Here is a 60,948-nt window from a genome sequence, read left to right on the forward strand (position 1 = left end):
CTAGTGAAACTAACATTACCTTTAAACATGTAATGAGATGGAATGTGCCCACTACTTATTAAGACGCGTATGGTAGGCATGTATCATTTATCAACAAGTGTATAACATGGGATGCATGCACTGTCCATTGATATGGATGGGATGGAAAGCTCTCATTATCTTATTATGATGTGCATGGGATGGGATACATTAAAAATCAAATGAAAATGCAAAAATGAAACATCATTAAAAAGAAAATGAAAGAAAAAAAATCTTTTTTTTCTAAAAAGGAAAAACATTTTTTCACATGGAATAACTTGGACTAAAAAAATAATTTTTATTTAGCCAATAAATAAAGAATTTAAGAAAGACCTTTAAAAAACAATTCACTTTTTGCTTGTTAGATAATGTTAAAAATAAAAAATATTTATGGAAATGCAAATTTTGGATAACTACTAAATGAATGAAATACACGTTAAAAGAAAATAAAATCTTTAAGAAAGTGCTTTTCTCTTATTTCTACAAAAGGGTAATACTTTATCGAAGGCTGATCCCCTAAAGTTCACCATATGTTGAGTGAGGATTTGTTCATTTAAAGGTTCTCAGACTATTCCTCACATCATTGTCCATTATAGACTAGTAAGGCTCCCTGATCCTTACCCATTACAGACTACTAACGGAATGGGTTCAATCTGAGTGAAAGTGTTTCGCTAGCAAATACGGAGGTTATTACTTCACGAGAGCGTAGCTACTTCACTTCCTCCTAAAAGGAATAGAGCCCGGGTCTAGAGCTCATGCATGTGAATGAATAGGTAAAATGTATGCAAAGTAATGTATTAATCAAAATAACATAAATAAATCATAAACATAGAATCAAAATAAAGTAATAACCATTATGCAATTTATTTTATTTATATATTTTTTTATAAAAAATTAAAATAAAAGAAATTAAATTAAATATCAAATAAAACCAATTAAATCCAACCATTGTCAATAGCTCATAATTAAAATTTGGCCTGGCTCTCAAGTATCCCCAGTGGAGTCATCAAGCTGTTGTAACAATTTTGGGACCATCAAACGTAAAAGAGTTTTAAAATTGAGAGAAATAAAAGGGGGAGTCGCCGCCAATCTTTGTTAGGGTGTGATTGGCCACCCAAAAGTTTATCTTTTTAATAAAACTATAAAAGCGAGTTTAAAGTTTATCAAAAACACATATTTTGATCTACAAAAAATCAGGTTGCGTCCGAGAGTCGGTTATGTGTGAGAAAGAATTAGCACCCCCACAAAGCCCATAAATTGGTACCATTTAATTACACGCTATTTTCAGTGTTAGATAAAAATGGTTTCAATTTGAAATTTAACACTAATTTTCTTCATTTGAAAAAATAAAATTTTGCTAAAACTCTTTATTTAGGAATATTGAGAAAATCTCAAAGTTAAAGAATTATTTTAAAATTCTTCAACATCTACTCAGAATTTAAAATAACTTTTTTTGCTCAAGATTTAACACAATAATCCTTAAAATGAAATAACAATCTTTATAGAAGATAATTGTTAGTGACTCTCCAACATCTAAGCAGAGTACCAGGAATCATTTTCTTTGAAATGCTATTTTTTTATTTTATTTTACAGTAAAAAAATGTATTATTCCCTTTTATTATAAAATATTTTATCACCAAGTGGTAAATGAAAATTAAAGACAGAATAATGCACATAATTACCAATGACAACACGTTAACGGATGTATGCCAATGAATGTTATGTGGAATGAGATGCAATTTTAAAGTTGGGTTCTTAAGTATAATGAGACCACCCTGACTCTCCAACATCTAAGCAGAGCTTAGGTGCAACTGTTTATATTTAAGATCCCAATTTACTATTATAGTTTTTATTTATTAAAGTTATTATTAATGCAAATTAAGAACTTGTATGAAAAATTTAATGAAATAAAGTTTCCTAAATACCCCATCATCTAGGCAACATTCGGGAACAAATCATTTCAAATGAGATTCTCACACGTGTCCTTAAGATTTTCAAAATATTTTGAGTAAGGGCTTGCGTAGAGGTTTTAAAGGTTAGGGTTTCAAGATTTTGAAGATTCAAATTTTAGGGTTTTAGTTTGAGGGATTTTGGATTTTAGGGGTTCAAAATTTTTGGATTTCAATTTTATGGTTCAGAGGGTTTAGGATTTAATTTTAAAGTTTGGAAGTTTAGGATTTCGATTTTAGGTTTTGGAGGGTTTAAGAATTAGTCTTAGGGTTTTTAAAGGGTTGGAGTTTTGATTTTAAGGTTTGAAGGGTTTTAATTTTAGGGATTTGATTTTAGGGTCTTGAGGTTTAGGGTTTGGATTTTAGGGTTTAAAGAAAATGCAAACATCTCTAAAAATACCCAACATCTAGGCAAACTTTCAGAACAAGTTCGATTTTTATAATTTTTTAAAATTAATTAAAAAATTCTCATATATTTTTTTTTTATGAAAATTTATTAATAATAATTCTCCAACATCTAAGCGAAATTATTTTTAGAAATATGTTTTTATTCTCTCCAACATCTAGGCAAAGAAAATAAAAAATTATTCTACTATTATTATTATTTAAGCATTTTTAATATTTGTTTAGTTATTATCTTATTTTATTTTCATTTTTATTATTATTAAAAATAATCAAATATGAAATTTATCATGCATGAATAAAAAAATACTTAAAATAACAAAAATAATAATATATAAAAAAAATTTAAAAATTTTAAAAAAATTTTTTTACCTGAACCGAACCGGTCAATGGTTCGGTCAGCGCTGGTTTGGACCAGTTTGACCGGTTCGACTGTTTAATCAGCGGTTCGGGTAATCCAACGATTCAGACCTATTTAATCAGTTCACAGGCGGTTTATATGGACCGGTTCAAGGTTGGCTAAAAGCGAGTCGTGGGTCAAGTTGCTCGGATCCCAAGTCGGATCCAGGTTGACGCGCGGATCTTCCCTACCCAAAATGGCGTCGTTTTGAGCTTTCTTAACCTTATATAAAACCCAATTTTTTTTTTTTACTTCACTCTTTCCCTGTTTTAGAGAGCTCTGGGGAGAGCTCCAAAGCTCTCTCGCCGTCTGGTCGTCGGACCCTCAGGCAGGCCACCTCCTGGATCACCGTCGACGGTCATCGTCGGTGGTTAAAAGCACCAAAAAAACTTTCAGAAGCTCATTTCAACGAGATCTTTCCAAATCCGGACTCCTTTTCACTCAAAACAGCCCCGATCGATGTAGATCGGGGCTCAAAGTTTTTATTTTTTTTTTTGTAAAACCAAAACTGATGTTATTTTTTTGTTGTAGGTACCTTCTTTGGCGTTGGGTTCCTCCCTACAGGGAGGACTGTTTGTCTTTGTTTTTTTTTTTTTTGTTTGGGTATTTGGGTATGGGTTTGAGGCTCGGATTGGGGTACGGAGACCAAGGGTTTTTTTTTTATGTTTGGATATAGGCAGAAGCTATGGGGTTTGGGCGACTGATGCTTGGGGTTCTTCTGAGTGTAGGGATTCTGGTAGTGGCCAAATGGGTGCTCGGTCCGAGAGCTTCCAGAGAGACTAAAAAGAAAGAGATCTGGTGCTTTATAAGGCTGGGATGGTGGTAGCAGGTTCAGCATGTGTCACGGACCTAAGGAGGAGTCTTAAATCTCACATCGAACATAATAGGAGGGTCACTAGGGTATAAAAGGGTTCACACCACTTCTTTTTTATGAGGCACCTTTTGTAGGACAAAACCATGAAGCCAAGGGGCCAGAGCGGACAATACCTCACAAGGATGTGAACTGTGGCGGTCAGGCTGATCTAGGATGTCGGAAGGGTGAATACCCAGGTCCCGGAGTCGCGCGGGTTCGGAGCTTAAGTCTCGATCCGTGACAAGTGGTATCAGAGCCAGCCCTAAACCGTTCGATCCACACCAAGTGCTTCGAGGGAGGTAGACAGGGTGGCCAGCCTCAGTGACGAGGGCATCACGAGGTTGGGTGCGGGAGAATGTCACAGACCTAAGGAGGAGTCCTAAATCCCACATCGAACATAATAGGAGGGTCACTGTGGTATAAAAGGGTTCACACCACTTCTCTCTTGTGAGGCGCCTTTTGTAGGACAAAATCTTGAAGCCAGGGGGCCAAAGCGGACAATACCTCATAAAGGTGTGAACCGTGGCAGGAAGGCTAATCTGAGACGTCGGATGAGTGCATACCCGGGTCCCGAAGTCGCGCAGATTTGGAGCTTAAGTCTCGACCCGTGACACATGCGCCTGGCAAGGTATGGGTGGTGGTTCTGGGCAGTCAGAGCCGGTGAGGTGTAGGGTATGGTGAGGGGACAGACCAGGGGTGGGTGGCCAGTGGTGCCTCGCAAGACACCACTGCCATCCCAATTTTTTTTTTTTTTTTGGTTCTGTTTCTATTTTTTTTGTTGTTTTTTTTAATTAATTATTATTTTTATAATAGTATCAAAAATATTAGTAAATAAAAATTAATCTAGTAGACTCAAACAAAATTCGGTGTCTACATCATCAAAGCGATTCTTCAAGCCATCCCTGTTTACACCATGAGTTGTTTCTTTTTGCCAAGTTCTTTATGTGATAAGTTGAGCAGTTTGATTAGTCATTATCGGTGGAGGCATGAAAAGGAGAAAAAAAGGCATACATTGGATTAAGTGGACGAAACTATGTTTGCCGAAAGGTGAAAGTGGGATGGGGCCTAGAGATAAGGGCATTTCAATAAAGCATTGTTGGTGAAGCAAGGCTCGAGACTAATGTGCAACACTGGCACACTACTGCATAGAGTCTTAAAAGCTAAACATTTCCTTGAAGAAACATTTATGGAGTCTACTTTAGGCAACTTCCCTTCTTTAACATGGAGAAGTATATGGTCAACTAAAGAAGTCATTCAAAAGGGAGCGAGATGGAGAATAGGGGATAGAAAGACAGTCCACATATAGAGGGATAAGTGGGTGCTACTCATGGTGTCTTTCAAGCCATTTTCACAAAAGAGATGTTGGGATGAGAACAAGACAGTGGCAGTTCTAGTTGATGAGCAGACAAAACGGTGGAATTGGTGATAGCACTCAAAGATAGAATCTCACAAGAAGAAGTAGAGGCGATATGTGCAATACCATTAAGCAGAATCGGGCTACCTAGTAAAGTGGTCTGGCATTTTGATTATTCAGGAGAATACAAGGTTAGGAGTGCCTATCAATGCATGGGAATGTGACAGATGAATCAGGAAACCAATAGGGAAAGAGTTTTCAAGTAGTATGGAATCGTATATGGACAATCTAAGTGCCACCAAGGATAAAAATCTTCATGTGGCGAGTGGGACATGAAATTCTTTCGTTCACGCACAACCTGTTTCGAATGAAGATATTAGGAAGCCCAGAATGCCATAGGTCTGGAAATGCTAATGAGATAATTTTTCGTGCTATTAAGGACTATCCTTGGGCAAAGGAGGTATGGAGATCATTAGGTTTTTCCTGAGTGAGAAGGATGATGAACGTATGGACATGAGAGTTTGGCTGGAAAAGAAATTGGAGAAACTGACCAAAGATCAAGCACAATTAATGACGATTACAGCGTGGATAATCTGGAATGACAGAAACAATGAACTGCATGGTGAGCCAAGAAGAAACCCAACTGTTTCTGCTTTGATGGCAAAAACCTACCAACAAGAGGTCATCATCGCACAACAGCAAGCATTAAGAGTGCAAGAGCCAAATCAACAGAGCTGGAAACCCCCATCCAATGGAAAGTATAAAATTAATTTTGATGGAACTGTGAATATGGAAAGGGAAACGGGTGGCATAGGAGTGATAATCATAAATTCAGATGGGATTGTAATGGGAGCGCATATATTTAACTGGCCATGGATAATAGATCCCCTAACTACAAAGACTCCAGCTGCTTTACGTGCAACATAGGTGACTAAAGAAATGTGCTTTGATGATGTGATATTGGAAAAAGACAACACTAAAATGCTGAACAAACTCAATACCACGGATCAGGATCACTCTCCAACAAGTATACTCATCGAAGAAGCTCGAATATTACAGTGCAGTATACACAAAAAGAAAAGGCAATGATTCAGCACATAATCTAGCAAAATTCGAGTTACAGGTTCATGAGGGAATATATTGGGTAGAGGATTATCCTGAATTTATCCATATATTGTAACTGAAGAGGTAATTTCGGATAGTGAATGAAGTTTCATCTTTCTAAAAAAAAGAACATGCAAATTCAAATATGTTCTAAAGACACCCAACACATGTGTGGGTTTAATTCCTTTTTGTAATGGCATGGAAAAGACTGGCACAATTTTCCAAATATTAAGAAAATGAAATGAATAATCATTTGAATGTAGGCCTAGATTACCATATTGTTAGCATACATGGCATCTATTTGCATAACATTGGAAAGGAAAATGCACAAGCCTCCATGGTCATGGGTTTCTGTAATTTCATGACAAAGTTACGGATGTATACTGATATATGCACCATTAATCTATGGGCTTGATAATGATATTGGCTTTCAAAAGCCTTAAGCTTTATAATTGACCACTAAATGAGTTATCCATGGAGGAGGTGCTATGACTTTTAAATGAATAGTATTTTCGATAAGTTTGAAAATTCTTTGCTATTGTATAACACAAATAGTTTTTCTAGGCAATTTTTGCATAAATTTGATATTTGTGCAATTTTACTTGATAGTAATCATTGCTTGTATAAGTGATTTATCATCTTATAGTTCTACTCAAAGTTTTGAAATATAGTGAAAGTTTAAAATTATATTTATTTCAAAAACCATGATTCAAAGATTTTATAAATATGAAAAATTTTAAAATAGCAAGATAAATGTTAATTGATCCATTTGGGTGAAAGATATGGTTTTTTATCATCACCATAAAACTGGCTAATAATGTTCATGATAAAAGGGTATATATATGGATGATAGTCACTTGATAGGTCCATTGATGGTCGTATAATATGACTATATTCTAAAAGGATATATGAAATATCCTTGTGTATAGATGTAATTTTTTGACAAAAAGTCATGTTATTTGAGTATATATATAAAATAAGTTTTGAGTCTTGAATTGACTATGATAAAAAGTTATGAAAAATAATAAAAAGATTGTCTTGCTCAACCGAGGTAATTAAGGCCTCTTTATAATAATTTACTTGGTAAAAAAGGTTGTACTATGTATAGTTCACATATTTGGTGGCAATGATATAAATTTTTTGGGATATCAAGAAATATATAAATGAACAAACATGAAACCATTATGACAAGAATAAAGATAAAGTGATCACTATTAACTAAAATAATTTATGACAATTGTACAATAAATATCCTTAATAGTTGAATTACTATGGAAGGCATTCTTTAAAGAATGAATATACATACATGGTGGGAGGTTGGTCTTATGAGCATACAAGATATAAAATATGAATAAGTTAAAATTTCACCACATGCTATAAAAAATTAATATAACTATGTTGGAAATTTAGGAATCAGGTTCAAACCTATAATATATATGAAGTCACTCATGATGAAAACTTGACTCAACATTTGGTACAACGTCAAGTCTTAAGTTCAATGAACAAAAGTACATGATTTGTATATGATTGCAAGTACAATAATCTTATATTTTCATCCTAAATGCTTGGTAACCATAATGATAAAGAAATGATGAGATTATACTTTTAATAGACCTATAACATAAACATGCTAGAGTGTTATAGTTACAGAAACACTCTTGATGAGAGCTATCTTGTGAAGTGTGGCCACTTCTAAAAGTTCAAGGGCTTGACTTTAACAGCACTTATGAAAAAATGATGCAGACACATGGGCAAAATAATGTCCCATGAGCATTCATTTTGTGTTGAAATCATAGTATGAGATAAGTTCGATTAATCAAATGAAATAGTTGATTCAAAGCATAGTCTACCATGCAATTTCAGTTAACTTTGACTTGTTTTCACCAAAATAAAGGTTTAAATCATAAGATATCTTCATTTATGCAATTGATTGCGAAGATTATCGTAAATCTAGATTATTTTGAAAATGGTGGGAGATTGTTGGAACATTTTCAATAATAATATATCACATGTAATGATAAAAAGTTATTTTTTTTTTACAAACCATGATTATTTGTTTAGAGTTGTGTTTGAAATTTCGTATATGTCTAAATAGATACATATTTGAACTATTATGTCTATACAAATAGACATATATTTAAATGGTTATGTTTGTACAAAGAGATGTTTATTTTATTATAAATAGATCTCTGATTTTAGAAAGTAGAATAATTTTTAAAATATAGCAATTTTATGTTAAATTCTCTTTCCATTGTTTAAATAAATTTTAGATTACTTATATAAAGTTTTACTGTAGAAATTCTTTATAGATAATGTTCCATTTAACCCTTAAACTATTGTAGTTGTTGGCTTTGGTACCTAAACAAAAAAATTTTCTAATCAAGTACCTAAACTACATTTTCGTATGTTAATTTGCCCCAATCATTAATATTGTTAACCCTAAACGTTAACATGACATGAACATTTAATAAAATATTGACACATGTAAAAAAAATCCAGTCAATGCTACATCATCAATATCATGTCAGTAGTAAAAGAAATTTTTCAAAAAAATCTAAAAATTCTTTAAAATTCCTAATAAAAACGAGCTAAGGAAATATTTTTCATTGAATACCTACTAGAGAAATTCATACTGACAAAGCTCAGATGAAGACAAAACTTGAAGTGCTAAACTACCTTTAAGTGCAATATTAACATCTTTAATAGAACATAACACAAGTGTTCCAACAGTTGCATCAACAGAAGCATCATTTAATGGAACAACCTCTGCAACCTGGATAAATGCAATATTTCTCAATTTAAAAAAAAGAACAAAATATTTTTTTCTAAAACAAAAAAGGCATAATAATTGGGAAAAAAGTAAAAACAAACTTGGAATTCTTTTTCAATAGAATAATGATCCAAATCAGGTATTATAAAAAAGGTGGTGGAGAAAGGGTTTTCATTTTCCTAAACAATAGATATAGCAATCATTATAAAATAAATTTCAAGAAAGAACAATACATACAACTTTCTATTAATTGAAAATTCTTCAATGGTAAATCAAATACTGTTGTTGCTTGAACATACTTCTCCATCTTCTTGTTATGATCCACACTAAAAACTTTGACCTCACTATTTTCAACATATAGTGTTCAAGATTAAAGTATGCGCCAATGCCAATCTCTAGTACCTTTTTAGCCTTTCCCTTTAGTATCCGAAAAATCTGTTACTTGTAACCCACAATCTTAAGTTCTTGACATATAATAAAAGGACTCATAACTCATAACACATTTCATACAAAAAAAAAAAAAACCACATCCTAAAAAAAGGAACCATAAAATAGTAGTTGACAAAAAAAAAAATTAACATTAAAATTGAGATTTAGGTTTGGGTGTTTGGGATAGTTTTTAGGCTAAATCTTTGATGAGTAGAAGGGCTTTAAGGAGAGAAACAACATAGTAAAATATAGGACCCATCAAAGAAGTAAAAATCGACGAAAAAAATTTTAGCTAAATCTTTGAAGTCAAATCTAGGCTTCTAGGGGTTGCTTTTGAAAACACTAAGGTCGAAATGTGAAAGGAGAGGTTGAAAGGAATCAACAGGTGAAATTTGGGCTTAAATTAGTACTAGCAATCAGCAATAGACGATGGTGGATGATAGCTGATGTGGTGGCGAGCCACCAATTTTTGGGTTTGGGAATGACTAATGTTCTTAAGGGTTGTGAGTATTTGAAGTTTTTTTAGATAAAATGTTTTAAATAAATTGAAAAAAAAATTGAATTTTTTAGATTTTTTTGAAAGATTTCTTTTAATGTTGACATGACATTGATGATATGGTGCTAATTGAATTTTTTGATACATGTCAACATTTTATTGAATATTCATGTCATGTCAACGTTTAAGGTTAAATGTATTAATGGTTGAAATAAATTAACACATAAAAATATAATTTAAGTATCTGATTAAATATTTTTTTGTTTAGGTACTAAATCTAACAAATTACAATAGTTCAAGAGTCAAATGGGATATTATCAAGAAAAGTAATAATCTTGTTTTATATGATGGATACTCCGCAATTTGATTTTATCAATGCAAAATACAATCATTTATTGAGCTTTATTATATTTTTTAAGTTTCATGTCAGTGGCTCTTGTATGCTAAATAATCAAGTGGCAAGGAACGAATAAAATTTTAAGAAGTGACATTGTTACATGTTTTAAAATCTTTTCTCAATTATTCATATTTTTGAAATACAAGTTCTACAGAATTCATTGCTTATTTTGATTTAAAAATTTTAACTATGATATAATATTCAACATAAAAAAATAAAAAAAAATGTAATTTATAATTTTAATAAAATTATGTATGAATATAAAAAATTAAAAATATATATTTCTTATTTGGAACTTGAATATAAACACATAATTTTTTTATAAAATAATATAAATTGTAAATGTTTTCGGCGAATTATCAATGTTTTAAACGCCAAGAATGACCTAAGCCCCCAACTGCCAATCTAAACAGAAGAAAATTTGAACGCGACGAGGGCGAGAGAGAGCGAGAACCAGTCTTCAGTGGACTCATTAGTCAGCCGTGGTGGCATGCACAAGCTGACAATGGCAATTCAACGCGCAAATCAAGGTCAAATCCGTCATTATATGAGAAGAAAAACCCTAAACCTAAATCAAGGTGTGTCCGGACATATAAATTGGCTCGTCTCTATCGTTTTTGCTCGCAGCAAGGAAGTAGTAGTAGTACTACTACTAGAGCTACCTCGGCGACCTCTCAGGTTACTTTTCTCATCTCTCCATTCCTCAATTTATCGTTCTACCTTCCACGCAATTTCTCGCACGATCTCTGTTTTCCTTTTTCCCTCTTCCTTTGCCTTTTGATTTTATCCAATGCTGTTTGGTTGCTTAGAAGTTGAGTGAAAATATCTCTCGAAATGAACTCTTGAACTTGTTTTAGCTTCTGCTTTGTTGTTTTGATTCATTTGGTTTAGGATCGAGGTTTAAATTAAGTTTTGAATTAAGTTTTCTTGTTTTAATTTTTATCATTTCATCCGTAGCCACCAAAAACTGTGTTTCTATGAATCGAGAATTAGATATGCTGTGGTCTAGTTTAAGTAAGATGATTAGATTGTTATTTTAGTTGTTGCTGTAACATGCTGATCTATTTGTTTAGACTTGCTTTATCAATTTGGCCAAGTGCATTTCACTCTCTGAAAATACGTGGGATAATTTTGAATTATATGGATTTTTTAAAATAATGTTAAAATTTTGTTTTATCAAATTGTTTGTCTGGCTTCTCGGTAGGATGATCCATTATTGAAATCACTGACATTTTGTCAAAAGAGAATAAATTATATATAAAATCATTTCATCATTTCAAATTTTCAGCCCTTAAGTTTCAAAAGTTTGCTTGCTAAACTTTCCTTTTAAGGTTTATGAGTGTATCCCATATTTAGAAATTAGAATTAGAGCCCATTCTGGCCTCCTTTTTAATTCTTGTCAATTTTTTGTCCTAAGTTGTTTCTGTTAATTTACAGGATACTGTTTTGAGTTGTAAACATGGCAGAGGGATCACGGTGTCCTTCAGTTTTTCAGAAAATACATGGGCGGTCCTATTTCATTTCCAGGCTTTCTCCTAACTTGCATGCCCGGAATTATAATGTGACTGGTGCATATAACAATGGAGGAATTCTTGTTGCTTTACAGCCATCCCATCTAGCCACTGGATTGGCACAAGTGTCCCCTGTTTCTCCTGTATTTGTACAAGCTCCAACAGAGAAAGGTTTTTCTTCTTTTATGGTGGATTTCCTCATGGGAGGAGTTTCTGCAGCTGTTTCCAAAACAGCAGCAGCTCCAATTGAGCGGGTTAAACTTCTAATTCAAAATCAGGATGAAATGATAAAAGCTGGGCGGTTGTCTGAACCATACAAAGGAATTACTGACTGCTTTGCCAGGACTATTAAGGATGAAGGTGTCCTTTCTCTTTGGAGAGGCAACACTGCTAATGTTCTCAGATACTTCCCCACGCAGGTTTATTTTCTTTACTCAGTTTTTAACTGCTTTCTCTTTCTTTTTTCCTTCCCTTTTAAGGTGCTTTTGTTTACTAACTGAGTTTTTCTGTTATATCCCTGGGGCCTCTGCTGTCTCTGTGTACCTCTTCTTGGGCAAGAAGCAGAAAAAAACCCAAAAAATGAGGCTTTTGATGCACATTTAACATGTGTGATCTAGTCTTGACTATGTCAGTTTGGTCAAAATATCTTATCTTTCTTTTTGTTCTTCTTCCCCCTTATTCTATTTTTTCTGCTTAAAGCTTAACGCTTGTATATGTGCCAGGCTCTGAACTTTGCCTTCAAGGATTACTTCAAGAGGATGTTCAACTTCAAGAAGGACAGAGATGGCTACTGGAAATGGTTTGCAGGGAACTTGGCATCTGGTGGTGCTGCTGGTGCTTCATCTCTTCTTTTTGTTTATTCCCTGGATTATGCTCGTACACGATTGGCTAATGATAATAAAGCTGCCAAAAAGGGTGGGCAGAGGCAGTTTAATGGTTTAATTGATGTCTACAAGAAGACCATCCAATCTGATGGCCTTGCTGGTCTTTATCGTGGATTCAATATCTCCTGTGTTGGAATTATTGTTTACCGTGGACTATACTTTGGAATGTATGATTCTCTGAAACCTGTTGTTTTGGTTGGTGGATTGCAGGTAAATGAGCTATTATGGATCTGGTATTTGCTCCTTAAAACTATGTCTAATCAGTAACATCACCCTTGAGTTATGATGTTGACTTGAATATATAGAGCCTGATTCTGTCTATTGTATGTTTTGTAATCACAGGATAGTTTCTTGGCAAGTTTCTTACTAGGTTGGGGCATCACAATAGGTGCTGGACTGGCATCTTATCCAATTGATACAGTGCGTAGACGAATGATGATGACCTCTGGAGAAGCAGTCAAATACAAGAGCTCACTGGATGCATTTTCTCAGATCATTAAGAATGAAGGTACTAAATCACTGTTCAAGGGTGCTGGTGCAAACATTCTACGCGCTGTTGCAGGTGCTGGTGTGCTTGCTGGCTATGACAAGTTGCAAGTCATATTCCTTGGCAAGAAATATGGATCTGGTGGTGGTGGCTAATGTCATCACATCACAGTGGAAGGTGATACTGGTATCTTCAAAAATGATTTAGGATCCCATGTTCAAATAAATTTGGGATGGATATAGTGCTTTTGATAGTTCCCAGTATTTAGGGATTTTAATATGAAAAGTTGTTAATGACGAAAAAGCTACTTGAATTTTGAGTGTTACATCTGTTTAGTTGCAAGACCTTGTAGTTTTTGGTTGTTCTTTTCGGTGAGAATAATTAACGATGCTCTGCTTTCAAATGCGTGCTTGATCTGTAGTATATTAAATTATTAATCGATTTCCATGTATTTTGTCCCAAAAGGTGTTACGGTGTCTGTGTTTGCTTTCTCCTGTTCTGTATGTAAGGATATTTACTGCATTAGGAACAGCTCCCATGTTTTCATGGTGGTACCTGTTGCAGCTACAAGTTGTGAACTTATAAAAATTCTCCTTGATGTTTAACAGTAAGATAATTGAAGGGAATGGAGCTTTTGATTCTTGATCAAAATAGGGCTCATCTAATGTTTACTCCAGATTTTAGAGGCATAAATCTATTACATGTTTCTATTTCTTTGTTTATAAATAAGACTACTAGTTTATTTTTCTATTTCTTTGTTTATAAATAAGACTTACTAGTTTATTTAAATATATATATATATAAACAAATAAATGATAAGACTGGAATTAGAGGATCGTGCAAAGAAAAACAGAATACGTTTTCATTTTTCTTTTGATTTCGTAATATTTGATATAATTTTGAATTTTATAATTTTTTATATAATTCGGTAAATTCGTATATAATTTTTATAATTTTGTATATAATTTTAACTTTGATAACTTTTAATATAATTTGATAACTTTTATTGAACACTTAATAACGTTTGATAAAAGTTTGACAACTTTTATTAAACTTTCTTTTTTTAGATAAAAGTTTGGTAATCTATGATATGATTTTGTAAACTTTGGGATGATTTTGATAATTTATGATATAATTTTAATAATTATTTATACAATTTTAATAATGGTTAACAAAATTTTAATAATCTTATATAATTTTGGTAACCTTTAAAATAACTATAATTATTTTATAATTTATTAATTTTGATAATTATTGAAACAAATTTGGTAATCTTGATACAATTTTGGTAAGTTTTAATATAATTTTAATTTTAATAATCTTTAATATAATTGGGTAACTTTAAATAAATTTTTTATTTCCTTAGATAAAATTTTGATTGCCTCTTATATAATTTTAGTAATCTTTAATATAATTTTGATTTTAAATATCATTGATATAATTATATCTTTGATATAATTTAGTAATCATTGTTAGAAGGTTGATAAAATTTATGTAATTTTTATACAAATGTGGTAACCTTGGATATTATTTTGATAATTTATTATATAATTTTGAAACCGTTAATTGATATAATTTTGATAAAATTTTGGTAATATGTTGATATAATTTTGACAACTTTTAATATCATTTTGATAACTTATAATTTGGATAATCATTGATTTAATTTTGGTAACCTTTGATATAATTTTGATAACTTTGGATAAATTTTTATAACCTTTGACACAATTTTAGTAATTTTTCATATAATTTTGATTTTAATAACTTTTGATATGGTATGGTAATTTTTATTAGAAATTTGATAACCTTTGATAAAAGTTTGGTAACTTTTAATACAATTTTGATAGCATTTGATATTATTTTAGTAATTTATGATATAATTTTAGTAACATTTGATAAATTTTTAGTAAATTTGATATAATTTAGGTAATCTTTAATACAATTATGATCACTTATGATATGAGTTTAATAATTATTAGTACAATTTTGGTGAACATAGATATAGTTTTGGTAATTTTTTTTATAATTTTAATTTAATAATCTTTAATATAATTTGGTAACCTTAAACAAAATTTTGATAACCTTTAGTATAATTTTGGTAATTTATAAAATATATTTTTATAACTTTTGATATAATTTTGATTTTGAATGTCTTTAAGAAAATCTGATAATTTTTTATAAAATTTTAGTAATCTTTGATACAATTTTGATGACTTTTGATATTATTTTGGTAATTTATGATATAATTTTGGTAAGCACTTATACAATTTTGATAATTTATCTATATAATTTTGGTAAGTTATAATATATTTTGATAATCATTGATACAATTTTAATAACCTTTGATTTAATTTTTATAAGCTTTAATATAATTTTGATGTTGATAACTTTTGATTTAGTTTTGTAACTTTTGTTAGAAGTTTGATAACCTTTGGTACAAGTATGGTAAATTTTGATACAATTTTGGTAACATTTGATATTATTTTGATAGCTTATAATAAAATTTTGGTAACTATTAATACAATTTTGATAACCTTTAACAATATTTTAATAACCTTGATATAATTTTGTTAACATTTAATATAATTGTGATAACTTATGATATGTGTTTCATAACTATTGATATAATTTTGGCAACCTTGAATATAATTTTTGTAAGTTTTGATATAGTTTTGTTAACATTTGGTATAATTTTAATTGGTAAATTATATATAAATGCCATGTGGTTAAGACCAAAATAAATTTACCTTCTGATATTTAAAAAGTGACACTTAACTCTCTTGTGTTTTATTTCGTTAGCATTATCCTTAATGCCGTTAGACTTTTTTTTTTCCTTTTTTTCCTAAATTTACCCATCAAGCCACCAACCCAACATTCATCACCATCTTCAAGCTTTGTCTCCTCCATTTTCAAATTTTACCTATAAGCCACCACTCATTTACATCTTCTCCATACTCATGAAACTTTTTTACAAATATAAAGGAAAAAATGCCATCATGTTAAGCAAATTGAATAAAATCTTTTTTTTTTTCCTTTTTTTCACTTCCCTTCTTTTTTATTTTGCAAATTTGATAATGGCCAACAACTAAAAATCATCCTTTGAATCTCATTTTTCATAATTTATTCTTCTAATTATCTTACCTAGCTTTCTCTTTCTTCTAACTTAAAAACTCAAAATTCTTTTTTTAATCGAAGCCAATGTATTGATAAATTTCCAATTAAAAAACAAAGCTAAATTAAGAGAGATGGGTTGATTCTATTATTATCTCCATTGAAATAAAAAAGCAATAATCGATTGCTTAATTGTGCTGCTATCTCTACTTTTACCAAACTCAATTCCTTTGGTTTTCAATAGATCATTGAATTGGGTCTTGAAATTTCAAATATATGAGTTTTGATTTTTTTTTTTTAATTTTTTGATAAGCAACGTTTTGAAATTTGTAAAATGTGAGTTTTTTATTTTGAAACAATAAGACATCATTAATATGCATTTTGTTGTTGTGAAAAAATGAAAAAAAAAAGTCAAAAATAGAGAAACAAATTAGAATTTAGAATTTCGTGACAAATCCATATGGCATGATTTGGGATTCACCAAAATTTAAAAGAAAAGTAAGTTGCAAATGTATAAAGGAAAAAAAGGAGTAAGAAACATTTATGAAAGTTCAAAACAATGAAAGAGAAGATGAAAAAATTGATGGAGAACTTCATTTATTTGGTTTTAGAGAGAGAATGAATTGATAATGAAAAAGGGAAAAAAAAAAGAAACAAAAAAAATGATGCTTTTTTTATAAAAATAATAATGAAACAAATTATAGAATAGTTAAATATTACTTTTTAAACTTTAAGAATCATTTCCTATCGGCCTTAGATCACAAGATACTTATATGTAATTTACCCGGTTTTAATTTTGATAACCTTTAATACAATTTGATAATCTTAAATTTTTTACAATCTTTAATACAAATTTATTAGTCTATATAATTTTGATAACATGATATAATTTTGGTAATCATTCATCTATTTTGGTAATATTTGATAAAATTTTAGTAATTTTGGATAATTTTTTATAACTTGTTATACTTTTTTTGTAACTTTTGATATAATTTTGCTATATGAACAATTAAAGTTGCAATAATTAGTAAAGTAAATAAGGAGTATAATAATGCATAAAGATATGGAAAACTTCTAAATTTGATCTTCATTGATAAAGAGGTAAAAATCTTTAACCTTTTTCTTTATGTAATTTTTGATATAATATTTGAATATTTTAATACAAATTATGAACTCAATCTTATTTACAAATTAAAAGGAGCAAAAATTTTAGCTTTAACATTTAACTAGAATTAGACCCATGCTTTGCTACAAGATAATTTTTTTAATTATATTTTAAATATGAGAGAAATAAAATTTTTATATTAAGTTTTAATGGATGACAACATATAAATAAATATAAGTGTATTTATTTTTTAATTTAAATTATAACTTAATTATATATAAATATAGTTTTTTTATTAAATTAAGGTATTAAGTAATATCTTTATAATATAATACATATATAAATTAAATAAATAATAAAATTTATTCTTTTATATACATCACGAGGAGGGTCGAGGTAGAGCATTCCAAACCCAATTTCGATTTGACCTAAATTATTTAAAGAAGTAAAACTTAGCTTAAACCTTATTTAAAAACAAAATGGTGTGCATCAATTGGATCATATCGAATTAGAACCCATTGGATGTAGTTTGTTTTGTCATTTCTGCATCCATTAACTTTTTTTTTTACAAATTTATCTAATAAGTAAAATTTTAAAAAACAAAGAAAATGATAAAAACGCTAAATGAGATGGTACATAAATTTATTAAATTAAGATATTAAATAATATTTTTAATAAAATATATAAATATAGAATTAGATAAATAATCAAATTATATATATATATATACTAAGGTCGATGCGTAATACCTAAAATTTTCCTCTAACCCGAACTTGATTTAAAAAAAAAAAAAACTCAATCAAATTATCCCAAATTAAAATAAAGAGTAATAATTGGATTGGAACGGATTGAAATGCATCAGATATGAATTATTTTGTAATATATATCTCAATTGACTTTTTTTTATTATAAAATTTATCTAATAAAAAGAAAAGATAAAAAAAGGAAACTAAAGAAAAGCAAAAACTTAAAAAAAAAAAAAGAAAATAGAAAAAGAAGAGAAATGCCATGTGGACACTTGAGATAGGGTGAAACACTTTAAATCCATTTCTAACCCAACCTCATTAAAAAAAAAAAAAAAAACTCTTAATCCAATCTTTATTTTTTTTAGAAAAAGTAACATTTATGTTGAATCACTATAAATCAAAACCAATTGAATATGGATTGTTTCATCATCTTTACTTCTATTGACTTTTTTCACAAAACTTATCTATTAAAAAATAAATAAAAAGTTAAAAAAACAAAAAATATATTTAATAAAAAACAAAACAAAAAAAGTAAAGAATGGAAAAAGGAAGGGATATCATGTGGACACCTCTTTTTTTCCCATTTTTCACAACTTTAAGTATTAGACTAAACAATAACAAATCTTCAATTCTATTTGATAAAAAAAATGCATTTATCGTATTAAATGCATTTGCCAAATTTATTAAAAAATATATTTAATATTAATAATATTACGCTCATTTGCTTAGTCAACATAAGCAACTCCCTTAAACCTTTTTGGGGTGCTTAGCTAGCATAAGCCTAGTTGCCACATCATCTCTCTTTGAGAACTAGTTCGCCATTTGTCAAGGAAAAGCTTGCCAATATTCCCATTGATGTCCTATCAAGGCATTACTTTAGAACTGAACACTTGACCTTCAACTTGCCTTAGACCATTAAATGCAGACCACACTTACCTGAGATCATTAAATGTAACTCACAATCACCCATGTAGACCTTTCTTGAGTTCTGCATATACTTCCTATCAACTATTAATTATCTCAGTCAAGTTATCGCTCTTTATCTCATATATAAGCTAAAAAAATGACCAAGTATAAAAAAGACCCTGATACCTAAGCTTTCCTTCTATTAAAGTTTTTCACACACACCTTATCCTTTTCTTTTTCTTTAAATCTTAATTACTTCACTGACTTAAACATCAGAGCACATCCCAGAGAATCAATTTCAATGCTCTCGAATCATGCTTTCTAGATAAAGGATTAGGTCATTTCACTTTTAACTCATCACCAACTCTTTCTAGCTAAGACACCCAGAAAAATCATCAACAAACAAAGAGTGAGTTAACAATTACATCCTACAAAGATTGAAGAAAAATTACTTGATTATCATCAATGGATAAAATGATAGAAATCCTAAAAAAAAAAAATTTGATATGTTTTTTTTATTTCATATGAATTTTGTTTGATATATTTTTTTTTTCCTTTTATATTAGTGCAGGGCACCCAACTTCACCTAGTTTGTTGAAAAAATTTTAGTATTTCATTTAAGTGGTATTTGATTGGATTTAAACTTATAGTGATATGTGTAATTAAGATAAGATAATTAGTTATGTAAAATTGTTAATTTTGAATAGCAAAAGAATTAGATAAAAAAGTTAAAGAAGTAAAAAGCACAATTTTTCTTTATGCAGATCAAATTACTAAAATCATGATTTAAAACTTCAAGTTCTTTCAAGGTTTACTCGTTGGTGAACCTTGGACAAACTAAAGAAACAAACAGAAATTACACATGGATTTGTATGCCACAAAATGAATAAATCACAGTTAATAAAATTTCAAGTTATTTATAAATTAAATAAGTTGTGAAATTAAGTAGAAATTGTTAACTGGACATTTTAAAGCTAAAAAACTAGAAAATATCAAATAGACTACTTATGAGTGTGAGATAAAACTTAAGAAAATAAGTTATTATATTCTTAATTTGAAAAAGATTTTATCCATATAAATGCTAACATTTCAATGCATAATTATGTTAATATGATACATGAAAACATACCAAGAACTCCAAATAAATTCAAACAAACTATCATTTTTCTAACAAATAATCATTTTTATCTAGTTTTATCAGCATTGCATGCCATTGTCATACACCAAAATCCAAGAGCATTATAATACACACTAGATCCCAAGCAATCATCTCTTATCAATGGTGATGAAAAAAAAGTTGTTCATGTAGAAAAAGTTTGAAAGTACAATGAAGATGAGAAATAAAAATTTAAAAAAAAAAGGCTAAAATCCTATAGCCTAATCATAAAAGAATACATAAAAACAAAAAATAGTATACTAAGCTAATAACAATTCTCAAATAAGATTTACTTGAATATTTCTTTATAATGAAGGCAAATAAAATACATAAGAGCTTCATGGCCTTTAAATGTATAATGTTTAGTCTAATTACAGTGTCATATACCTGTCAAATATGGAACTTCAATATAAAAGAAAACCAATTCTTTTTTAGTTTTCAAACACTAAATCAAGCCAAAAGTTCATACCTCTATCATTTTATCATCACCATATGTAGCAACACATAATAGTTTGTTGGGATGAGCAAATGCTATGTTATTAACACTCTCAACATAGGCATAAATATATAAAATACATGTAAGTTTTTAATGACCTTATCTATTGTTATTCTCAAAAGATATTTGATAAGTATTATGATAGACTTACCTCCAAATGTTGTCTTAATTCTCCAATTACATTGTAATGGTATATCTGGACTATATACTTTGAAAATGCAACACGTATAGTAAGCAAAATTTAATTCAAAAACTGTATGTAAAAAAAGTATATATGTTTTGAAATGGAAAGATTATGTTTTGCGAAAGTAGTTAATATTTATTTCTTGAATTAAAAAAAAAAGCATACATGACAATATCCAACATAAAATATTACTAATAGGAGTTGCACATTTCTTAACCTAAAATATTGTATTTTAAAAATATATTACATTATTATAGTTTAACATTAATAACTAAAAAAGTATATACTTTTCTGAATCAAAAGCAAAATTATTTCTTTTTTTTTAACCATATATAAAAATTTTCATAAAATATATAAAATCAAAACTAAATGGCAAGCATATACGCTACAAAAGGTTTACCTATTGCATATTAAGAACTCTCACATTTTTTTCTCTATCCCTACAAAGCACAAGCAACTTTTTAATCTCTACCAACAACAATCTACTATTTAACTTACATTTTAAAATCTAAATCAATGAATAATCCCTTAAAATAAACAAAATCAAAACTAAATGGCATGCATATATGCTATAAAGGGCTTACCTATAACATATCAAAGATCCTCTCATCTTTTTTCTTTATTCTTGTAAACCTTGAAAGATCTTTCAATCTTTACCAACAATAAATCTAATATTTAACCTAAAACTAAAAACCCAAATCAAGAAATATTAAAAAAAATTTTTAAAAAACTTGTTAAAATGAAAAATAATAGAGAAAAAGAAAGATAAAAATACTTATTTGCCAAATCCAAAAATGGTATAAACTCAAAGTAGTCCATCAACATTTATCCCATTGAAATCTTTTCTCTTCACCTCTATACTAGCATTAATTCAAAACTTAAGATAGGTTTTTCAAAAACCCAAAAGAAAGGAAAAAAAAGTTTTGACAAAAAACCTTTTGCTTCTGCTTCTTATTTTTTCAAACCTAAAAAACAAAACACAAAATTCAATCCCTTAATTTATAAAAAAAATACTCACCCATCCATCTTTTTTTCAATTTCATTTTTTAGTCTAGTTTGGAATGCCAAAATGATCTAGTGCATTGAAATGCTAGGTGCATATATCCAAACTAGGATCTTTGATAGATTTATCTTGATTATACACAACAATCATGGTTGACTTATAGACAATAGACATAAATACTTGATCAATTTTTGAAGAGAAATTATAACAAAAAAAATCATTTTAAAAAATGATGAAAAAATCAAGAATATAACCTTATAAGTAATGATCCCAAAACATCACTGGGTCAAAAAGTTACTGCTTATTAGAATGCAGGTTTTATAGATATTGCAATGGTGATGTTGAGCCCGCAAGTTTCCTCTTTAATTAGTGTTTCCTAAGAATCTGCTAAGGTAATCACAAGTAAATATTAATAAAATTTAAACTTTTAATGTTAATAAAATCTTAATAACAATACCTTACTAAAAATCTCAGATATGTTTGTTAAAGACATACAATTCATTGTTAATATTTCAAGTGGCTACAAACCTTCTTGCTACAAAAAAGAAATAATTGAAAATGATAACCTATTTCAATAGCATTCCAAGATAAAGGGATAATAAGCAATGAATGTACCATTATTACCTAATCAATAACCTGCTATTTTACTTTTTTCATAGATAATGACTTCCTAGTTCCAAGATATTCACATGCATATAAACTTTTTACTTTTTCTTATTCTACACATGCCTTACAAAACTCCAAAACCCTTATTTATTTATTTTCTCTGTACACAACAGTTGATGGAGCTATTTAAACATGTAGTGCTTCTTTAATTGTCCTAATTTGCTTAACATCTTAAAATAAACCAAAACGAACTCTAAGTTAACATTGATTGTTTAAAACTAAAAACCAAATAATAATAATAATAATAATAATTACAAAATTACCTCTAGGATTTCAATTTTTCTTCATTGGTTTTTCACTAAAATCTTTTTTAGTTCCCTAAAAATAGATAATATTAAACATTATTAACAATTTTTTTAATTTTATCCTTTCTTTTATAAAACATGAATTTCATCAAACACTAAAAAGAAACAAAGGTACAAATATCTATTTTTTTAATTTGTAAAAAAATCAATTAAGTTTCCTATTAATTTCATTTTACTTGCTTATCTAAAAATTAATAATAAATTTTAAGACTAAATTAACTAAAGCAACCATACAATAATTAAAGTAATAAAACTTTAATAGTAATGGCTTACATTTACAAGATTGTTTGGGCTTGAATTTAGACGATGACAAGGCGATTTGAGTTTCTTTAATAATGACATTGAACGCTCTTTGGCCATCGCTACATCAAATCTTAAACTTTATTTCTAAAGAGTTCAACAATCATTGGATCTAGCAATGTTGCTACTTTTGGCAGCCATTATCTTCTTAAAAAGAATTGTGATCGACAATTGCAAGCGTTATTGAATTAAAAAAAATTATCGAATACCAAATGGCAACATAAATTAGCATGCAACATAACAAGTATCAATTTGCAAGTTCCCATGTGCCAGCACAAAATCACTTGAGTTAACTATACATTCATACCTCATTTAAAAAACATAGAGATAAAAAAAAAAAAAACCTTCTAGAGACTTGAAATAATAATAAAATATAAAATATTATTAAAAAAATACAACCTAAAAATAAAAAGCTATCAACCTCAGGATCTTTAAGGGATCCTTTTTATCTATAGTAGTATTGATTTATTTTTATATAAAATAAAGTTAACAAATCTGAAAATCTACAAATGAAAAGGGAACAATTTATAAAGTATGCTGATATGTATGCCTACTTCGTTAGACTTGTTCATATGTATAAAAAAAATCAATTAAGAATTTTATAGAATTTTAAAGAGTTTTGACAAATATGCAATTATTAAAGCTCCAACTAAGAAAAAATATAAAAAAAGTTATCCAATTCCAAATCCAATGAATTATTTTCACAAATAAAATTTTAAGTATATTGTATATTAATTACTTTGTTAACATACAACTAAGAGGTAATTTTAAAGTTATCCATCTGAATGGAAAACGCTACCAATTTCATATCTAAACTAAATGCATCTGTTGGCCAACTAATGGTTAGACTATATTATTTTTTGCCTAATTTTTTTATTTAAACTTGACTTCTTTATCACTTTTATCTATATATATTTTCGTTTCATCCCCTTTCTAAATCTTTCATCCATCAGTCAAAATATTAGATTCAATCAAAATGACAGCCTCAAATATTTTGAAGGAAAGAAAAAGGAATTGCTAGTTCTACAATTAGATGTATAGCCTTAATAATGGCAATTGAGGTCCTGATCTTGAAAGGAAGAAACCAGGTCTAAGGGTAAAAAGAGTGGCAATTTGGTGAGATTTTAAGTGTTGTTCAGATGCTTAAATTTCATAGAGAAAAAAAAAAACTAAAAGTTACACCATCAGTTGATTGTTACAGGGCTTTCAAGTCCTATCTATGGTACAATAATACACTTATCCATCCATGCATGTTTATTTATTAATGCATTTAAGCATGCATATCCAACTATTCAAAGCTATTAAAACGAATAGGAGTTTCATTCTCTATCAAAAGTTGCCAATCTACTAAGTTGAAATCAAAGTAGATTATTGGTAGTTAGATTGAATATCACTTTTCCTAGGTACAAAGGTAATTTAAGAGTTTTAAAAACCTAGTCTAATTACTTTAACAATGAAGGGTTTGTTTTTCTTTATGTGTTCAAACATTTGCAAACTAGTAAAGATAGTAAAATTTTTCTAATTTCATACACATCTATAAGGGAACATTAAAAGATGAATACAATCCATATATGAAATAGTAAAGAGACTAATTTTACACACTTTTGAGACTTAATGATGGGCATTTGTGCAACGGTAAGTTCATAGTATATCTTAAGAGGATTATATACTGCCACAGTCTTTTCTTCCCTAACCATATGCTTCATTTGAAAATAAAAATACCACCATAATTACAAACAAAATCATGATTATGAAACTTTGATCAAAGTCCAATACCCAAATTTTGGTCATCTAATTTTGTCTTGACTCTAGTAATTGAGTCAATTTCCTCTTTAACTGCTTAACATGTGCTTGGCTCTTGTTCTTCATTAGCTTTAGTTGCGGTATCACTAGCTTTAAAGCTATCTTGTTGTATCAAATGAAAAATTAAAAAAAAAACAAAACAAAACCAATCAAAACAAAAAAAAAATTCAAACGATTACTTTATTTTTGACTCGAAAACCACCAAATTTAATAAAACAATTATTGAAATAAAATAAAGAATAGAACTTACCATTTGGTTGGCTTGAAGCTCCTATGAAGCATTTTTTTTCCTTTTTGTAGTATGATTTTCCTAAAAAATAAAAACAATAGAATTAAAGTTGATTAATTCATAAATGAGGATATTAAAATTAGTTCATAAATATAGATATTGTCATATCAAATAAAACAAAAGTGTTGAAACAAATATTAATATTTTTCATTTTTAAAACCTAAAACTAATTAACTCAAATACAATGAATATATCGCCAACCTTTTTGTTTTATCTCAAAATAAAGTTTCACATTAGTTAACAATAAAAAAAACATGATTATATAATATATATTTGTCACTGCCAATAATTTAAAATGGGCAACCAAGTTGGTAGATAAGAATAAGACAAAAGGAACTAGCCAAATTAAATGTTGGTTAACTCCAACAATTGTTCTTTATTAGCTGTGACCTGAAAAGAAGACTTTCTAGATTTGAACTCATAATCTTTTATCTTTTCTTGTATTTATATTTGTAATAACATCACATTGTTACCCTTATATGTTTTTTATCCTGACTAAATGAAATTTTCTATTTGACATAGGACTATGCATTTGTACTTTATGTGTAATGTTTTAGACATTTTGGTTCTATTTGCACACTTATGTGGGACTCTACCAATTTATACCTTCTTGTCAATGCCATTGCAATGGAAAGACTTATGCAAGTAGCCTTTTTATATACAAACATTGGATTTATTTTTTAATGTTGGGTATCACTAATATATGCTATAATCTCCAATTACTAATCCAAAACAATTTTAGATATGCAGTGTATATATACTACTTACTTCTATTAAAAATATCTTAGATATATAATTGGCAATCCAAAGAAAGAACCTACAGTAATATATTACTTGCTTCTATCAAAAATATGCAGTATACTGTGATAGTTGATATTCTTTACATAGTATAACCTCAAAGTAATTTTAGATTCAAACTACTCTTAAGACATTATAATCAAACTTGTTCTAACAACAACATCACAGTTCTTCATCAATGAAAAATAATCCAAAAAATTAAAGAAACCAAACATAAGAAAAAAAAGTACCTTCAATTATTAATCCAAAGCAAAAAAAAAAAAAAAAAAAAAAAAACACACACACACACACAACTTAACAAAAAAAAAACATGCATAAAAAAAATCCAAATAGAAAACCAAAACCTAAAAATCACAAAAAGAACAGTCTTTTTTTTTTCTTTTTTTAACATACAACAAAATAAAATCCCATTCAACTTAAAAATATATAAAAATAATTATAAAAACAAAACACCCACTAACCTTGAACTAAATCCAAAACAACATTTAACAATACTTGCACAAAAAAGATAATTAAATAAACAACACAAACCAATCTACAAAAAACCCAATGGACTATCATCCATGCAACATGTAACAAATATTTTAGACAAATATTTAAGAAAAAAAAACCAACATGCAAACCTTATAACAAAGTATACATGCAACCCACCTTTTGTGTCTTGATTTAGTGGCTAAGGAGATTTTATGAAGACATAGAGATTCTAGTTTCAAGCTAGGATCTCCTTTTCCTTGCAAGGGCTATACCTTCCTTTAAACCAAAAAAGTACACATGCAACCTCTAAATCCAAATAACTCCTATATCCAAATAACACCAACATGTAAACCTCACAAAAATTTATTTCCTATTTTTGAAATTTCTTTTGGGGTTTGTTAACACCTTAATGGAATCGATAAAAAAATATTACATTAAAATAATTTTGTTCAAAAACAAAAAAACAAAAACAAAAACCAAAAATTAGAAAACTTAAACCCCATTCAACAATTCAACTTCATGAAACAAAATTGAAGTCTGTAACACCAAAATCTTCCTAAAAAAAAAATCTAAATAAAATTATAAAACAAAACAACCCAAAAAATTGACCCAAAAACACATTAAAAAAATGAAAACCAAAAGAAAAAGACAAAAAACAAAACACATATAAATGTGTTTCACACTAGCATTCGTTTCTTTGAAATCACTGTTAATCATAAATAAAACAAAAGTCCAAAAAAAAACTTTGAAAAACATGTATAGTATATCTGACAAATAAAAAAAAAAAACTATAATGTTATCGTGTAAAAATAGAAGTCACCTATCATATTTCTAAGGCAAAACGTTTAATTAAAAAAACACACGTGCCATTGTCAAAATCCTCATGAGATCTTTTTTATATAGAATAGTATTGATGAATTTTATTAAAACAAATATTTGTTTAATTTATTGGCATGTGTTAATTGCTTACATATACGTTAATCACGCGCAAAACACTGACCAAACAAATAAAATATAATAAAACAAAAAACAAAAAACTAGTATATAAATCGAAACACGCCATAATTCATCATTTCATTTTGTTTGCTGAAGAATGTTCATAGGCATAAAAATGGTTTGACTCGTTATTGCCGCCTGGCGGGGCAATGGAATTCTAACCTTGAGTTGCAAAATTTGATTGAAACCCTCTATGTCTCATAACTTAGCAATAAGAAAATCAACACTTGGTTGATTTAGCAATGGACTGGCTATCTATATTCGAAAAGAGTTGGTAAAAAACATGGGGAGCCAAGGATGTATGAGAAACTTTTTTTTTTTTTTCCCAAGGCAATTTGAACTTATTTTGAAATATTTTAAGTGCATCAAATTTATACAATTGTACAATGAATACAAGAATGTTGCCTACAAACTGTTACTGTGTCAGTGACTTTTAAATTGCTTAGATGCTGTATCTCAGTCATCTTCTGACAATGGACCCAGGCAAAATGCGGGTATTGGATGGAATCTTTTCACCACCTGAAACAAAATATACAAGTGACACAGTTTGAAACATTTAGGAGTTAAACGAAGTAGCACTTTCCTCGTCAAAGATAAGCAAACCAAGAGGAACTTATCAAGAAATATATGAACGGATTGCAAGTTGGATGATGTGTAGTTTGCAAGAACACAAATGAGGAATCAATTTTATAGATATCTGAAAAAAGAAAATGTCAGACTTCAAGATTGACATTGAGTCGTTACCGCAATGAATAAGCTGGGGTCATCAATGGATCCAATGTTACATGGATAAAATGGAAAATTTTCTTTAAGCTGTTGGCAATGAACGCCGGCAAGTTGGGCATTCCATCTTTATGTCCATCCACCTTTGCAAACAACCAGAATGAAAGAAATGGCCGCATGGTGTTACCTGTTAGAGAAATAAAGTTTAAATAAAGTTCACAGTTGAAGAAAATGGCCTCGAAGAGCCCCACCAAATATCTCAACAGTATACCATGAAATCACTTGAACGCTGGGTGAGATCAATGGCAGTCATACAAATGACACAGTCTGTGGCATGACTTTTATTTGGATCATATCTTCTATGGTAGCTATATTTCTCAGGTAGGATCTGCAAGAAAAAATCAAAGTGAAATCTCCATAAGAGGTTTTTGGAAGCTTCAGGTAAATCCTAACACATATTGGAGACAATAAACATTTAAAGTCCCCAGCAGAACAAGCACATTTCAGTATGAAACAAGCGTATTGTAAATCAAACAAAATAAGATTCACTGAATTAGTAAGGGATGGAAAGGAGAAGTCCGGGACTCAGAGATTAAGATTTCCCCATATAAGAATAAAGAAAAAGACTCCGTATTGGAACAAGGGGAAGGGGTTCTAATAAAATGAGTTTCCTAACCACAGAAGACTTTCGTAAAAGCAGTCCTAATTAGCTGCAACAAGCCCTGGCCAAAGAAATTTCCCCAAGGTGCTTTCAGTCAAGTAGTATTAGAGGCACACATACATGCACTTAGAGTACGTGTAAATGTGCCTGCTCAGGGTTAATGAGCTACCACAAAGAGTGGAAGAGATGAAGACAAAAATGGTTATAAATGAAAAGAATAACAAATTGCATCTGACCTGATGAGGAATAAACCATCGAGATCCAAGATAGTGCTGAAGAAGAAGAATAGATGCTTGAAGTCCAATGAATACACCCAAACAGATACACCAGCTCTTGTCAGGCTCAATGCGCATGAAGTTGTGAGGGCATCCAAATATATATAATGGGATTGCTAGCCGAGTAATACTCATGCCTAAGACGTAATAAGGATGCAAAGGTTTTCTTGAATCACGAATAACATTGGTGATTATTTGAGGTATCCAAAAGCAGTACAGAAGGAGAAGTATAGGCTGCAAAAAATTATGAAACTCGTACATGACCAAAATGCCTCCTAAAAGGATCCCATCTGCAAATATTTCTACTAGATCAGATTAACCCATCAACTTGACATAAGCTTCATAATATAAGCAAGTAATTGATTCCAAAAGCAAGCAATTGGATAGTGTCATTGGAAAAGTAAGAAGCACATTGAACAGCTAACATTGAAGACTAATTAGAACAAACAGAGGAAGAAACACTAGCACTCCCTTGATCACTTCTCACATCATTTCTCCAACATGTATAACTTCTAAATGATATAATTTCCCTTTAATATTTGACACCCAAAAACCACTTTAGCCTTCTTAGCATCATCTCCCTATGTCAGAAAAATCAGTGCTTATGCCTTCTACAACCTTCTGTCAAAAACTTACAGCTTTCCACATAGTGGGTAAAATATGTCACTTTTATTCTAGCCTTACAGATTGAGCTAGCTCAAATTTTTTTCTCTCTATGCCTTTCACTTTGAATGTGAGATGATGTTCTTGCTACTATAACAGTAAAGAGGATCTAATTTGTTTGCACTACTATTAGCTTTTTGATGAAACCATCTTTTGGATTTTGCTGTAATTGAGCTTGATATCTATTTACAGGGGTTTAGTGTTTGGTTGTGTAATCCTGCAGGTTTCAGCTCTTCTTAATCTGTTATGACAGATTATACCGAGAGAATTAAGGGACCTTGTCTTATCAGTTTAGATACTAATGCCAGACTTATATCAAGATTTTTTATTCAAAGAGATAGATTAGATTTGCTTGTTTTGAAAGCTTTTTAATTAGAGACACAAAGGAGAGAAAGACTGAGGCATAATCTTTTTTCCAGGTGCATTCTGTTGATAGAATATGGTGTCTGAATAGTGGTATCCATACGAACAACATATGACTGGTTATACCATCAGAGATTAGAATAGGTAACAAGGGCAAAATGCAAGAGTTGGGAAAATCACATTCATAAAATTAAGGCTTTGCTAATTAGAATCTGATCTTACCAGCAGTTCTTTTAGAGAAAACTATCGAATGTGGGTGGTGGGTAAGTTAATGCAAGTGAAAGAGACAAGAATTATTTGTCTTTACATCACTTCCAGCAAATCATCATTTATATGAAATTTCTATCCACAAATGTAAACACTTTTCTGGCACTTACAGAAACGGCTATATAAGACTGATAGCTCACGCCGCATTGTCTCCCAACCTTCTCCATTATTCATAGGCCTACTTGCCTTCCATATTGCAAGAAGGTACCTCATCTCAAAAATGGAGAAGACTACAAACTTGAAGAATGCCGCAGTTGCAAAAGCATTAAATAAGGATTCTGTATACAAATAAAGCAACATGAACTTAGTAGAGATAGACCATTAAAAAGGGTATGGTGGTAGGAGAGATCCACTCTTGCATGTTAAGCCGCTAACCTACTATCTGGTTGCACAACAGATTCAACAAGCAGTTTCAAATGAAACCATTCTCATTTGATACTACAAGACATGCTTACAAGTACAAAGAATAATCTTTGAAACTCCTAGCAAACATTTTCACACTGAGTGCTATAGTGCCCATAGTCTCCACTGAGGTCGATGTGAAGATAACTCATCAAGTCCTAGTTTTGCATCCTCATTATGGTTGCAGATAGAACACAACCACTCGACGGAGTGCAAATAATTGAAAAAGAAAAGATGAGAGAGACCTTATGTCCCTTATAGACTTATTTTACTGCAAAAATATGGCATATAAGTAGATAAAAGTTTGCATTTTTTTGGGAGTGTTAATCAACAAAAATTCTACATTAGACCCAGTGGGTTCAACCCTTCCTTGGACCCCATGCATAGCGGGAGCTTTACACACTAGGCTGCCCTTTTTTTCGGAGTGTTAATCAATAAACTTACCAACCAGTATTCCTGCAGTGAGATGTAAGAGGCAAAGATAAGCATCCATGATAGCCTGTTGCCCAATCATTAAAATTGAAACTTTCACAGCCCCCTGATAGATAAGAGTAAAAATACTTTTATTAATCACAAAGCAGGAAGTTAATGATTAATGCTATATCAAAAGATAACATCCATGCAAAATATGCTTGTTGCCTTGTCCTATACAATATATATATATATATATATACACACTTTAAATTCTTACCGATTGTGTGTTGCTGTGTTCCATTTGTCGAATTAACAAAAGGACTTGAAGGAAAGAGACCTGATGAAAAACAATTAAGGAATCCAGCCAAAACAGGCCAGTAACATTTCCTTGAAAATAAAAGGGGACGATGTATAAAGGATACAAAGGTGACCATTAAGGTGTAGTTGACTGCTTTGTTGTAATAAACTTCAATATTGACAGAAGTTGCATTTAACAGTAAAGGTGAGAAACAATTTCCATCATCGTCCACTGCAGGACTCTCCATCAATCCTTCGATGTGATAAAGATAATGATCTCCATCTATAAAAGTTCAAACAACTTCTGAATTCCAATACTTATATTATCATAGAACTATCTGATGCCAGCAGATATTTCCGATCAAATAAAAATCTTGCAGTTGTAAGAGGTGATCAATACTTAACTTCCCAAGCTAACTTGGCCTTTCAGCTGCAAGTACCATTTGCCAGGGGTATAAAAGAACCGAACATGAACAAATATTGCTACATTCAGTTCGTTTAGTTATTAGAATGTTCAAGCTCAATTTGGGATTGTTCCATTCCGTCTAAGTTAAACGAAACAGACATGTTCACAAACATATAAACGAACATAAACTAATAACTAAGAAATTGATCTTGCAAACCAATTACTTGGGTTCTCAAGAGTGAAGGGACATGCCTATTTATAAAGAGTTTCCTTCCCTACATTGGTTTTCCAAGCTATGTGGGACAAAAAGACTATAAACAAAAGTCTCCTCTATATCTTTTCTATTATGCATTTTAAGTTATTAAAAATTATGTTTACAATAATATTTTTTAAAACATTATGAAAAATTTTTAATATATGTCTAAGTATACTTTTCAATGTATTAATATTAAATTGTGATTAAAATCTTATTAACAGATATTTAATCATAAAGTAATCATCTTAGAAGGAATAAAACAAAATATAAACAAGTATTTATTGAATTTATTCACGAATGTTAAACGAATTTATTCGCGAACATAAATGAACAAAACAAACTTATGTTCGTGTTTGATTTGTTTATTAAATAAACATTAAAATGTTGTTCAAAATCGTTTGTCAAGTTTAATAAATGAACATAAACGAACAGAAACCGAATATGTTTACAAATAGTTCGTCAAAAGTTCTATTCATTTACACCCTACCATCTGGTAAGTAGCTTCCAGTCAATGCACATTCCAATGACATTTTTCAGATGTGTGTTGTTCAAAAGGAAGATAACATAAGAGTAGCTAGATAAAAAAAAGACCATTTTTCCCAAACTGGTGGACCATTGTTAAATCTTAAGTAGTCTTAATACCCAAACTCCATACAGGTAGGCAAGAGAGCCCAATTGTTTGAAATGCCAGTTTAGAGATTTAAGTCCATGAAGATTCATAAGTCAATATTTCTTCTGCAGTTGCTTAAATTAAGATATTATGGTTAAAAAGATATTCCCAAACATATATTTTTCAAGAAACTGATCAGAGAAGAATATAACAGTACAAGAAGGGGATGAGGGTTGATGAATGAAATAAGAAGCTGAGATAACTCAAGTACCATTTTGGCTGGATGGGATGCGTGAAATTTGGGCTGCAATTTCCATATTGCAATGTTTCTCCATCTCATAAATTGGTGCTGCAATAAGAGAAAAATAATATTCACTATTATTTAAATTTTAACTTGACCTTAAGGCAAGGGAACTAGTAAAACTTACAATTTTTTCTTCTCCATATTTTGTCTTGTGGAGATTCTTGGAACACGTGAGATGAGAAAACTCCAAGCTGTTCAAAGATATTGAAAGTTAGAAATCACAACAATCCTAAATTAAATTTTATACAAAGGACACCTAAAATTGTCTGCAAAACATATCCCTAACTCAAACATTAATTAAGAAAGCAACTCTCACAAATAGTCATCCAGAGCCTGCTGCAGCATGCAGAGCTATAAATAAGAGTCCATAACTCACAAATACAGAATCAAATATCTTGCAACATCAAACCAAACTCAGTCAGAATTAAAACTTTAAAGGAAATCATCTTCTTTTAACTCGGTACCAACTTGGTTTAAGTTAAAAAAGCCAGCTCCAAATCCAATACATAGGCTTAACAGACCCAACCTCAGAATGAAATTATACAAATACGCTAAGCAGTTGATTGTTTTATCCTGTTGACCCAACATTCCAGATAATAACATTACTCTAACAAAAAACTTTTGGAGACAAAAGAAAGAAACTAGCATCATGATACAATCCATTGTAAATGGGAAGCCATTCCCAAAGTCTAAATGTTGTAGAATCAACATTAAATACTAGTGAACCATCAACGAGTATGATACGAAGCATTACCAAATGATACGGGTTAGACAAAATATAATCTTCCTGACCCATCTCTCCCTCCTTTCCACTGCAACAGTGCACCAATAGAATATGTCAGAGTTGAAATGTATTGAGCAAATCAGATACAAAATATCTCATCATAAAAGGGCATAGAAATGGAAGTAAGAAAGTTAATAACAATATTGCCATCACCCTTTGTCCAGACAACAATCCCCCTCTCCCAAAAGTTTCCCCATGTCAAATAGAATCATAAAAAATTAGGTAATGACGGTTTGAAATACTTTATTCTGAACCCTTTTTTGCAGCCAGTCCACTAGTATGCATTTCTTGGTCAAGCAATATCCTATCAAACTGAAAGAATGTTCAATGAGCAACCAATATACTTCAGATTTACCTGTTAGCTACCATTCGAAGCTGTCTAAAAGGCCATATATATACACCCTCTACTCTTATTTGAGCACCACCAACATTGTGTTCATTATCAAACACATCATGGAAAATAATTACACCCTGTTGTCAGTACCAAGAACGAGAAATAAAAGTCAGACAATAATTCACAATAATAAAATGCAGCCAAGAGCATTTAGAAGCTATATTCTTTATAAAGAGAGGAGTTCTTACTACAAAAGAGTGGAATAAATATGATTAGGCAAACAAATAAAGAGGAAGAAAGAAAATCAAACTCCATAACAAAGTCGGTCTATCATGAGATGTTTCTTGTGGAATTTCTCATCATTAATAACCAAATCATGTCTTCAGGCCAACCATAGAAAACATAGTTCTTTTTTTTCCTTTTTGTTACATCTAGAAACATAGTTTTAGGGCGATGCTGAGAGAGAAATGGATGTAAATCATAGGATTCTAGTACAATGGGCAAGATGTGAAATGCGTCAGGTGTGTTGTGTGATCGCAACATGCCTTTAATGTTAAAGGTGAAGTAGTATAAAACAATTATAAGGCTTTCGTTGTTATATGGAACTGAGTGTTGGGCCATTAAGAAACACTCTAAGAAAAAAATGAGCATTGCTGAGATGAGGATGCTTAGATGGATGTATGGTAAGATTAGAAGAGACAAAATAAAAAATGAAGAGATTCAAGGAAAATGAAGAGTAATCCGAATTGTCAAAAAGATAAGAGATGGCCATTTAAGATGGTTTCGACATATGAAACATAAGCCTATCTATGCACCAATTAGGAGAAATGACCTTTTAGATTTAGGAAGGACCAAAATTTCTAGAGGTAGACCACAAAATACATGGATGCAAGTAATAAGAAATGATACGGGGGTTAAGGAAGTAGATGAAAAAGTTATTTTTTATAAAAATGAGTGGCATTAGAAAATTCAAAATTACGACCTGACATGATTCTTTTTTTGACCTTTCATACAGTCGACCCAGAATTATGGAATATAAGGTTTAGTTTGTTGTTATTGTTGTATGAAAAAAGCCCTTTGAGATGGTTTGGACTTGTGAAATATAAGCCTATCTATACACCGATTAGGAGAAATAAGCTTCTGGATTTGGGAAATACCAAAACCTCTAGAGGTAGACCATGAAAGATGTGAATGCAAGTAATAAGAAATGATATAAAGGTTAAGGAAGTAAATGAAACAGTTGTTTTTTATATAAATGAATGACGCAAGATAATTCAAAACTACAACCTAACATGATTCCTTTTTTGGCCTTTCACATAGCCAACCCCAGAATTATGGGATATAAGGCGTAGTTGGTTGTTGTTGTTAAAAACATAGTTCAGTTGCTCTAACAAGTTTAGAGAACACTTTAGCAAAAATTTGAGAAAGATATATAAATTAATCATGAAGAGTGAATTCCTTCAAACAATCCAGAATCCACTTACCTGAATATAATGTACACCGTTTATTTTTGTTGCTGTGCTAACTAATTCAATGACTGAATCACCAGCCGATTTCCTGAAATCAGGAAATTTGGAAGAGCTATTCATAGACTCCCGAAATTTCCAAGTCCCTACAATTTCCAAGGATACATCAATCAGATCAACAAACAATTGCAAACACAAATAAATGTGCTTAATGAACTCAAAGATTGAATTTAATCCATTCAATTGGCAGTGAATTTAATCCACTCAATTGGCAGTACTAGTAAATTAAAAATTTCAGAAAAGCACTTATGCAATCCAAACAATTCATTAGTTTCCTCAATTTCTTTTTTATTTATTTATTTTTATTTTATTATTTTTTTTTTTTTCATATCAGAACCTGTTCTTAGCTTAAAACAACTTCTAATCCATAAGCCATCCTAATACCACCTGTCTTTACATCCATAATATTTTGACATGAAGCAAGTATCTGCAACTTAGAAGTGGCCTAGCAGTTTTAGGGTAAATACAATTCCTATTATATTTTATATTGATTGTCCTCGGACTGTGGCTTTGAGCTTTTGACAAAAGATGTTTTTACCAATATTTCCAGGAAATTCTTAATCTAATCATGAATAACCAAAGTGAAAAATACTAGGTGTAGAGAAGATACTGGCAAAATAATATAAAGCTATGATAGAGATAATAAAAATCAACCACAAAACCACATTCTACTTCGGTGCGTGTAACAAGATCCAGAAAATAAATGCACTTGGTGGTAGCAGCTTTCCTAAAGCAGCAAGTCTAATATTGCAGATGGTTGAATTTGAGAACATTTACTGACCTCGATAAGTTCCTGTTATATTCCATGCATGAAATGGACCCAATTCACTCTCATCTTTTCTAACAAATAGCCACTACAAGAAGCATTAAAAAATCAAGAAATTTATAGCACCCAAAATCTCCAACGTGAATTCTTCCAAAAATAACCATATCACCCAAAATGAAGAGTGCAAGGGGTGAAAAACCCATGGAAAATGCGAATAAAAGCAGAAGACCCAGTCCACTTTTTCTTAATAGTTTGCTCCAGACAATCAACAAATGAAATCTTTGTCAAACACTTTGGAGATGTAGCTAAAGTGAACTAATCATTAAAAAAAAAGGCTTTAGAAAAAGTTGATATCATTTTTCAAAACATAAAACAATCATTCATCCCAAATTCCCAACGAAACGTTTTTTACTTGTCTAATTTTATTTTATTTAAGCTGAATTTCTCAGCAAAAAATGAAGCATGAACAAATTCATGGCACTAGAGGAAACTTTAAGCTATCTCTATTTAGCTCTCCATTTTGAATATCTACCCATCAACTGAATCTATTTTGTTCTGTTTCGACCACATATGTTCCCCTCTATATGAAATTTATCATAGGGCTAGATTCATTGCTCTATTGCACCATCAAACTCGACATTACCCGCATCCATTTTGCAGCATTTCATTATGCATCACCAAAAATGTAACTAGTAAAATCCTATCAAATTGCAATAACTAAAGCACTAAAATTCAGCGAAAAAAAAAATCTGAACTTGACAAAATCTGAAACATAGTAACCAATTACAACTACAAGTCTACAATTTCAACATCCAAAGTCAAAACCATACCCCCAAATTTTCATCTTTGCATAAAACATCAAATTTAACAACAATTACGTTCAATAAAGAAGCACGAACCTCATCGCCCCATGACGAAGCCCTCTCTCTTATCGGTCTAAGTCCAGACACTGGCTTTAACAGAACAAAACCAAGCCATAATCCAAAAACGACCCTAAACACAAACCCTAATCTCCTCTTCCTTGAAATCCACAAAGGACCCAAATATTCCCTGGTGACCATACCAAAACCCCAGCTTCCCATTTCACAAATAATACCAAATTTATTTTTAGAGAAAAAAAAAAAAAAAAAGAGAGAGGGAGGACTTTAACTTCAATTCCCCTCCAAGAATGAAAATATGTTTACAAGCTGATTTAGAAGATAGATACAAGAAAATGATCCAAACCCACTGCCCATTAAGGAGAAAGAGAAAGAGAGATTGCTTCAAGTAGAGTCAAACAAATAGGAAATAACAAACGAACCAAGCAAAGGGATCAAACAGTAGAAAATGAAAGCTTAACAAACTAAATTCTCTCTCCGTCTTTCTTCCCTTCTCTAGGAGAAATTTAATTCTTACTTTGGACTACTATAAGGGCTCTCACCAGAGGGTTTTGGCCCAGACAGAAACAACAGAAATTTACAAAATATTATTACAAGAACGTGAAGCATACATGGAAAATCTTTAATCTCAAAATTTAGGGGAAGCCGTAGTTCGTTGCTGTTGGCATGTCTTCTGAGTTCGGGTAAATTATGATGGTCAGAGAGAGAGAGAGAGAGAGAGAGGGGGAAGAGTCTCTGGTCTCTGAGTTCCGTTGATTGGGACTTGGGGGATACGCGCTGCTTGGCGGTTTAGAGTCACGTACCAATTAAAGAGAGAGTCAACTATAGTTTTTTATTTTTTTATTGTCTTTAAATAATGTTATGGTGTTGATTGGTGCAATTAAAATATTTTGACTTGATAAGTATAAAAAATAAAATAGTATTAAAATATTTTTTGAAATTTATTTAGCTGCCAAACCTTTTGATTTTTTGTTTGGCCACTCTTCCATATCGTGAGAATCTGATTCTTTACTTGTGAAGTTTAAGTTGTCCGAAATTATGAAAACGATACCACCATTTTTGGTTTTTTTTTTTTTTAATTTCTCAAATTATGAAGTAAGGATCCAATCAATGCAAATAAATAAAATGGAACTGGTCAATAATTCTCTCAACCCTTCATGGACAACTACAAGCTATACAATTTCAATGATTTTATAATTATATATATGTTTTTTATTATTTCGCTTTTACGTATATAAAAAATTAGCTGAAACGACTCAAGATAAGATAAAAATATATTGATATTAAAAAAAAAGTACATCCTATATATATAAATCCTGCAATTCTATTTTTGTTTGTTCATTACACGTGTTGCTTCCTCCTATTTAGTTTTTTTATGTGGGCTCCACTTAAAAAAATACATGCACACCTTTTTTGTTTTTTGTTTTGTCTTTTTTTTCTTACGTGGGCCTCACTTTTCAAAATAAATGCAAACCTTAAGGTTATACCTGGATTAAGAAATTAAGAAAAATGAGAGAAAGAAAGCGAAAAAAAAAAGAAAAGAAAGGGAGATAAATTTTTTTTTTATTTGATTTATCATTTACATTTTAATAAACAAAAAAGAAATTGAATATCCCTCATTTCCTTCATAAACTTCAAATTTTAATTATCTTAAATTAGGGTAACCAAGAAAGAAAGGAAATGATTAAAATTTTTTAAATATAAAATAATTTTTATATCCTTATTATATTTTATCATTTTTTAAGAATACTATGATAATATTCAAGTTTAACCGTGTTAACCATTTATGCTACCTTTAAATTTTTTGCAACTCATTTCTCAATTTTTTTTTGTCAATAATTTCAAATTTTATATATTTTTAATTTATGCTTACGTCTTTTTTTTTTCATTTTATTATCACTTTATAAATTTTAAATAATAAAAATAAAATAATATGACAAAACATATACAATGATAGAAAAATACTAATACTTAAACAAATTTATGATTAGTTTTATCTTAATAATAAATATTTTAGTTTTTAATTTTTCTCATTTATGGATTATTTTTGAAAGAAAAATATTTTAGTATAAAAATAATTCTAAACATACATTTTTATGAATTAATTATTAATAATATTCTCTTTAATTGAAATTATTTCATTTTTTTCAAATTTTTTAAAAATAATTAATATCAAGATTATTCACATTATAGAAAAATATTTATTTTAAAAGGGTATAATTGGAACAATATAATATAGTATCTTATTTCCTTTCATTTTCACAACTTAACAAAGGTTATGATCAATCCTTTCCTTTTCTTTCTTTTACTCATTTTATCTATCCAAAAAAGGAATGAACTATCACTTCATTTTCTCTAAAAACCTTTATTTTCCTTTTCTTTACTAATTTTAATCCAAACATAGGCTAAAAAAGAAAGAAGTGAAAGAGTCACATTTGTTCTCTTTTTTATTATATTTTTAATTTAAAAATAAAAATAAATGGGTCATTTTTAATTTAAAAAAGAAAAAAATTAAAAAATAAGCTATTTTAAAAGAAGTGAGGGAGTCACATTTGTCCATTTTTTTTCTTTCCTTTATTTCTATATTTTTTCTAACCATTTGATTTAAAAAAATAATAAAGAAATGGATAAGTTTATCTTTTTTTACCAACCCTTCTGTCTTCTCCTATATTTCATGCCATTTGTCTTCCATCTTTTCTCTTTTCTGTAATACTTCATGCCATTTGCTTTTCATCCTTTCTTTTTTTTCTAATATTTCACATCATCTGCCTTCCATACTTTTTCAATTTTTGTTTTCTGAAGATAAGATTAGTTTGGATTGTAGACACAAAATTTTGTTTGATATATTTTATCTTTTTAATCCAGTCTTGTTTTTATAATTAGGTCTCAATCATCAATTTTTCAAGCCTATTAATGGTTCATTTTCAAATGCTCAAAGATGAAGTCTAATGTGAGCTTTATAGTGAGATTCGTTGTAATAGCCCAAATAAATGTCTAATTGACTCGATAAAAGCCTATTGTTGGTACAAAATTTTACTGATCAGGTTGTTAGTGGAAGTGGGCAATTGTCAAAAATTATTATTAATGGGTAGATTGCTGTTAATATCATGTTAATTAATTGCTATTACAATTGAATGACATAAATTTTTATTGTTTTTGGTTTTTTCTTTTTCTATGGAGATGGGTCAAAAAGAGGAGATTGAACGATACTTTATCCAAAAAAAAAAAAAAAACAATTTAATTGAAGAGACAAAAAAAAAAGAGTAAACAATTGTAGAAATTTTTGTGAAAAGTGGAAAGAAACACATGTTATGCACAATCCTATGGTAGATTTTGAAAACCAAATAGGAATTATTAGGTGGCTTGGTAACTATAGTTTTACAAATGTAAGTTAACTTGAACATAGTTTTAATGGTAATTACAATTTAAAATATTCTAAATGGTAGTTAATTTTAAATATTTTTGGTAAATTTTCACTACAAATATTGCAATGTATCTTTTCATACTAATTTGGCATATTTTTTTATAGCTTTAAATCAACTCTAAAGTATGTTAAACTAAGCAACTTGGGAAAGTAAAAGAAAGAAAAAAAAAGGGTTTTAACTTCATACATTCACATGCAAATCCACCATGCCATGTCTTGTAGGGTACAAATAATATAAATACAACTATTGTTGTTTTAGATTTATACATTTAAAAAAATACTTGCATTTAGAAAAGTTCATTGTATAAAGAAAAAGAAAAGTTAATTATAATTTCAAAGGTATTCATCAAAATCTATAACTATAATATAAAATTAATCTTTTAATTTTCATTGTTCAAACAAGTTTTCACCAAAATTGTCAATTTTATGCCATTTGTTATATTTTGATTGACATACAGATTAAGTTAAAATAATCTTTTTAAGTCTTTAGATATTTTAAAGATATTTTTTTCAAAAAAATCATAAATTTTGGTACCTCACAGCAATTAACAGACGCACAAAAAACTAGGGGAATACACAAACAAAAAATTCATAAGCAGAAACTTGCCCGTCATAACCTGAAATTCTTGCACCACCACATCATTCTTTGTACTCCCCTCACACAAACAGAGCATAAAGCACAGGCATAACAGATTGAAACCCAAAATAACCTCAGTCCCTCTACCTCTTAAACTGCTACTGTGAACCACCCACCAAACCCATATACTAGAATCAACCATCAAATAAAAGAAGGATACAAATGAAAAGTAGATTAGAAGGACTAAAAGAAGAAATAAAAAGGAAAAAGTAAGAGGAAGGATAAGCTTAAAGGGTTTAAAAATAGAATTAAAAAAAAAAAAAGAAAGAGAAAGGCTGGTGGGCAGCCACTAATGGTGAGAAATAAGGGAAAGAAGGGAAGATGAAACCTAGTACGCTTTTATACTGAAATAAATTGCAACATTTTAGAAGACTTAAAAGAAAATGAGAAAGTAAGGGTTAAGTAATCTTAGTCCAATTAAATCTAAATTTTTTAGTTATGTCAAATGTTAAATTAGTAAGGTGTTTAGGAATATTGTATGGTATACTTTTTACCATTTATTACATATATAAATTATGTTATATTTGTATATTTTTAATGATAAATTTAAGATTAGTGATTTTATTCATTTACATAAAAAATTGATGATGATGATGATGATGATGACGATAATAATAAATTTTTCAATAATTAAAATTGGATTTTTTTAGTAATTTAAAAAAAAAAAATTTTAAGATAAAATATTCATTTAATGAGTCAAAATATGAAGAGAATATTTTGAAAATAATATATACGTGTGTGTATATATATATATATATATATATATACTCTGGTTTGAGAATTAAATTCAAGTAATTATTAAAAATTCAGAATAAATTAAAATCGCATATGTATACTATTAATCATATTTAAATAATATATTTATTTTATATTAAAATGTTATGATATTAAATAATTAAAAATTATAAAATATTTTACTAATTAATTATTATTATTTTTTGAATATGTGTGAATTCAAATTGTTATATAAAAGACATATATTCAACGAACTCAAAAAAAAAAAAAATAGTCGCAGTCGTTAGTAGCGGGCACAATTTCTTCAAGTCTCACAGTTCATAAAATTTTACAAAAAAGAGTAAAAATGGAAAAACCAGAAGTGAAAGGGACGGTGACGTCGCTGTCGTCGATGTTCCCGGCGGAGGAGGTGCAGAAGGCGGCAAACCGGGTGGCAGAGACGCTTTCAGAGAAGCAGAATGAGATGAATCAATTGAGAGAATTCATTGCCGATAACACCTCCCTTATCAACCTCGTTCAAAAGCTCCCCGAAGAACTCCACCACGATATCATGGCAAGCATATCCACTTAAAGTCAATCAATTTTACTAGCATTATTTATGCTCATTTTTTTTTTTTTTTTTGAAAAAGTAAGTTATTTGGTTGTCTTTTCTCAGGTTCCGTTTGGGAAAGCCGCGTTCTTTCCTGGTCGTTTGATTCACACGAACGAGTTTCTGGTATCATTTTTTTGTTTACGGTCAATTAGGAGGTTAATTTTAAGTTAAAAACTTTGGGCATTTTCCTTCTAAGAATTCGTTGCAGGTTCTACTGGGAGAAAGTTACTATGTGGAAAGAACAGCTAAACAAACAGTTGAAATTCTAAAGAGAAGAGGGAAATCATTGGAGTCCAAAATGGATGCGTTGGAGGCCTTCATGCAGGATCTTAAAGCTGAGGCTTCCTTTTTTGATTCCACCGCTTCTGAAGCAGCAGTAAGTTTCACAATCTCCTTTCCTTCTGCTTTTTAATGGGTTAAATTAGGCTTTGGAATCTTTACCTATGACTGTGATTTTATTGTAACAGGAGGATCTTGTGGAGATTAAAGAAGAGTATGAGGAGGAGAATTCTACTGAAACGGAATCTCAGTCAGGTACGCGCTTTCTGCTTTTTCTTTCTTTCGTATCAGCAGCATGGTATTGCAACTATGGAGTCTACTTGATTTAGTAAAGATGATAGTGAGCCACTGGATTCTGAATTATGTTTTATACAAACCTAATTGTAGTGCCCGTTGCTTGCAATGTCTCTTTAACATAATGAGCATCTTTAACACGTTGCTTTAATATCCTACTCGTTCATATGTTTCTAGATTTTTTATTGCCAAGGCACTTGTTATCAGGCAGCCAACTTATCTGATGTTTGTTACTTTTATTCTTAATTGATTAGGATGAAATGGTTATTGATTATTTTTCTGACGTTGAGGATTTTAAATTAGACAACTTTTTCTTTTCAGGTGAGCTGGAGCAAGAATCTCCTAGTTTTGCTGAAGCAGACAATACAATGGTTGCATCTGAGGATGATGAATTTGCTCGTATAATGTCAAGGTTGGAAGCACTTGAGAAAGAAGAACTTGCAGCTGAAAGTTATGGAGAGAATGATGAAGATCAAGATACTGGTGCTGCTGTAAGTGATGGTGATGAAGATGAAGATGAGCAAGCTAAAGCTGTTTTTCACAGAAAAAAATATGAAGGTTACAGTTCTCTTGATCATGATCAAAGATATTCAGAGGTAATGTTGAAAGTTGAAAGTTGATTCTTTTAACCTGTTGAATACAATTATACATTGAATAATTTCTCTGGTCATTTGCAAAATAGGTGTATCAGTCAAGGAAACCACTACAGCAGTTGAAAGGCAAAGATTCAATGAACGAAGAGACATCTAGTAAATATCATCATCAGGATTTAACTAGTCAATTAGCAGTAAGAGATTAAATATTTGTATTCCTTCTTTATTCTTTTACTTTTTTGTTAGTGATAATCAACATCCTGAATTAATTTTTTTGTTACAAGCCATTGATTTTTGTATATTTTTGAAAATGCAGTGCACGGGATTGACAGTAGAACCTGTTATCAAAGGTTATTATTAATGGTGTTTGTTTCTGACTTCTGCATGTAATCAATCCTCTAAACTCAAGAAGGAAAAGAAAATATCTTACCTACCAATAGATGTAAATATCAATTCAAGTTTGTTTTATAGATGAGACAATTCCTTTATTTTGTCTTATTCAGGTAAAATGTCACATAGTCAAAGTATGCCTCAAGAAACAAAGATGTTAAATCCTTCGATAAATGCATCTGTGCCTTTTGAAAAGAGAGTGAAGTTTGAAGCAGAACATTCATCAAGAAATGAGGTATTTATAGCTTATATTTGAACTCTAGTATTCTTAAGGAAGCATCTCTTTAAACCTGCATTTTCTATCTTGATTGATGCAAGGCTTTTCTTCTTTGAATGTCCAAAAGTTGAAGATATCCTGCATAACAACTGCTGTTTCAAACAGTTACTCAATGCTTACTAAGGTTGGCATCCTGGTCTTTGAAGTGGTGGTCCTTCGGAGAAGGAAAAAAACAAAAACAACATAGTATCAATTATGTTATTTTGGAATAGATCTTCACATAACATCACTGGTTTTATTTTGAACTGCATCTTCTATAACTTTTAGTGGTACATGCAAGATTACCAAAGAAAAGGCTGTTAACTTCCATTTTAACTCCAATTTTGCGTTACAGAAATCTGTCCAGACCTCAAAATCAGGATTTGATAGTTCCAAGGTATACTTCCTCAAATGTTTTGGTTACTTTGTCATGGGCATAATACATGTTTATGTGCCTTTATCCATCATGATTTACTAACTGTTTGTGCAGGCTTTTACGGGCTCTATAGTAGAGCATACTCTGAATTTGGAGAAAGCTTCACCTGGACAAACTACATCACAGGTATTGCTGCTTATGCATCTTTTGGAGAGTATGTAACAATTAAGCAGGATTTTCATTGACTTCAAATTCTCATTGCAATTCTTTTTGTCCTTTGCAGTTTTCTGGTTCGCAAACTTCAAAGCCAGTGTCTAGATTCAAAATGCAAAGGAAGTAGCTACACATGGTTAAGAAATATGGAAATGCTGGAAATGTAACCTCTCTCATAGTTTGAGCGTCACCAGACACTTGTATGGGAATAGAATGTTATAATGAGACTTTTCACTCATGAATATTAACCCGCTTTATGTCACAGTATAATATGATCAACCATAACTAATTCCAGATCCTAATTGTGGGATGAAAGCTTTGTTTAGGTCTTTTTCCAGTGACAGTGGAAACGCAAGGTATTGTATATTGTTGTCTAAACCACTTTGACTCGATGGATTCTAGTGTGATGTGAAAATTACAGGGAAAGTAAATAAACCATTGATTATAATAAACATTGAAATTGTTTACTGCCCACTTCAGTTGCGTGAACTAGCCCAACCGTAAGCTTTGGAGTAGCATAAAACGATCACTAGAAATAAGGGTAGAGAGAAATGAAGAGTGTCTTTACAAGTCTGTGAGTGGAAGTGGACTTCCCAAAATTCCGTTCAACCATTAGATGACTCATTTTTCTTCCTCTTTTTGTAGTCCTAAAGGACAATATCCTTCTCCCAAGGAGTGGCAGATAGAGAGTAACCACCTATCGCACTCAACCACTCCCATGCCCTTGAACTGAGCTAGACGGCCATGTTGAATCTCTTCCTAGTCCCTGGTCGAGAACAACCCAGCTGATTCCCTCTTCCATGAAGCATTAGCATCTCTTCTCAGGTTATCATCCTTGGTAACGACTACCACCGTTTTCTGTTGAATCCCAGGTCTACTGTTGACAATGTCTTCATTACGATGGGCATATAACAAGATACCTGAAGATAAGGAGAACCATATTTACAGAAGTCAGTTGCTTAAGAGCTCTGCCTCTCCAACACCATTTTTATTATCCCATTTGATGCCAAATCCCTATGAAATGCACGTATTCAAATACGTAGCTTCTTTGGAGTAACCTATGTTATGGCACATATCTTTGTTGGCTTGTAAAAACCAACACAGAACAGAAAGCCAAACTGCATGTTAACTCAAAAAACGAAATATAACTACATCCATTTTGGTTTTGTCTCTATGTCGTGTGAAGAGAATGATAAAAACAAATCCATAAAAGAAATGATCAAATATGAATGAAACTATAGGCCATTGACTAAATGGAAACAGAAAAAAAGGAGGGAAACACAAGGAAGTAAAATGAAGTTACCCAAGTCTTCAAGGACTGGTTTATTAGTGGCAGCTCTCTCGAGCGATGGACCTGGGATGTCAGAAGGGATCTAGGAAACTCTAAAATCGAGACACAAGTATAAGGTAACATTGCAAATAATGTACGGGTAGGTCTAAAACTTAGTTAAATTACTGGGAGAGTAGTTTAGCTGAAAAAAAATCCCATATGCTTATACCTGCACGCCTTCGAAGTATATCCTCTTTTCCATTTTCCCAGAGACAGCAATGTTTGATGGCTGCTGTTTATACACCTAACAAGAATATACAAGTTCTTCAAGGGAACCAGCAGCAAGAAGGCAGAAAACCACAACATGCCGCCTCTGCCCAAAACGAAATGATCTGTCCTAGGGTTTTAAATCTTGGGCTGGGTTCCAGTTGGGATCAAATATAACCACAAGATAAGCACTTTAATGATTCAATCCGAGCCCACCATCTCGGGTTGATATAAGGAACACCTGAAACCAAAAGAAAGAAACAATATGAAATGAAAATTCAAATTACAAGCCTATTATCCTTGTGTTCGAGTTGGGAGGAAAAACACTAGTTTGCTTGGACTTGAGTGAAACTCATCAACAAGAGACTAGCGCATGTTGGCTGGAGTAGATCCGTCAAGTCCTGAAAAGCAATAACCATTTCGTTATAAGCAACTTTTCCTGAAATTGTTGTTTAATGCAATGAGCAAAAAATGGAAAAGATTGGTCCAAGAGATAGGATGGATACATACGATAAATCATTCGAACTTCAAATGTTCAAAAACCTAACTCTCAACTATATGAACAAGTTTTGCTATGAAATAGTGCACTCCTACCCCCAAAATTTGAAATAAAAGAAAAAAAGTCCTTTCATAGACTTGATTAAAATGAAAACAAGCTTAACTGATCTTACAACCTATTCTTTTAGCTTATTCCTCATTGAAGATTAAACCATTTTAAATGGAACTTTTGATCCCATCTCAATTTTGGAAGATAAAATGCTAAAATCAGATGAGAGTTCCAATCTAAGCAACTTTCCACAACTTTTGCGCATGAAACAATTTTGACTAGTGATAGTGATCTTCATTCAATATCTAAAGAAACGGGGACTAAAGACACATTATTACAAAAATCATTAACAGAAAGTTACTTTCCTTCTATTGGTATAGAAAACGTTTTCTTTATTTACTTCCTGCTCAAGAAAACTATGGAGTGAAAAAAAAAAAATTGTCTGCAGGACATACGTACATAAGTATATGGATTTTGGTCATTCTGAATATTTAAAATTTGGCTAGCATATTGAGTGAAACACAAGACGTGGCTGTAGAGGTCCAGATGTCATGGTTTAGTAACCTGACAACTCAAAAATTGGAAAATAACTATAAGCATGCCTCCCAAGCTATGGGCAGAACACCTGGTAGAGAAGCCCAATCTTGAGTGAAATAAATGCCATGGCTTCAATCTTTTTCAATAAAATCATCAGGTAGTAAATCAACAAAGCCCAAAGTTATGTCTCTTTCTCCTTCAAGTTTACCTATTACTGTACCAGAGTGAATATGATCTCCACCAGACAGACGTAAAGCTTTGGTTAGTACACGAAAGTGCATACCATGATTCTTCTGTCTATCAATAATTGCGTGCATTGTGCGATGGATGTGAAGAAATAGACCATTATCTCGCAATAATGAGTCAAGCTAGTATTTGCAGTGAACCCACCTGTTAAGTAATCGTGTATTACGATAGGAACTCTCAATTCTCTAGCAGATACGGCCCTTTTAATAATTTCTTCAGTTTTTTCTCACACCAATGTAAATTTAAATCTTTATTCTCATATGAGGGTTCTTTTAATCTTTTTTCACTAAATGAGGTATTGAAACCACGTCACTGTTGTATCACTGTTTACAAGGAAAAAACTACCATGTCAACTGAATTTTTTTTTTAATAAAAATTCTATTTGCTGCAAATGAATCTTGCGCGAAACCTCTTCAGGGGATACCTTCATCTTTCCAATTGAACCTATGCTGCAAATGATTCAGTGTCATTATGAGGCAGAGGGTTTATCTGCCATTTTCTAATGGTTCCATTCATAGATCCTGAGGCATATAATTCCTCTCTTGGTGAGAAACACACTCAGGGACAACTATGTTGACCTTTATTGCATGTTATCTCATTCCCAGAGTGAAAATAAAAGACACGAACCCATATATCTTCTCCTCTGGCAATGAATTTACTTTCATATTTCAATTCTAGTAAGTTTTATTCAATCGTGCATGGCATGTTGTAGCTTTTTACCAACCCAAAGCGGTTTGCATTCCAGAACTTAACCGTAAATCCATCTGCAGTTGTGATATATCGACCATCTTAACTCATTTCAGCATAGGTCACAGATGACTTGGTCTCTAGTGTTTACACTATTTTACCACTCCTCCATATTATCTTAATAGTGTCTGATCACTACGAATCGACACAACAGTTTTGACTGAACTAAGAGATTTGTCTTCTCTTGGAGGTGCATCTGAATGTTTAAAATCATAAATACGAAGGACTTTCTCTACTTCCCCAGTCAATAGAAGGTGTGTATCCCCTGAAAAAGCACAAGCTCGAACTCTATGCTTGTGTTCAAATTAGAACAATTCATCACCTGTTAGTGCATCCCAAACTTTCGCAGTAAAGTCAGCAGAACTGAAAACAGCACGTAATGCATTTGTATCCAATCAAACAATCCACAACGCACCCTTATGTCCTTTAAACGTTCCTATCCAATCTCCAGTTTCTCCATTCCTCAGCATGGGACTAGAATCTTTGCTGGTACTAATGAGGAAAAAGCCATCTAGAGTAACAGGACTGTAAAAGAGATCCACGATGGGGCGTGAGTGGCCGTGGCATACAAGTGGGACCGCAAACCTTTTCTTGTCCATCTCTTTTTTATTACAAATCAAACACAAATTATAAAAGAAATTTCTTTCTTTTATGATTTTCAAACAAAACAAGAAATGGTGGTAGTTTAATACAAGTGGGAAGACGTTTTGATTAGCGGGATTTGAGATTTGATTACATTAATTCTCATACACCCTGGGCCCTGAGCATATGATGATGCAAAAATGTTATGAAAAAATTAGAAAAAACTATTCGTTTACAAGAGTCTGAAGTCTGGCACAGAGTATCTAAAATCAAAGGACCAAACTATATAATATTTTCTACACTCATTTTAAAAAATTCTGGGAAAAGAAAATCGAGCAATACATAAAATATAAAAAAGATGGAGCTTCCAATGAAAAATATATTTTTATAGACAGAACCCAAGTATGGTTCTATATAATCTAATCTTATCGTCATGGTTCTTACAACTAAAGAAGTCAAGTTGGCTGCTTCTACAGACAAGAACAGATGAGAGGCTGATGTTATCCCTGCCGTAGCTCTGAAAACTAAAATCCTATTGACCCAAATGCGTATCTCAATCAAAATTAACTTATGAGTTGTAACAAATCTCTCCACTGTGATCACCAAAATAGAAGATGGACGATTGCCTGCAGACTTAAAAGGCAAAATTCAGTGTTTAGCATGACAAAGATTGATTTTTTAATTGGTGACCACTGTCAACAGCAAAAAAGTGAAGAAAAAAGGAAAATGAAAAAAAAATTAACGGTCGATTGATAGTTTTTGCCACGTAAGCATTTAGACAATGGATGTGGCTTAAAATACTTTATTTAGGAAAAAAGAATTAATACTATCCCTATTTGAGAATAAAAATTTCAATCCAGGGAAAAATCTCGAAATAATGCGTCGCCTGATAGTCAGAGTAGCTAAAAACAAGGATTTTGTCACCCTTCGAAGCCCAAGAGGACATTAACTTGTCCAATGCCGGCATCTTGCCACAATGTCGAGTGTTACTTAAGCCCATAAAACTCCCGCGTGGGGGATATCAATATCTGGAACGAAGACAGCAAAGGCAAATTCTGCATCTTTCCTTTGTTTATCTGGTTCATCCCTAGGATTAGGCTTAACAACCTCCAAGTGATTGCTTATCTGCAGTAAAGATTCTAAAGTAAGCACAAGACATATCCTGAAACATGCAACAAGACTCGTGTCCAAAATTTGTGCACAAAAACTATACTCTCTTTAATGCTAAATGCTAAAGATAAATAAGGGATTTCCACATATCAGACTTAGACACATTAATTGGTAAAATTACAATCCAATGTGCCACTCAACATGTTTTTGAAAATGATGACTCAACTCAATTTACGTTTTGAAGAATGCAAGGCTTGTGGTTTTGAATACGAAGTCAATGCAATAATAGGGATGGCTTATTGCAGACTGAATCCGTGAGATGCCTGTAAAAGACAAAATTTCCTAGAGTCTAATACAAAAATTTGATAGAAACAAACATATGCATCAATTATATGTTCTCCACCTTTCAACAACGTTCGCTGTTTCCTATGTTGAACTGATAATTAACAAATTTAAATATTTCACCCTACTTGGCATTAATCATTATGCCATGCCTCGCAACAAGATAATAAGCTCGGGCTCTACCTCCTACAAAAAAACTCTCAGAAATTTACTAACACTTTAATTTCCAAGTCTACACGTAGCACATGCTCTCCTCTCCTCTCAAACATTTGAGTAGGAGAATTTTCTGTAGTCCCTAAATGGCCTAAGAGTTTTTATTTAAGAATAAACATAAAAAAAAAAAAAGAAAAAAAGAGAGAGGAAGTCATTGACCTGTTGCAGCTTGACAAGGCACGGAAGGCACGGAAGGACAAGGCAGAAAGGGCACGAGTCACAACCTTGTTGGCTATCCCTTTGAAGGTAAGGCCAGATTATTCCATCAGGCAAAATCTTCTTACAATTAGAGGTGGTGATAATGGTTAAAATCGAATAAGATTTAATTTAATTTTTTTAAATATTATATAATATTATAAATTTTTAAAATTTGATATGAATTTAAATAAAATTTTCATACAATTTAAATCGAATCAAATTGAATCAAATTTTATCAATTCGATTTGATTTAATTTATCGATTTTTAAAATTTAATTTTTTATATTATATTAATATAAATTTTTAATAAATTTACATAAATTTTGATATAAAATTATTATTTTTATTTTAAAAAATTTAAAATACATAGAAAAACTAAAAATTATATAATTTAATTTGATTTAATTTGATTTCATTTTTTTTTTATTTTTTACTTTTTGATTTAAAATTTAATTCAAACTTAATATACGTATTTAATATTTAAATTTTATTCGAATCGAATAAAAAAAATTAATTTAAATAAAATCAAATACTAAAATTTCGAATCAATTTTTAATTTTTTAAAATTTTTTTCTCATCCATACTTGCAACATTCCATTTGGGTAAGAGGGCTTCCACAACTACAGCACAGTCCTTGATTGTGCGTCCGGCAGTTGCAACATTCTCCTGAAAACCCGTTTTCACAATTCACTCATGGTGCAAAAGACAAAATTATCTTCCTTTCCCAACATAAGATTGAAGTCCAATAGTCTCCTCTTTAGTCCTGCTCAGCAATATTTAAGAAGAACTACTACCGGATGCAGCTGTTTACGCTCAAAAGCAATCCGAACAAATCTTTCAGGAGCAGTTCCTCTGGCACGAGGATTTAAATTGCGATTGTGACCAGCTTTTGATGTCCTTGTATTTATTACGATTATTAATGTAGCAGATAAAATCAAAATATTCGCGTTTATCTGAATTTTTTTTTACTTTGTATAATTTATTATAAAATAAAGTAAATAATAATTGTAATAATAATAACTTTTATTTATGATATTTAAATTAATTTATGATAATTAAATTTTTTGTTTACATAATTTTTTATAATTATCACTCATAAATCAATATACATATCTAATATGATCATTGTTATATTTATAAATTTTATGAATATAAATATTATAAATACATATTTAATCTAATTAAAAAAAATGAACATTTAAATTTTCTTTTACAATATACATTTATTAGGGTCAAGGGATTAAAATTTAATTCATTGAGCATAGGTACGTTAAAATTTAATTCTTTGAGTATAGATACATATGTTTTACTATTATATCAAATATTCAAGAGCAACATTTTAAATAATTAATAAAAAAATAATATAATAGTAATCAATATAACCGTAATCAAATTAAAAAAAATTTAATTAATGATAATATTAAAATATTAAAATTATATTAAAATTAATTTGTTAAAGTAAATAATTGTACAACACTAAACTATAAAAAATTAAATTTATTAATTAAGAGCTAACATCCTTTTAAAATTATCATTTAAATTATTAAAAAAAATATTTCAAGTACACATTTCACAACAATATTTACCTTCCTTCAAAAAAAACTTTCATCTCTAACAAAAAGAAAACAAAACGAAAACAAAATTCAAAATTTAATTTTGAAGGACACGTGACATCAGCCATCTTGAAACCTATTTTTCATTTCTTTGGGTTTTCTATTAACCTAGTAAATTTCGCTTCAAATTCTGTTATTCAGACCCATTTGCTTCTCTTCTCTTCTTGTTTGAAGATCAGCTCACAAATAACAGAGCAATATTTTCACCTGCAAATACCCCATCTCATTTTCCTCTGTTTCTCATTCCTCTTCTATTTTCATTTTTCTTCCTCGTCTGGCAATAGAGTCGCCATGACTCAACATAACCAACCACTATGTTTTGCCCAAACCCTCATAGCTTTTCCCTCAAGCTGTCTCATCTATCTATCTCTCTTAGGAGTCAAAATTGGAGAAGACAGCATAAAGCACACAACCTGAAGCCGACGAGCATGGAGACTATAGGAGAACTCCCTCTAGAAACCATCCACAATTCAGATTTTTAAAACAATGGGCATTTGTTTAGTTGTTTCTTACTATGGATTAATTTCCATTTTTTGTTGTGATCGAGGCTTAAATTTGTTGGGTTTTGACTTAATTGTTTGAAATAAGAGTGGATTTTCTTTTTCGATTTGATTGAATTGAATTGTTTGATTTGATTTAAAAAAATAGCGGCCTTTAACACCTCTTTTACAGCCTGACCGTCGCGTCGTTATTCGCGGTCAAAATTTGTCGCAATGAGTATGAATGCCATTCACACCCATATTGCGTGTAAATAGCGTGAGCGGAAGGTGTCGCAAGTGCTAAATGGTCGTTAAACCGCAACTCAAATGCTTACATCTCAAAACTCTTTTGTGAATATTAGAATGTCGAATTCAATTAAATTGCATAGCTGTTGGGACAGTCATAGACGATAAATGAAAGTAATAGTAGCTTTTTGGACAAACTGGTCTTTCTCTTCTTTTAGTATGACTCTAAACAAGTAGATATTGTTAATTAGAATGGACCTAAACCAATTTTATGAAAAACCCTAAAAAGCTCCCATCTAAGGTTTATTGGGTTAAGGGCTTACACAATTGCAAAATCATACTAGTCTAATAAAATATGTAAAGCCCACACATAAGTAATTGTTTTAAATTATTTAAATTTTTATACATGTCTCGTATCAAAATTCAACTTATCAATCAATTTTATTAAATTATTAAATCACTAATTAATAATAGTTCACTTATTAAAAAATTTTAGTATTCTCCCATTTAAACAATATTAAATAGGTTAATTGATTTTAAAAAAAATATAATTTAGAAAACGAGATTTCATATTGATTAATTTTGTTTTTATGTGGCTATAGTTTTTAAAAAATAATTTAGCCCATGAGACAATATCTTAATGATGTTGTTCAATACAAGCCATCTAATACTAAATCATGGTAGCTATTTTGGCTCTTATGAACATAAGACTAATCCATGGTTACAAATACCAAAGACTTTATAAAAAATGAATCCTAGTGGGCTGTGTATCCAAGTGTGCCTGTATGTCTTTTCTTTATCTTCAAGTTTAATTGATGGTATTATTTATGAGACATATTCAAATGATAAAAGGGTCATACTTAAGACAAATATTAAATCTTAAGATTTTATAATATGAAATGTAAATATAAGATGTGACATGCAATTAGATATACACATAAATAACAATTATTATGAATGTATAAAATAATTATGTCCACTTAACTTTATAGTATATCATGGACTTATTCATCTCAAGTTATACCTCATAAATAAGTAATCACAGGTGATACATTTGTCAAAGTAAAGAAACTCACAACAATAATGATTTCAAAATAAAAATTTATAATGCATTTATTGCCATAATCAACCCAAAATCTTAACAGGTTCTAATTTTCAATTTGGCAGACATCCATATTATGAATTGGCAATACTATATTCCTCACATAGAGAAAATATATCATCATATAATCAAATCACAATGACTCCCATTGATCCAATGAATCATAAACATGCTCCAGTCAAATTCTGAAAAATAAATAAAAAGTACAATAATAAATGAATCATAACAAAATTATGTATCGTCTATCCTCATCCTAAATGTGATAACTACTATTGTTTTTAGACTTTCATGATGTCATTTTAATAAAACACTTACAAAATTGCTAACATATTATGAACAAAATTTTCATATTCATATGTTCATAAAATTCAAAATTTTTAATATTTCAACATGATTCAACAAATTTGAAATTCACAAATTATTAAATTTTATGTCTAAAACGTATCCATACCATAGCCTATGAACTCCCATTGACCTTAAACATATATGATATCTCCAAAATAAAAAAGTTTTAAAACATTTATGAGTTTTCACTGCTTAAAAAGAAACATATGTAGAAGAACTCTCACTGATTTTCACTTTCTTTATAGAATAGTTTTTGACTTAATAAAGTATAACAAGGTTAAAACCTTTATACTATTCGTTTTTTTTTGGTAACTCTCAAGATTGAATTCAATATATTGTTCAAAACAAAAAATGTGAAATGAGAGAAAATTATAAAATTATTGTTCTCTATCAAAGTAAACCAACAAAACTTGTGGAAAATTATCATATATGGAATTGAACCAATAAAAACAAAACAAGTAGTTTACTTATTTGCACAAAATTCATTTCTCAAAATTTGCACACATGTAATAAATGTAAAACAATATTCTCTCCCCCACGTATGAGTTCTTTAAAAAAAAATATTCAATTTCCTTTAAAACACGTTGTCAACAAATGACAACAATATACCTTTTAAAAATAATAACTACTAGGTTTGATGATATTAGCTAAGATAATCAAACAATATCACAATTGAGAGTTAAACAACCAAAATAAATATTTATCAAAATGAAATTTATTTCAACAATTCTCAATTTCACTTAAAACAAATTGAGATATCATAACCTATCTAAAACTTTCTTGTGTGGAGGCTAACCATAAGGTAGTATATAACAAATATATATCCCAGATGTGATAAATTAAAATAAAAAACAATTTAAATATTTACTATAGTATACAAAACATTAAAGAACTTATCACCAATGATAGACATTAACTTATGATGATAATTATCTAAATAAACTGAAATTGGGAGAAAAACCAATCAATAATCCAAATAGAAAAGATTATAATCAAATTAATATCTTTATTAGTCTTATCAAAACAATCAAAGTGCCATATCAAAATTATTCTTAGACACTCTATTTATTTTATAAAAAGGGTTCAGAATTATCTCTAAACTAAAAACACGTAACCACTCCCTTTGGGCAGGTATCACATTTAGTAACCTAGAGACAATCCCATAAAACATAAAAACTTCATAATTATTATGGTTTTTCTAATTTTTTATGTCTATTTATTCATGTGAATCCTTTAGGCAAGATACTAATGTAAATATATATTTATGGATCACCAAAAGTTAAAACTTAGAATAGTCATTATCATTTTAAGTACTTTAAAAAAATTTAAACTCATCCATAATCATGCTATCAATCAAAAGAAACACTTAGCATGTCATATAACCTAGTAAATTGTCTCAATAATTAATAATATTTATATTATGGCATCTCAAGCTTTCAAGCATGTCTATAAAAAATTTCAAAATTAAAATTTGATTGGCCACAAAAACCATTTATCGATGCAGATATTTTGTACTTACATGAAATTTAAAAAATTCCATAATGTTCATACCATAAATATCACCATAATAGCATATGATGAATGTCAATGATACATATTTTTTTAGACAATTATATACACACAATAATTACAATATAAACAAACCTTATGTTCATGCAAGGAATATAATATTTTTAGTATCACCAAACATGAGTTATAACATAAGCATTAAGGTAAGTTAAACTAGTATCCCTTAACAACAATATATTTTAGCCAAAATCTTGAAATTACCATAATTAATTCTTATGCATGCTTTTTTAGATTGACACTTTTATTCATATCCATTTAAGTATCACAACTCGCTTTTATTACTTAGGATTTTAATGGTAATATTTATCATGTTTCATAATACCAAAGATATGTTCCAAATACTTATTAAGAAATAAAATTTTACTTGCTACTTTTTCAAAATATTATAATATCATAATTATAAAATAATTAATATCTTATGAGAGCACACTTGATTTAGTAAGTATTTGGTAAAAACGAAAGATTTTAAAGCTAGTATAATAATTTATTTGAAGTAAATTCACTAATTTAACGCATGTTATGTCCCATAACATAATTGTATAACTTTAACAATAAAACTCTCACATTGTTTCAACAGACTAAGATAAAATCTAAATATCTTTCATGCATCATTATAACCAAAATATATTATTTCATATGTCCATGAAAAATAAGTTTTAAAATATATACCACGTTATGAACTTTATTAGGCTTTAAACTTGATGTTTAAAATTTCATATCATAATTATGTGATATATATATATATATAATTAAAACATTGTAAGCACGTTACATAACACATACTTTCAAAATAACCAAACTTAATGCCATATGTCACATGTTGCATTAGCATGATCCTTCATAAAACCAATTTATCAAACAATGATATATTGGAACAAAGTAATATAAAAATTTTACTGATCATACAAGTGACAATTATTTTCATGGATTCATACGACAAAATAATATTTTATAATCATAAAATGCAAAATTTTAGCAATCGGATAATAATTAATTAAAACATTCAAAACTTAATGATTATGTCTAAAAAAACACCTATGATTTAATTAAGCTCTAAATCATTTTTTATCCTTTTCAATCAGAGTTACTTAATCTTTATCACTAAAAGTCAACTGTAATATTCAAGACAAAAGAATGCAGCTTTCTACATATGAGCAACAATCCATACAAATAATACCAGTCCATAATGTGTTATTTGTAATTAAACTAAAAAGTCCAAGTATATCATCACAAACTTCTTTGTTAGTAGAGAATTTGACATGGTAATAGGCACTTTCACATGAAGCCAATAAGAGAATATCCTAGTTTTCGAAAAACCTATCCGTTTTGGGCAAATAGACCTTCTAAACTAGTGTGCCCTCAACCATGATGCTTCATGTCTACCATAAATTACTAAATACAATAACCCCTTTGGCAAGCGATTGTATACAGTAATTTGAAAATAATCTCATTCCTACACATGAAAAAATCTTGCAAATTTCAATGAGTGAGCCACTTTCACAACCAAATACCTACATTAACCAATTATATTTCTCATACCTGGAAATTTAAATTGCCCACAATTTTAGTTCACATACTTAACGAAGTTTATGCATTTTGACCACTTTCACAAGATACTTGATCATGATATTTTCCTTTGGATCATTAAAGAATTGATCGTTTGTATGCAAGACACCAAAAATTAATGCGTATCTCAATGAACCATTATAAATATGATTTCTCCTCATGAGATATTTAAACCGAATGTATCTTACTAGATCAACAAGTAATTTTTTACATCCAAATAAAGTATCTTGAATTTTTATGAATAATTTAGTATTTGTTTCCATTCAATACTTTATTATAATGTATCATGTAGAAAAAATAAAAATTTCACAAGTTAACAATGATATATAATGTCAACATAGTCATGAAAAAAAATAAATCAATACAACAATTTTAAACTTCAATTATTTCATATAAATAAAATTTAATATTATCTAACAATCAAGTAAAAGTACCAAATGATATTAGCTATACCAAATCCTCATGGAGTTTAAACTCAACTTTCCTTTCAAAACAATGCATATTACATTTAAAATAGATAGACAAAAAATTAATAAAAATAATTTACTAAATTTATTCAATTATGCACATAACTTTAGTCTGAAAGTACATAAATTTTAAATAAGATACAAGGAGAGTAGGTACCTCTAACATACTTTCATTATGTTAAAATATTTTATTATAAAATAAAATAACAAAATTCATGTGCATAAAATATAATAATTATTTAATCATGCATAAATATTATATAATACATATTTTATGCTGTTTAAAATTCTATAAGAATAATAAATAAATTTGGTATAAAATTTTGGAACTAATAGAATAAATGGTATAAAAAATGGACACTAAATGAGTTCAAACGAGTTACTTTCTTGATTTTGGTAGTATTTACTAACTCGGTATTATTCTAACTTAGTATTATTCAATGATTTAGTATTGTTCAAACTTAGATATTGTTCTTCTTCTTTCTTTAATCAGGTTAATTTGACTTGTCAAGAGTACCATTCAATTGGTTCGGGTTACTGTTCATCTTATTCCTTCAGCCAGGTCAATCCAAATTGCCAACTATTCAACCTAGTTAGGGTTTTACTCCAACTTTCATGGTTTTCTTGGTTTTTAATTCAATTAAGTCCTCAAACATTCAGTTAAGAAATGAAAATACAAAACCAAATCAACAATATACATGAAAAACAAATAAATCACCATGGATTTGAGAACACATTTTTGGGTTCGTACTGATGCTAGACCAATTTTTGTTTTTAGATTTTCATGTTCTTCTTTGAGTTTTGATGCAATTAAATCCTCTAAACTTTAATTAACACATAAATTTACAAATCTCATACTTCAAATCACATTAAAACAATGTGAATCATCATCAATTTTGGACAAAATTTTGGATAAAATTTTGAATTGAAACTCATGTTTTGCCTTTTTTGGGTTTTTTCATAATTGGTCCGATAAAATTCAAATACATGCAATTAAAACACATGTTTCAACTTTAAAACACATGGGTAACAATATTCTAGAAACAATTTGGATTGACACACATGAAATATCAAAGTTTTAATGAAAATTTTAATTTGATTCAAATCTTTAACCCAAACCTTTAAACCCTGACTTCTCTCTTTACAAAATAAGTTACTAGAAATTGCTGGTATGTTTTTAATCCTTGTTTCAAGAGGAACAAAAGCCCTAATCTAATTTCCAAAAATGATGATTGGAAATTGGGATTATGACAACACAAAATTTCACCAAAAAATAATTTTTTATTCAAAACAAAATTGAAAATAATATTTTTAGTCCTAATCTCATATAAGGAGGCTTGAATACCATATGTAAGCATAATCCTTACATCTTAAGATTCATATATTAATGTTAAGTCACCAAATGAAATCAAATTATGTAACTATTTGAGTAGTCATAGACGATAAATGGAAACAATAACAATTTTTTGGATAGATTAGGTCATCTTCTTCGCTTTTCTCTTACTGGTAGCTTTTAATGGGTAGATATCGTTAATTAAAAATGAAGAAGATGACCTTAGCCAATTTTATTAAAAACTCTTGAAGCTTTCCCATCAAAGATTTAGCGAGCCAAGAGCTTACACAATTGTCAAACCATACTGATCTAATACAATAGTAGCAAACTAAGTCTTATATCCTATAATTTTAGGGTCGGTTATATGAAAGGACAAAAACAAAAGAATCATGTTAGGTTGTAGTTTTGAATCTTTTTGCACCACTTATTTATATTAAAAATAACCTTTTCATCTATTTCTTTAACTCTTATATCATTTCTAATTACTTATATCCATGTCTTTTTTGGTCTTTTTTTAGAAGTTTTGGTCTTTTCCAAATCTAGAAGCTTATTTCTCTTAATTGGTGTACAAATAAACTTACGTTTCACATGCTTAAACTATTTTAAACACCCCTCTCTTATCTTTTCCTTAATTTAAACTACCCGTAATTTTTCTTGAATCTCTTTATTTTTGATTTTATCTCTTTTAGTTTTACCACACATCCATCTAAGCCTCCTTATCTCAGCTACACTTATTTTCTTCTTAAGTTGTTTTTTAATGGCCCAACACTCCATCCCATATAACAATGTAGACCTTACATCACCTTTGACTTTAAATGCATGTTTCGATTACACAACACACTTAATGCATTTCCTCACCTCACTTATCTTACTTGAATCCTATGATTTACATCTCTTTCTATCTCAACATTACTTTGAATAATTGATCCCAAACATAAAAAAATGATTATTCTTTGATACTATTTCACCATCCAACTTAATCACACTAGCACTTGTTTTCTTATGATTACTAAACTTACATTCAATCTATTTAGTTTCAATCTACTTAACTTAAAGTCT

At 30.0% G+C, this 60,948-nt stretch overlaps 3 protein-coding genes, 1 long non-coding RNA gene and 1 pseudogene across 9 annotated transcripts; 2 read left to right on the forward strand and 3 right to left on the reverse strand.

Annotated features, from left to right (window-relative positions):
* The first annotated feature begins 10,795 nt into the window (after positions 1–10,795).
* LOC111282681 (ADP/ATP translocase 3, mitochondrial-like) lies at positions 10,796–13,518 on the forward strand. Its single transcript, XM_022870883.2, has 4 exons — positions 10,796–10,850; positions 11,610–12,102; positions 12,406–12,777; positions 12,910–13,518. Exons 2-4 carry the CDS (start codon positions 11,632–11,634, stop codon positions 13,207–13,209), a joined length of 1,143 nt encoding a protein of 380 aa, XP_022726618.1. The 5' UTR covers positions 10,796–10,850; positions 11,610–11,631; the 3' UTR covers positions 13,210–13,518.
* Positions 13,519–27,692: 14,174 nt separating this feature from the next.
* Positions 27,693–38,020, reverse strand: LOC111281764 (transmembrane E3 ubiquitin-protein ligase FLY1-like). Of its 5 annotated transcripts, none has more exons than XM_089760881.1 (15): positions 37,933–38,020; positions 36,459–36,531; positions 35,636–35,763; positions 34,173–34,288; positions 33,788–33,845; positions 33,158–33,224; positions 33,001–33,078; positions 31,583–31,740; positions 31,438–31,497; positions 31,191–31,284; positions 30,455–30,622; positions 29,013–29,341; positions 28,387–28,503; positions 28,137–28,302; positions 27,693–27,911 (listed from the first exon to the last, which is right to left on the reverse strand). In XM_089760881.1, exons 3-14 carry the CDS (start codon positions 35,738–35,740, stop codon positions 28,201–28,203), a joined length of 1,452 nt encoding a protein of 483 aa, XP_089617007.1. In that variant the 5' UTR covers positions 35,741–35,763; positions 36,459–36,531; positions 37,933–38,020; the 3' UTR covers positions 27,693–27,911; positions 28,137–28,200. The 5 variants fall into 5 exon arrangements, with proteins under 5 accessions (XP_089617007.1, XP_089617005.1, XP_089617009.1 ...); XM_089760879.1 differs by having other exon boundaries at positions 37,343–38,020; XM_089760883.1 differs by lacking the exon at positions 36,459–36,531.
* A 4,360-nt stretch (positions 38,021–42,380) lies between these two features.
* LOC111282541 (uncharacterized) lies at positions 42,381–45,384 on the forward strand. 2 transcript variants are annotated; one of them, XR_002689249.2, is made up of 11 exons: positions 42,381–42,670; positions 42,773–42,832; positions 42,918–43,085; positions 43,177–43,243; positions 43,604–43,878; positions 43,965–44,069; positions 44,192–44,225; positions 44,379–44,500; positions 44,584–44,666; positions 44,877–44,918; positions 45,012–45,083. XR_002689249.2 is itself a non-coding variant. In XM_022870655.2 (11 exons), the coding sequence occupies exons 1-11, from the start codon at positions 42,464–42,466 to the stop codon at positions 45,235–45,237; spliced, it is 1,209 nt and encodes a 402-aa protein (XP_022726390.2). In that variant the 5' UTR covers positions 42,381–42,463; the 3' UTR covers positions 45,238–45,384. The 2 variants fall into 2 exon arrangements, 1 of the variants encoding a protein (XP_022726390.2); XM_022870655.2 differs by lacking the exon at positions 44,584–44,666 and adding an exon at positions 45,181–45,384.
* Positions 45,351–47,259, reverse strand: LOC149518871 (uncharacterized). Its single transcript, XR_016342203.1, has 3 exons — positions 47,158–47,259; positions 46,610–47,048; positions 45,351–46,030 (listed from the first exon to the last, which is right to left on the reverse strand). It is a non-coding gene; the product is annotated as an uncharacterized LOC149518871 (long non-coding RNA).
* A 1,050-nt stretch (positions 47,260–48,309) lies between these two features.
* On the reverse strand, positions 48,310–49,368 carry LOC111282542 (uncharacterized; annotated as a pseudogene).
* Between the last annotated feature and the right edge of the window lie 11,580 nt (positions 49,369–60,948).

The sequence above is a fragment of the Durio zibethinus genome, chromosome 5 (genome assembly GCF_047325235.1).
Source record: "Durio zibethinus cultivar Kanyao isolate XHJ-2024 chromosome 5, ASM4732523v1, whole genome shotgun sequence".
NCBI lineage: Eukaryota > Viridiplantae > Streptophyta > Magnoliopsida > Malvales > Malvaceae > Durio > Durio zibethinus.

What these genes read in the sequence shown, in the direction of transcription:
- LOC111282681 (XM_022870883.2), top strand. Translation starts at nt 11,632, where the DNA reads ATGGCAGAGGGATCACGGTGTCCTTCAGTTTTTCAGAAAATACATGGG. An exon ending in TCAGATACTTCCCCACGCAG is followed by an intron (nt 12,103 to 12,405) that starts GTTTATTTTCTT and finishes TATATGTGCCAG; the next exon opens with GCTCTGAACTTTGCCTTCAA. An exon ending in TTTTGGTTGGTGGATTGCAG is followed by an intron (nt 12,778 to 12,909) that starts GTAAATGAGCTA and finishes TTGTAATCACAG; the next exon opens with GATAGTTTCTTGGCAAGTTT.
- LOC111281764 (XM_089760879.1), bottom strand. Translation starts at nt 37,525, where the DNA reads ATGGGAAGCTGGGGTTTTGGTATGGTCACCAGGGAATATTTGGGTCCT. An exon ending in TGTCTAACCCGTATCATTTG is followed by an intron (nt 33,225 to 33,787) that starts GTAATGCTTCGT and finishes ATCTTTGAACAG; the next exon opens with CTTGGAGTTTTCTCATCTCA. An exon ending in ACACCTTAATGGTCACCTTT is followed by an intron (nt 31,498 to 31,582) that starts GTATCCTTTATA and finishes GTTTTTCATCAG; the next exon opens with GTCTCTTTCCTTCAAGTCCT.
- LOC111282541 (XM_022870655.2), top strand. Translation starts at nt 42,464, where the DNA reads ATGGAAAAACCAGAAGTGAAAGGGACGGTGACGTCGCTGTCGTCGATG. An exon ending in ATTTAACTAGTCAATTAGCA is followed by an intron (nt 44,070 to 44,191) that starts GTAAGAGATTAA and finishes TTGAAAATGCAG; the next exon opens with TGCACGGGATTGACAGTAGA. An exon ending in AACATTCATCAAGAAATGAG is followed by an intron (nt 44,501 to 44,876) that starts GTATTTATAGCT and finishes TTTGCGTTACAG; the next exon opens with AAATCTGTCCAGACCTCAAA.